The sequence below is a fragment of the Phyllostomus hastatus genome, unplaced genomic scaffold (genome assembly GCF_019186645.2).
Source record: "Phyllostomus hastatus isolate PE091 unplaced genomic scaffold, TTU_PhHast_1.1 phas_contig_17, whole genome shotgun sequence".
NCBI classification, from domain to species: Eukaryota; Metazoa; Chordata; class Mammalia; order Chiroptera; family Phyllostomidae; genus Phyllostomus; species Phyllostomus hastatus.
Genome location: NW_025333664.1, coordinates 10,881,196 through 10,945,709, shown reverse-complemented (window position 1 = coordinate 10,945,709; position 64,514 = coordinate 10,881,196). Strand labels below are relative to the sequence as shown.

Below are 64,514 nucleotides of genomic sequence, written 5' to 3'. Positions count from 1 at the left end.
AGAGCCCAGAAAGAAATCCACACATTTACAGTAAACTGATCTTTGACAAGGGTGCCAAAAACACACAAGGTGGAATGTATAATCACTTCAGTAAATGGCATTGAGAAAACTAAATACCAATGTTTAGAAGAATAAAATTGGGCCCTTATCTCACAGCATATGCAAAAATCAACTCAAAATCCACTAAAGCCTTAAATGTAATACCCAAAACTATAAAACTACTAGAAGAAAATACAGGGGAAAATGCTTCTTGGCACTGGTCTGGGCAATGATTTTTTTGGATATAACCCCAAAAGCACAAGCAACAAAAGCAAAAATAGACAAATGGGATTGCAAACTATAAAGCTTCTACGCAGCAAAGGAAACAATCAATGGGGTGAAAAGAATACCTACAAAATGGGATAAAATGTTTACAACTACATAGGTGTTATACCCAAATTATATAAAGTGTTAATATCCAAAATATATAAGAAACTCAAGTAACTCAATACCAAGAAACCAAATAACCCAGTTAATAAATGGGCAAAGCACTTGAATAAATATTTCTCAAAAGAAGACATACAAATGACCAATAGGTACATGAAAAGGTGCTCAATAACATTAATCACAGGGAAATGTAAAACAAAACCACAGTGAGATACCACCTCACACCTGTTAGAATGGCTGTTATCAAAAGGACAAGAAATAACAAGTGTTGGTAAGGATGTGGAGAAAAGGGAGCTCTTGGACACTATTGGGTGGGAATATGAACTGGTTACAGCCATGACGGGAAACAGTCTGAAAGTTCCTCAAAAACTAAAAATAGAGCTACCATTTGATCCGGCAATTCCACTTCAAAAGAAATGAAATAAGTATCTTGAGAGGGATCTGCACTCCCATTCATTATAGCAATATTCACAATAGCCGATATATGGAAAAACCTGAGTGCCCCTCAATGAATGAATAGCTAAAGAAAATGTGACATATGTAAATATGATTCAGCCTTAAAAAGTCCAGTTATTTGTGACAACACAGATGAACCCGGAGGCTATTGTGCTAAGTGAAACAAGCCAGACACAGACAGACGAATCCTGCACAATCTCACCTACAGGTGGAATCTTTTTTTTTTTTAAGAATTTTTTTAAGATTCTTTCCATTTATTTTTAGAGAGGGAAGGGAGGGAGAAAGAGAGAGAGAGAAACATCCATGTGCGGTTGCTGGGGGTCATGGCCTGCAACCCAGGCATGTGCCCTGACTGGGAATCAAACCTGCGATGCTTTGGTTCGCAGCCCACGCTCGATCCACTGAGCACGCCAGCCAGGGCTACAGGTGGAATCTTAAAAAAAGCTGAGAGTAAAGTGGTGGCTGCCAGAGACTGGGGCAGGGAGAGATGGGGAGATGCTGGTCAAAGGGCACAAGCCTTCAGGTATGAGATAAATAGTTTCTGGGGATCTAACGTACAGCAGGGTGACTGCAGTTAGCAGTACTGATTTACGCACTTGAATTTTCTAAAAGAGTAAACCTTGTGCTGTCACCACTGAAACAGAAGTGACTGTGCGAGGTGATGGATATGTTACTTAGCTTGATGGTGATAATCATTTCACAATAAATGCCTACATCAGAACATGATGATGCACACCTTAGAGATACATGATTTTAATTTGTCATTCAGGCCTCATTAAAGCTGGAAACAAATTGTTTAATTTTTTTTTCAAGTTTTGTTGGGTGTTCAGAGCTAGATTAGCAGTTGTTTTCTGCCAGCACTTTGAAAACATATTTCCACTGTCTTTAAGCTTCGGTTGCTGCCGTTAGTCAAATGATTTCTTTCCACGTCTTCGTTTTTTACTTTGGTTACATAGTTCATTTCTAGGTGTTCTATCTGGCATTTTTCCAACATTTTCCCAACATGACTAAGGGTAAAAGGGTTCCCCTTAACCCTTAGTCATGATGTTACTGCCATCTCTTCATTCTTTTCCTTTTATTCCCTAAGCATTTTTACTTTGCATTCTGTATGCAATAATTCCAATATCTGAAGTCTTTGGGGGATCTCGGCTGTTTCTCTTGGCTTTTCTTCATCTTTTCTTGTTTTCTGAAACTGTGAGTGATTTTTTTCTTTCTTGTGAGCTCTTATATTTAACAGAAGCTTATCTTTAATGGCCCTGAATCTGTGGAGTTCCTTGAAATCCCATATTTAAGGCCAGATTTTCAAAATCACCCTGGTTTGCATATCACCCGAACAGCTCAGACCGTTCTGAATTAAATCCCTGGCTGTCGGCTTCTCAGACTCCACACTCGTGCTCACCCCGGCTCCCCAGCCATGCAAGGAACCTGGCTTGCAGTTACGGATTCCTGAAGACGTCTTTTCCCCTCTACTGAGTGGTCAAATAAAATGTGGAATATTTATGTACAATAGAACATTATTCAGCCTTTAAGAGGAAGGAAACTCTCTACAGCACACACAGAATCCTTGAGGGCACTATGCTAAGTAAAATAAACCAGTCACAGAAAGGAACCTGTGGTATCGGGTTTTTATAATATTCCACTTATATGCGGTTCCGAGAGGAGTCAAATTTATAGGGACAGAAAGCACAACGGCGGTTGCCAGGGGCTGGGGAGGGGGACGGGGAGCTGCCGTCTAACGGGCACAGAGCGTCCGTTTTGCTAGAGGAGAAGCGTTAGGATGGTTAACTTTATGTTATGTTCATTTTACCGCAATTAAAAAATAATAATAATAATAACAATAACAATAAAAGAAAAGGGAATTCTGGTTTCTGCTCAGAGATGTAGAGAGCTGAATAAACCTCCCAAACTTACGTGGACAAAAAGCTGGACAATGCCCTTGAACTCACCAGAGTGCTGAGCGCACGGGGCAGCCAAGCCGTCCAGAACCTGGGGAGAGCCAGGCAGCTGCAGGGAGAGAGGAGCGTGGGCGCGGAAGACCTGCGGGGCGTGCGGCCCGGTGCTGGTAAGAAAAGATCTGCGAGGGTGGCTGGCGGATTGCTGGAGACTGAGCGTGCACAGGCAGAAGGAAACCGAGCCCTGGGGGCTGCCAACACAGACGGAGTCCTCACCCTTTTGTAGACCTTTCGTCCGGGTTAGGTGCCCCATCGGGCACGTAGAGAAAAGGTATTTAGAGTTCTGAAAAAGTCTCTCTCATGGTGCCAGACTGGACAGGGGAGAGTAGGGAGCAGCGGCTCTGGAAGGGGCAAGAAATTCCACCTGAAAACCTTTCTTTCTTTTTCTTTCTTTCTTTCTTTCTTTCTTTCTTTCTTTCTTCCTTCCTTCCTTCCTTCCTTCCTTCCTTCCTTCCTTCCTTCCTTCCTTCCTTCCTTTCTTTCTTTCTTTCCTTCTTTCCTACTGATGAAGCTTTATTCTTGGGAGAGCGAGCAACACAGTTGCCCTAAGGTTATAGGAGAAGTCTCAGTGCAGCTGGGGGAGGGGCAGAAAGACTTGCCAGATTCAGAACCTGGTCCTGAGGGTGTGGGGAAGGGCAGGATCACTAGCAAGACAACGTCCCTGAGCCCCAGGAACACAGTGTCTGCCTAAGACCAAGACAATCAGAACAGCAGAGAACGGACCCCACCACCACCCGCTAACAGGTCAGACTAGGAACACTTAGTTAACAAGTAACTTGCAGAAGCCGGTCATTCTCAGAGAGAGCAAAGCTGAGAGTGGAGCGGCCATGTGGAAAAAGATCGTCTGGTACAGCCAGCTCCACCCTAAACACGGGTGTTAGCATCCTGAAGATGGAATTTGATGTCTGCAGTGCACTCAAGATAACCACAGCAACGATAACCCAGGGAGCCACCGGCTCAGCTCACAAACTGCCCCACTAAAGGCCTGCTGAGCCCATTTCCAGGGATACAAACTATTTCCTGGCTCTGATTCCTTCTCTCTCCCACTGTAAAAACTGGAAAGTAAGTAATAGCAGTCAGATTAGGGAAAGAAGTCAAGAATTCAAGCACCGCATTACTGTTGATGATGAGTCTGCTGGGATTTTTTCCCATCTGGTAACCCCTGGCTAACCTGCAAATAAGCAGCAGGGGACGGAAAGGGAGAGCTTCCGGAAAAACCCTATAATTTTGGTTTGATGCATGGAAAGGGAAATTTGCATGCTCAGAAGAGGTGCAGAAATCCCCTGCGTTTTCTCTTTTTCTTCTGTGTTCTCCTGTACCGTGGTCCTGGAGTAATTCTATGGCAGTGCCGGCAGCAGCTGTGTGGGGGTTGGAAGGAGCCAGAACTCTGAAGGAGGGAAGTCTTTCTCTGCTGGGTGCCGCTATAATCCTAAGAGCGTGGGTGGACACTTGGTCCCCACTCTCTTTTTCTCTCTGTTTGTTCTCCCACCACTTGGTCCTGGATGGGGATATAGTTGTAGACATGCCTAACAGAGCAGGGTAACCAAAGCCCCAGCCTTTGGGAGCTGCACCAAAAGCAGCACCCCAGCTTGGGGAAACAGAAGGTAGATCTCCTTGGGGAGAGCACAGAGGGAGGAAGTCAGGAAAGTGAACCCGTACAGTCGTCTGTTTAGTCTCAGCTTCACCTCCAAGCCGCGCGTGCATGGACGTGATCTTCTTTGACATAGAACTTGGAGAGATGAACCAACAGACACACCACCACTTAGGTCCCAGACGAGCCACAAGGTGGTGCACAGACGCAGGGAAGATACTAAAAGAACTGAAAAGACTTTGAGAACTGGACTGACCTTGCAATCGCAACCCGCAGAAGACGGGGTGAACTTTTCAGCCTGAGACCGACCATTTCAATTACTTTGGAAAACAAAATGTCAGCCTCCTCCACTGAGAGTTGGTGTCTCATGAGCTAGTATTCAAAATGTTCGATATACAATCCCAAATGAGGTAGCGAATGAAGGAAAGGAATATATCAACTCATAGAGACAAAGACTATCAACAGACTGCAATTCCAAGGTAAAGTAAGTGTTGGAATTATCTGACAAAGACTTTAAAGTAGATCTTATAAAAATTCTGCAGCAAGTAATTACGAACACCCTTGGAATGATGGAAAAGTAGAAAGTGTCAGCAAAGAAATCGAAGATGCTGAGAAGGATAAAAATGGAAATTTTATGAAGAAAGAACATAACAAAAATTTTTAAAAACAGCTCTTAGTTTCATTAATCATTTCTATTGTTTTTCTGGTCTCTATTTCATTTGTTTCTGCTCTGGTCTTTACATCCTGTCTTAGTTGGTTCTTCTTTCCTAGTTTCTTGAGGTATGAAAAGTTAGGTTGTTTATTTGAGATTTTTCTTTTTCTTTTTCTTTAAGGATTTTATTATTTATTCATTTTTAGAGAGCTGGGAAAGGGAGGGAGGAAGAGAGGGAGAGAAAGATCAGTGTGTGGTTGCCTCTTGCACACCCCCTACTGGGGGCCTGGCCCACAGCCCAGGCATGTGCCCTGCCTGGGAATCGAACTGATAACCCTTTGGTTCATAGGCCCATGCTCAGTCCACTGAGCTAAACCAGCCAGGGCCTCTTTTTCTTAATTTAAGTGTCAATTGCTGTGAAGGTCCTTCTTCTCAGAACTGCTTGGGCAGCATCCTGTAGGCTTTGGCGTGTTGTGGCCCCACTCTCATTTGTTGCAGATATCGTGGGTGAGAATCAAGTTTGACCACGATAACCCCATGAGACTTCTTTTATGGTTGTTCTATTGCAATTGTCCCCAGTTCTTCCCCCATGGCTCTCCCCTACCCTGCCCACAGTCAATTCCAACCTTGTTGTCCCTGTCCAGGGGTCCTTTGTGCATGTTCACTTGACTAGACCTTTCCCCACTTTCCCCCATTACCTCCCACCTCTCTGGCCACTGTCAGCCTATTCCTTGTTTCTGTGTCTCTGGTTCTATTTTGCTCGTTTATTTGTTTTGCTCTTTAGGTTCCACTTATAAGTGAGATCCTGTGGTATTTGTCTTTCACTGCCTGGCTTATTTCACTTAGCATAATACTCTCCAACTCTACCCATGTCGCCACAAAGGGTAGTATTCCACTGTATAAGTGTACCGCAGTTTTTCGACTCACTCATACAAAACTCTGTATTTTTGCTACAGCCATGAGCTTACTTGACTAATACCTAGGTCTAACCGGGAAGGCCAAGTTGGGTGCCTGGGCCCATAATGGGATGGGAACAACTGTTGGGAGGGTTGGAGATTATAATAAGAAAAGTGAAGTCACAGGGAAGGAGTAGGAAAAAACTGCAGAGCCCACAAGTTGGCGTATGAGTTTATTTGGTGAAGACTTGAGCTTTCTCAGGATAGACAGGTCCAGGACAGAACAGGGAGGTCCCTAGCTGGAGCCCGGGGGTGCCGCAGCGGGGAGCCGGCCGGCGCTCGTCTTACACCACGTGGTCGTCCTCCTGCACCCACTAGCGGTGAGCCAGCCTGAGCTAAGTTTTGATTATTGTTGTGAAGGGTTCACTGGAAGAGAAAAGTTAAGTGGTGAAAAATCAGGGAACCCTGGGGACATCCGTTCCCAAGCTTAATAACACCCTTGGTCCCGGTTCATGGGAACAAGTATTGTTTCCGTAAGATCAGCAGTTACCCAATTTTAAGCAAGTCCACCCAAGGGGTTTGTCCATTGAGCACATGGTAGAGACCAGCTCTCCTGGGGCCTGGCTGAGACGAGGGGCCAATGGAGAGGACAGGCTGAGGAGGCAATAGCTGGGGCCTTGGACAAAGGGAGAGTGCACGAAAGGAAGGGTGATGTTTCAACTGAATGAGAGTGAGAAAGGAGTAGAGGCCCCCATGGTGGTGCTTGGGTTCATTCTGAAGCGAGTGGCCACTTCGATGCGGAGATCGGAAGGCATTGCCTTGTGCACTCTGTCTCTCTGACCAGGAGCTGGGTGACTGCCATCTTCCGTTCCAGGTCACATCCTCTGAATGGCAGTGAGGACGTGTACCCAGGCCCAAGCTTCCCTCCCCAACCAACTCACTCGTCGTGCAAGCAGATGTTGCCACAGAAGGTCCAGCAGCATGTATGATTTGACCGTATGCATCCATTTAGCTTGGTGCACCTTTGCACACAATACTTAGCCGGAGGCTGTACCCAGCACTGCTTGATGTGTTTGACTTCATCTGGAAGCGAGATGATAGGAGTTGGCAAGGTCTATCCACTCACAGTTTGGAGAAGAACCCTTGCCAAGCTTAACAACCCCTGAGTTTCAGAACCTGAGCCCCAAGCCATCAAGTATTTCTCTGTCTTTCCAGAAAATCCCTTGCTTGAAGTCCAGCCGGTGTCCTTCCACAGGAGAACATGCTTGTACGGCATGACTTCCATCTGAGCACAGGTCCCCACGGTGTTTCGGGCCTTCCAGCCTCTTTCAGGACCCGCCGCACCCTCTGGCGTCCACTACCACACCCAGTCTGCAGACTGGAAAACCGAGCTGGGAGAGACTAGGAACCCGCTCCTCCCCTTTTCTGCTCTCTCTCTCTCTCTCTCTCTCTTTTCACTTTGATTTTTATATTTTTACCTTTTAATAATTTTTGGTTTTTACTTACAGTTGACATGCAATATGATATTAGTTTCGGGTATACGACCCAAAAGATTAGGCATTTGTACAACTGATGAAGTGATCACCACAATAAGCCTAGTAGCCATCTGATCCCATCCGTAGTTATGACAACATTACTGACCACATTCCCTGCGCTGTACTTGACATCCCCGTGACTGTTCCGTAACCCCCAGGTTGTACTTCTTAATCCTTTTGCCCTTTTCACCCAGCCGCCCCACCCCCTTCCCATCCGGCAACCATTGAAATGTCATCTATATCTGTGAGCCTGTTTCCGGTCTGCTTGTTTTTGTTTGTTTGTTTTTTAGATTCCACGTACAAGTGAAACCACATGGCATTTCTCTCTCTATGTCTAACTGATTTCACTGAGCACGGTACCCTCCAAGCCCATCCTGGTGATACCACCTCAGCGTTCAGCCTCTCCCCACATTCCGTACCTCCCACTGGCCCAGAGCCTTCTGCCCTCTCAGTCCCTTCATTATCCCCATGTGTGTTTGTTTTTTATCAGATGACCCCACATTTTGACTCGCTAAGTACATCTTACTTATGTTGTCTATTTTTCATGGTCGAAAAGATTTTTCCCCTTCAAGCTAAATGACTGTGTTGTGTTACAATGTTACCCTTTGGGCATGCATCAAAGGCTCACTCCGATCAGGCACAGAGATTCGGAACATATGGGCTCACGGGGCCACTCTGTGCTGATGTTCCTGGTGCCCAGCGATCTGCCCTCGCAGACTTTTACGTCCCATGAGCTTATGAAAGGCAGACAAAAGTTACATTGCCTTTCTGTATGCCCAGCGTTGCTTTCAGATCTGGGAAAGAGAGAGCTGGAAGGGACATCAGAGTGGGAGTATCCAGCCTAATCTTACTTGGGTGTCTCTGCTTGAAGGAGGGTTTGATCCTCTGAAGGGTGACCCTGGAAACTGAGCCCTGAATCAGTTATGCCAGACATCCCAGGCCCGGGCAGAACGCCCTCCTCCCTTGCCACACCACCTACGGAGAAGTTTGTGCCGGATACTTCCCAGCACAGGCAGAAGCATCTTCACCCCACAGATGCACAGGATGAGTAGGAGGCCCCAGGGCTTCATGGCTGTCTCTTATGCGTGTTTGGGTTAAGTTCTGGCACAAGACACGTCTTCTCCAAATGCTGCGAGAGGCAGAAAAGGAATTGAGGAGAACAGAGTAGGAAAGAGAGAGAAAGTGCTGGTGAATATTGTGTTATTCTTCCTCCTGCTTTTCCTTTTCACTCTCCGGCACCTAACAACCTACCAGGCTAGCCATCGGCTTCCCCATGCTTCTTCCCCATCTCACATTGCAAACCGCTTCCTTTGCAAAATGATTTCTTTAAAAAATTCATTCCTCGAACCAAAGTGTCACAGGTTCAATTCCCAGTCAGGGCACATGCCTGGGTTGCAGGCCATGGCCCCCAGCAACTGCACATTGATGTTTCTCTCTCTCTCTCTCTCTCCCCGCCTTCCCTCTCTAAAAATAAATAAATAAAATCTAAAAAAAAATTAAAATTAAAATTAAAAAATAGCACAATATTAAAAAAATCATTCTTGTTTTTCTGATTAAAAAGCAATAAATGTATAGATTGTATAAATCATAAAACAAAAAATACAAAGAAAAAATGGACATGCATTAGGAATTCCACCACCCCAGAGACAACCAGGATATGTGTACCTTTTGATGCTGTGGTCATAGTTTTTATGAAGTTGGAATAACAGAACACCCTGAGTATCCTGATTTTCTATTTAAGAACATATGTAGCTGAATGATATAGTTCAGTCGCGATCCCACAACAAAGAGTACCAGAGTGATTCCAGAGTGAGTGACGAGATGGATTATTCAGTGGGACTTGAGAAAAGATGACGGCCCACAGCTGGTCAAGGGACTGTTAAAGCTTTCCTCTACAGCCCTGGCCTGTGTGGCTCAGTGGGTTAGGCATCATCCCACAGACCGAAAGGTCACCTGTTCAATTCTCGGTCAGGGCATGTGCCTGGGTTACGGGTTCGGTCCCAGTTGGGGTGCCTACAAGAGGCAACCGATTGATGTTTCTCTCTCACATCAATGACTCTCTCTCTCCCTCCCCCTCTCTCTAGAATCAATTTTTTTAAACTTACATCTACATAGATGATGTAAATGCAAGTTTTAGACGTGTGAATCATTGAGTCCTTGACTTTGAGGCAAATTGGGTTTAGGTGACTTGAGGAGAGACAAGAGCAAGAAAAAGGAGATCATGGAAAAGATGGCGGGGGGGTGGCGAGAAAAGAAGCCCTTATCATGTAAAAGATAAAAGATCAGCTGTTTGGGGACTTCCACTCTCCAGCGCTTGTATCTGCTCTGCAACCTACTGCGCTCAGAACCCGCATCCCTGCCAGCTTGCCTCGGCATGGCTTGAGGGAGGAAAATTGCCAAGTTAAGGTGTCGAGGTTTCATTTGCCATTGGGCAATGTTTACATCAAAGGCTACAACTTCATTGGCGATGCCCCAGGCCAAAGGAGAACTATGTCTGAGCATGGGAGGCTTCCAAGTCCCTATAATTTACAATACTCAGCTTTTTTGCACAGGAGAGCCAGTGAGCATTGCACGGGAAAGCCTTGCACGTGGCTCAGAGCATTCTTCTGGCCCCCTGAAGGCACCAGCTCAGAGCAAGACAGGCGTGCAAAGAAGGTGGCACCCCCACTCACAGGTGAGGATATGAGGTGTGAGGCAACTGGGTGAAGCTGGGCATGGGTTGGGGTTCCTGGCACCTGCCCTTTGCACAAAGAAGGAGGAAGACTGGCACATACTGACAGAAACACAAAAAATCCAAAATAATAGGTTCTATAAAGCTGTTTATTGGCATTCAAAAATATCATTCTAGATTTGAGTTGTCCAGAGCTTTGACATCTGTTCATTTAAAAGGCTTCATGTTTAGTGCAGTTTTCTGAGTTCCCTACTTGCCCTTAAAGGGTGTCTAGGATCTGGGGATGCCCAATGCCCTTCTTTGCACAACTCAGGGCTACTAAGTGATCCCAGAGAAGAGAAGCATCATCACACCCAGGCCAGGCACTACTCACATATGGGGTGCTAGGTGGATTCTTTGACTGTCCTGAGACAGAGTACAGAACAAAGAAAAGGCTCCTAGGTATCACAAAGACACAGCACTGCTGCCCACCCCCAGAAACTCAGGATCCCTGGGCTTTCCAGGTAAGGTTAAAGGGGAGGGAGTATTGAATTGAGAGCCAGGAATGTTGGTTTCTTGTTTCATCTCTGTCCCTTTTACCTTTGGGACCTCAGACAGGTCCCATCACCTCTATCTCCATTTCGTATTTGAACAACAGAGACAATGATCGCCACCGCACGGGAATAACGTTGACACCACCTGAGCAGGGAGCTCATCCGAGCAAGCCACAAACAATAGCCTGTGCCTCAAGGATCTCAAGAGCCTTCCCCCCACCTACCTCCGAAGGTGTCTGAGTTGAGTGTCTGCAGTGGTAACCCACTGACAGCTCTTCTTTCTGGAGTCTTCTTACTCAGGGAGGGGAAGGAAGGTTGTGTCCTGGAACAGGGTGCAGAGAAAATGATGATTTTGGTGGTAGCAGATCTTTATGTTCTGCCCAGTAACTACATGTTGGTCAGATCACAGACTGTTTCCTTCCATACTCACCCATCCGGAAGTCCTGGGTTGTCTTTGATGTGAGCGGTGTCTCCCACTAAGCCAGGAGGCACGTCGCGTACCTGGGTTGCAGCTCTGGCCACACCCAACAGACCCCAGTCTAGAGTCCGTATCTACTGCATTTGTGTCTATCCACTGACTGGGCGTGGAGAATAGTCTGTTTACCTATTTTCCTTTGACTTGTTGTGTGGGCTATGGAAGGTCTAACCTTCTCCTGTAGCGATTCTCCTTTGCTAATTAAAGCATCACATCACCTCCCACCAAATGCCATGTGAGTTTGATGTGAATAAAAAGAGACCAAATAGGAAGGGCTTTAGAAGAAATAGATTCGGTTCCCCAAATATCAAAGAGGGGCCTTCTATTGGGCATACAAGCGTATGTATATTTATTTATATACACCTAAGATACCTATTTATTCCTTCATCCACAAATCCCACTTTTCTTACATTATTTAAAATCAAGGCAACCAACTAAATGGGAGAGGATGTTTGCAAAAAAGACCTCCAATAAGAGGCTAGTATCCAAAAAATAACTCCCACAAAAGAGTACCCACAACTCAACAACAACAACAAAAAATAGTTAGAAAATGGGCAGAGGACCTCAACAGACACTTTTCCCTAGAAGACATACACATGGCCCACACATAGGTGAAAAGATGCTTAACTTCACCAGCTGGAAGGGAAAGGCTAATCAAAACCGCAATGAGATACTATATCACAGCTGTTAGATCGGCTGTTCTCAACAAGACAAGACACAAGTGTCGGAGAGGATGGGGGGAGAGAGGAGTCCTCATCCACTACTGAGGATGTAAGCTGGTACGACTACTATGGAGATTCCTCGCAAAATTAAGAATAGATCTACCATGTGACCCAGCGATCCCTCTTTTGGGTATCTACCCCTAGTTTTTCAAACCATTTATTTGTAAATATATATGTACCCCTATGTTCATTGCAGCAGTATTCGCCATAGCCAAGATACAGAAACAACCAAGGTGAACAACTGGATAAAGAAGATGCAGTACATATAGGCAATGGAGTACTACTCAGCCACAAAAAAGGATGAGATTCGCAAAATCATGGTAGATCGTGAGAGTATCATGCTAAGCAATATAAATTAGATGGAAAAGGACAAGAACCATGTGATTTGATTCATATGGGAGATATAATACAGAACAACAAGCCAACTCCTAGACAAAGGCAACAGCATGATGGCTATCTGAGGGAAAGGGTGGGAGGAGCGTGGACAGAATGAAGAGGCTCAAATATACGGTGACGAGAGGAGACTAGACTTCAGGGGGTGAGCGCACGGTGCAACATAAAGATGCACGATAGAACTGTACACTAGCAACTCACATAGCCATTAACTGATAGTTCATAACTAATATTATTATCCCAATAACTTTAATATTTTTTTAAAATTCAGAATTTTTGAGTAAAAGTCCTCAACATGGCAGGGTCCATCAGTAACCGGTACAGCACAAATGCTTGAGCACAGGCATTTATTTTAAATGAGAGCCATACAGCCATGGAAAGCTGTGTTTCGTGAAATACTGTCCTGATTAAATGAGGGGGAACAAGATGGTTAATGAAAGGCAGGTGATTCAAAATGTGAGAAAACAAAGAATTGTTCATATTAAATGTGCAAAGAGCCCTGGCTGGCGTAGCTCAGTGGATTGAGCGCGGGCTGCAAACCGATGTGTCCCAGGTTCAATTCCCAGTCAGGGCACACGCCTGGGTTGCAGGCCATGACCCCCAGCAACTGCACATTGATGTTTCTCTCTCTCTTTCTCCCTCCCTTCCCTCTCTGGAAATAAATAAATAAAATCTTTTTTTAAAAAGCTGAAGTTTAAAAAAAAATAAATGTGCGAGGAAACTAAAAGGATAACACAGGGGACTCTGGAACGATGTGAGGGTGGGGAGCACCGGTCCCGGCGCAGTCAAAACCCACTTACGACTTTTGCCTCCCCCAAGGCTTAACCATAGTTTGCCCTTAGCATTCCTGGATTCAGCCAATGGCAGGTGGAAAACAGGGTTTTTTTTATCCTGAGTTTAGAAATGTAAAGAAAAAAAGAAAAGAAAAAAATCATTTTCTATCTTGGGTTACTTAAAGCTGCAGATGAGAAATCCAAGGATACCCAAGGGCCAACAGTATTTACTGAAAAAAACTCCAGGCATAAGTGACCCTGCGCCACTCAAATCCGTGTTGTTCAAGGGTCCACTCTACACTGAGACTAGGTTAATTCTACACAGTGAGATTATCGTCATTCCTTACTTACATTTTTCTTTTTTCTGTAAATTATCTTGCAATGAGAAAGTAGGAATAGATGACAGCTTTCAGGACAGAAGTTCCGTTGCACCAGGAGGGGCGGTTACCTGACGGGAAGGGCAGGCTCTGCAGAAGCCCAGGCCCCGCACAGCACAGGCCGTGGGACGTGGCAGGCTCAGGGGAGGGAGCCAGCGCTGCTTGCCCTGCCCTGGCCTGGCCAGTGGAGGCAGGAAGGAGCCCAGGACACCCTTGCTTCCCTTCCCTCCTCACGCCAGCTCTCCACGAGAGCCTGTGCCAGACTCAGAGCTCACTGCTCTGGCTGAGTCATGGCGCCCCGGGCTCTGCTGCCCACCCTGCTCCTCTGCATGCTGCTGCTGCTGCAGGCCCAGGGAGGGCCGCGTCATCGGAACAGGATACAGAGTAGGTGATGGGCGGGGGGGCAGGCATGGGGAGGGGGCACCAGGGGCTGTGTCCAGCGAAGGATCACCTGGGAATCAGAACCTTTCAGCACCTCCTGCTTCAACCCCAGCACTGTAAAGACTCCGGGTCCTCCCAAACCATGGCCCTCCAGCCCCTTCACCCAGCCCTGGGACCAGCAGTGGGGGTGGAGGGCAGCCTACATCTTCCCATTCTCCACTCCCCAAATCCAGAGACATATGGTACACACACAGGTGACGGGTGCACAGAGCTGAGAATCAGATGGGAAAGCAAAACGATGATTCTTTGGTGTATGCACACCTGTGGCAGGTCAGCACCCCAAGATGTTTATGGAAGTAATACTGGGGTGTAAATGTTCATATTAAAGCTATCATCAGAGGATGAGGATGATGACGGTGGAAGGGAAATACCGTAAGTGTTACTTTGTGGGAAGGGGCGGGGTACTACAGACAGTGGAAAAAGGAGAGAGAAGGGGTCAGGCAAGTTCACCTTCTCTGGACCCTGCACATTATGGAAAATGGGGGAGGGTTTACAGGGGTCTCAGAGTTCACCGAGGTCTCGGAGAAGTCAGAGCGGAGATTGTACAGGGGCGACTTCACCGAGGCCAGGAGTGAGATGAGAGCGGGTCCTGGCTGCAGGAGTAAGAAGAGTGTCCAGGGTGCCCAGGCACGGAGCTCCACTGACAGGGAGTGGGGGTAAGGGGTTGAAGACGCAAACAATCACCAGGATGGGCGAGGGGTCGAAAGTGAGGTCCCTAAGAGTCCCGAGTGTCGTGAGCGGGGCCTGGGTTCTGCAGTCATGAGGAGTGGGCCGTGCGACCTGGTTCTGTGACCCCAATCCCGCTCAGTTTCAGATACACAGCTGTCCACGGAGATCAAGGAGTGTGAGAAGAGGATCCAGGTACATTTGTGCAGACGCCCCTGTAAACATCACAGAGAATGTCAAGCAAATAACGTGTGCTGTTTGAGCTTCTGTGGGAGCATCTGCATGAACGTGCTCTGAGCGGGAGGGGGGCTGGGCTGTGCACACTGCACCCCCAGCCCTCCCCTGAAGACTGGACCAAAGAGACCAAGGACCTCAGGTCCCGGGCACAGGGCTGCCAGCAGCAGTGCCATTCTCGTCCCTGTGCGGACGCCTTGTTCCTGTCCAATAAACCAGAACAAATGTCCGGGCACCTGGCTATTTTCCTCCCAGGACTTGTGCTTATTGAGAAACCAGGGCACAGCCCAGCGTGCCCCCACCTCTCTGGGCCCTCTCCCCTTGTCATGCTTCTCTGCCCTCTCTCCTTTTGGCCCACGCACCCCTGCCAGGCCCCTGGAGGCTCAGCCCCCTTCTTGCTCTGCTCCCTGAACCAGCACTCCCAGAGGGAAGGACAGTTTGTGTGCGCCGCCCCCCAGTGCTAATGAGAACATCCTCGCCCTGAGTCCTAAGGGCCAAGTGAACCATGAGATAGGGGGGTGCTAAACCCTGGGGTGTAGAGTAGGGGCCCCCAAGGAGGACTCTTCTTTTTTTTCCTTAATCCTCAGCTGAGAACATGTTTCTATTGATTTTAGAGAGATGGGAAGAGGGGGTGGAGAAAGAGAGACATCAATGAGAGAAACATTGATTGCCTCTTGTATGCACCTTGCCCAGGGATTGAAACCACAACCTAGGTATATGCTCTGACCGGGAATTGAACCCACAACCTTTTGGTGCACAAGACAATGCTCCAACCAACCAAACCACCTGGCCAGGGCAAGGAGGCCTCTTCTTAAACTTGACCCACACCTGTCTCTTTCTCCCCATTCTCCTTGTAAAGTTCAGGTAACAGTCTCTTTATGCAGAAGGAAATAAACCCCAGGAAGTTAAGTGACTTGCCCAAGGCCAGGGAGAGGGAGGGGCCACTCATGCCCTGGCTGGCACAGGGCACTTCCTCTGGCCTCCCTGCATACCAGCTGCTTTTCTGCTGTGGGGAGACCACGGGCACGCAAGTGAGTGCCTGTGCCCACCCAGCGCCCCCACTGCAGCCTCTATCAGGATGGCCACTCTCCCGATGCAGCCTGGGACTCGGTGCCAGGACCTCAGACTCCAGTGCCTTCCAGTGACAGAGTGCCCCCTACCTTACCCAGGTCCTCCTCCTTATGGCCTCTCTCTCTCTTTTTAATCCAGAGGAGAGTCATGGGGTGGGAGGACAGGTGGTTCCACTGTGAGGCTGCTAAGGATTAGCTGGCACAGGATGGCTGTGAGTCTTGTCTGTGGCCTCATGGTGAACCAGTGAGAATTAATCCCTGGGGTCCAGGCTTCCTATCTGTGTAACCACAGCACCTCTGAAGTGGTCCTGGGGCGAGAGCAGGGACTGAGTCACGTGTGGCCACTCGGGTCATGGAGTCAAGTGTGGGGGTCGCAGACAGGCAGGCCCTGCTGCAGGCAGGTGTGCAGTGTGACCCTGCAATTTAGTGCTTCCTAGGCATCAGTGCAGGGGACAGTAGAGGAGGACACCTGCCTCCACTAATCTAGACCCTCCCGCCCAGCTCAGCAGGGTAGAAGAGCGGGGACACCTGGGAGACCTTGAATCTCGCGGAAGCAGAAGCAGCAGCAAATGCACATTCTGCCACGATCTGGGCCTCCATAATACCAAACCTCCGCCTGCAGAAGACTCAGTCTAACAGTCACCAGGGGTTGTGCATTATTTGTTCCCTTCCCATGCCCCAGACCTGCTCCTTCCTTATGCCAATTCCAATGGGAATATTCTAGAAGTATCTCTTGTCTCATGCGTCATGATGTTGGTCAACTCCTGCCTTGTTACCAATCTTAAAATGTCCCCAGTGCTCACAGGTGGGTCCATACCAAGGCCTTCAGCGGCAAAGTGTGTCCCACCCAACACCTCATAGCTGTCTGTCGCATAACAAACTCAGGGTGCCTAATTAAGAAGCCACCAGAGTTTCTGCAACTCAAGGGTTGGGTTAAGGTGCCGAGTGCAATATCTACCACCAAGACGTGCACTTCGGCCCCCCAATATTTGGAATGGGCATGACATGAAGGATTCAGGGAAGGCTCTATCCAAGGGAAGTTTGGATACATTTCAAATTCTACTATTAAAATGACATTCTCTAAGAGCCTACCCATCCAGCAATGTAGAGTGCAGTGTCTAGATGGGAAGAGCTCACTTCCTGAAAACAGTTAGAGAAAGGCTGTGAGAAGGTAGAAGTAAGACTCCAAGCCAGAGGGCGCCAAACATCTGATCTGCAAGACTCTTCCGGGCCGTTGTTGCTGGGCTTAGCATGGCCCTTTTTTTTAAAAAAAGATTTTATCTATTTATTTTTAGAGAGGGAAGGGAGGGAGATAGAGAGAGAGAAACATCAATGTGCGGTTGCTGGGGGCCATGGCCTGCAGCCCAGTCATGTACCCTGACTGGGAATCGAACCTGCGACACTTTGGTTCGCAGCCCGCGCTCAATCCACTGAGCTATGCCAGCCAGGGCTGGATGGCCCTTTTTTATGTTGCTTCAGGTTTTCTTTTGTTTACAGAAAGTTTACTTGAATTATCATTTTTAACACTAGTTGCTTTTCTTTTTGGAAAAACTCCAGTTAGTATATATTTAGATTTTCTTTGCCCATCTTCTTTATTAATCATTTTCTTATGGTTTTTACTTTTCGCATTTTATTTTTGGTCTCCTGGCTTTTTTTCATTCTTTTTCACAATGGCTCTTAAGTTTAGTTGAATTTATTGTCTTGAATATCTTGTCACAATCTTTATTTATAAAGTGACTTTTATCCCTTTCTTCAATGTTTTGTGTTGTTAATCCCTTACTTATCTTCCTGGGGCAGGGTGGGGGTTAAGGTTTATTTTATTCCCATTAGAGAGAGAGGGAGAAACATCAATGCAATCGAAACACCAATCGGCTGCCTCCTGCACACACCCTGGCCAGGGACCAACCCCATAACCTGGGCATGTGCCCTGACCAGGAATCGAACCGGTGACTTTTGGTTAGGGGACAATGCTCAAGCAACTGAGCCGCGCTAGTCAGGGCCTGGGTTTTCTTGTTTTGGTTTTGGTTTTTGTCTACTTGTGTGCTAAGTTTTCAAATACCTGGTGCAAGACATTTTCCAGATGTCAAAATCTTTGTTTACAGATATCTTAAAGTTGCAGTGCTGTATTACCTTTTGGGGAGACTTTTTCAACAGAAATATTTCAATTTTCATTTTTCCTTGTCTTTAATAGTAATTTTACGTTGAAGTTGTCTTCTAGTTTTCCATAACTTTGTAACATTTTATTTTACCAGACCAGCAATAACAGTTTTATGCTCAAATTGTCCTCAGCTTTGGCCGCTGGGAGCTCCTTCAGGTTGGTTCCCATTTCTCAGTATTTTACATTTCGAGCATTTCCCTGCTTTCTGACCCTAAAAGATGCCCCCGTCTCATCTTGTATATTTGAAGCCTAGTTCTAGAATCAGCCATTGCTCTAAGGAGCTTTGACTCATTCATTGGAAAATGGTATTTAGAACCCAAGATGTGGGCTCCTGGTGTGCTTATTACTACTGCACTACCGCTGCTTCTGAGCCTCTTCAGCAGGCAGAGCTAGGAAATACAGGTATGTATAACTCATGTACGTACACACAGGTATCTGTAATTATTCCTTTGTCTGTCTATTTGTATGCAGATTAATTGAAACTCAAGTTTATATTGATGTCTCTGGGTACCCAGAGTTCATTCTAACATTCTCCCTGTGCTTATTCTATAACTACTTTTCTCAGACAGTTAGAAACCTGGTTCCTATCACCCACCAGTCATGTATTTGTTCAGTCTTATGTGTATGTAAAGTCATTTTAGAATTGTTTGCCCGTACCCTGTGAGAAACTGGTTTACCAGAGATCTGCTCTCTAAAAAACTAAATTAAAGGGCTGCTGGCCACTTACCTTCATTAACATGTCACGTGAAAAATAAATTGTGTTCTGTGAAGCCCACGAGACGAGCCTATCAGTTCTAAGGTAATCACATGGGGAAGTGTTGGAAGCTTATGTACTCTGTAGGATAAGAATCATTTGGGGCGTCATAATAAGGTAATCAAGGATAGTGAAATGAAGTAGAAAAAGCCAAGACCATTGTTGGTAAGTGAGTTTATTTGTCAAGGTCTTCCTCCTGCCCAGCCCTCAGTGAGGACCGACTGGTGCCCCAAGTAAGAGGCTGCGGTTTTTAGCTGTCTTGTATAGATTGGCTGCAAGAAAGAAAGCTTAGATGTCAAGTGGCTGGGGAACTCTGAGAAACAAGCACTCATTCCCAAGCTTAATACTGCCCATCCCGCCAGACTGTGGGACAGGTATACTTCACGGAACAATAGAAATTGTCCACTTCTGAGTGGGCAACAGGTGTCCTATTGGTTGGTAGAACACAGAAAAGTGGAAATTTGGGGCCTGGCTGAACCAAAAGGGCTCATGGAGTCAATGGTTAGAAACCTGGATGAAAATTAGGAAAAGGGCAAACTGTGGAGTAATCTAATGAGGGCAGTACAGGCGTTAATTATATAATTACTAGAAGCAATGTGTCCCAACCTGATGTCTTGGTTTATTTGCCAGTAAATTGCTTTTCAGGTTTAGGGGGTATTGTCTTCTGCTATTTTGGGGCCTAGGATTTGGGGTACATCAGTCCTCAATTTAGGAATAACAGCAGCTGAGGAGAGGGTGAGGACCCGTGGTGACACAGCCCAGCACACATCCCCCAACTCACCGCAGCTTTCCAACAGATGTTCCCACAGTAGGTCCAACAGCACGTGTGATTGACCCTTGCACATTTAAAGGACTTGGAACACTTCCTGGTACAATCAACGATGTTTGGATGTCCCCAGCACTCCTCAATGAGGCTTTTATCCCCTGCAATTGAGGTGAAACCGTAAGAGGTTAAGAAGCATGGGAAGAGGAGCCCTTCCATGGCTTAACAACCCTTCCAAAAATTCAAGCCCAAGTCCCCAGCAATGTATCCATCTGTGTTGCAAGAAAATCCCTTCCTCAGCCTCCCCATTGCACTGTCTCTGCTATGTTTGCCTTCTCTGCTCCCGCAGGTCTTACCTGTGTTGCTGATCCCTGTGTCCCCTTTGACCATCCTAGAGATAGGACTCAGTGCCTTCTAGCCCGCATGTGCCCTCCTAGAAACTCTACATTCGTGTAACAGGACATCTCGTATCCTGAGATATTCTTTAGCCTCATTACCATGCTCAAGTTATAGTGTGGGAAGCTAGACCAGGCAGCGTGAGGAGCAGATGGCCTTCCTGTTTCCTCTCCTCCTTGCTGGCCATGCCTTTAATAGCTCAGCCTCCCTTCAAAATCTTCTCTCACTCAATTTTTAGCGCCCCCCCCATTGCTTTTTCTTATTATATGGCCCCCCAACTCGGCCACACAAAGGACTCATTTTGTGTCTATTTTCTGTATTTTCACATTCTGAAAGACCCTACCACTAAAACGAAGGGTATATACTAAATACCCTTTTAGTACTCATCAACGTACACACAGTGAGGACACAGAGCTTCTGGAAGCCTGGGAAGATACTGCAGCTCTGTATTGGTGTCCCCCATCCAAAAATAGCCTGACATGGGGAAACAGTATATCCTTGTAACCTGTGGAGTGTGTGTCAAAGTGGACGGACACTCATGGTCACTGTCAAGTTTGGAAGAGGAAGCATTAAAGGACCTCAGGCTGGGAATTTCTTCACTCTCTGTGCCTACAAAGATTGGGATTCTCTAACAGGTTATCCAGGACAGGTGGGACCTGAATCAGATGTGCCCAACACCATTAGCACCCCTTCACGTGCCAGGAAACAAGCACAGCAACCCCCACCCTTTGTTTCCAACCCAGTCTTGTCACCTGTACCCGGTCTGTCCTTAATTTCTGCCAGCACGGACAGCAGCACCACACACAGGAATGTCGTGAGTAGAGGTGTCCACAGCTTCATGATGCTGACCACGTGTCTGAATATGTGTTGTCAGGATTTTTTCCTTCCCTGTTGCTGCTAGAGACCAAGAGATATAAATAGTTGTAAAGCAAGAGGATGTGCTTATAGAATTTCTCTAGCTTCTAATTATTCCTCCTTATCTTCTACCCACCCAACAACAGGCGCACACCTCAGCTGAACACTGCTAAAATGTCATCTTGCACTCTGGGTCTTCCTCGTGCAGGAACAATATATATTTAGAAGTGGGTTGCCTTCCTTTTAGTGAATGATCATTCAAATTCAGCATGCAGTCCTGGCTGGTGTGGCTCAGTGGATTGAGTGTCGGCCTGTGAACCAAAGGGTCGCAGGTTTGATTCCCAGTCAGAGCACATGCCTGCATTGTGAGTCAGGTCCCCAGTAGGGGGCATGAGAGAGGCAACCACACATTGATTTTTCTCTCCCTCTTTCTCCCACACTTCCCCTCTGTCTAAAAATAAATAAATAAAATCTTAAAAAAAATTCAGTGTGCAAAATTCTTAAAACACTAAAAAAGTACACAGAAGACAATGAGATTATTTCCAGTAATCCTCTCTACTGATGTATATTATTCTGTCTTTTATATATGCATATATATGAAAATGAATTGTTTTTATAAAACATAAATCATATCAGGCTTGCTGTTATACATCTTGACATATTTAAAGTTATATAACATGATATTAAAATGAAAGTTTTGGCCAGGCCTGTGAAACATATCACTGGTAGGGCTTTTAAAAAGAGAGAGAAAAAGATGGCCAAAAAGTGGTAAAGGAACTCTTAAAACCTTGCTTGTTTGAAAGGTGGAAAATGGTTAGGAATTTTTTTTAAGATTTTTATTTATTTATTTTTTAGAAAGGGAAGGGAGGGAGAAAAAGAGAGAGAGAGAAACATCAATGTGCGGTTGCTGGGGGTCATGGCCTGCAACCCAGACATGTACCCTGACTGGGAATTGAACCTGCGACACTTTGGTTCACAGCCCACACTCAATCCACTGAGCTACACCAGCCAGGCATGAATTTGACATAATTTTTGGAGGAGATCTTCGAGTGGATTTCCTTTAAATAATGTTGTGCTCTCTTAATTCCAAGTCACTAGAGAGGCTTTAACGATACCTCCTACTGAAACTGGACTGTGCCCCAAGGGTTTGCGAAGACATCGTAGACAGGTGTCTGAGTCACACCTGAGAACACAAAAGCCTAAGAGGCCAGCCAAAGTGACCTCTGGCCACAAGACAGAGACTACAGCTTGACACTGGTTTGACAGGGCAAAGAATACAAGAAAGAGCCGGTGCGGGTGTGTGCCAGATTGTTCCAGGCGGGCTGCCTGGAAGGGCCATGGGGCCTCAGCAGAAGGAAGTAGAAAGTGAGTGGCCACAGCCCGAGGGTCTGGGAAAGGAGTCACAATAGACCAGCCAGGAAGGAGCTGGATTCATCCGTATCAAGAGACCCGCAGCCGAGAAACTTCCATCTGGGGGGGTGGTGTGGAGAGACTCCGAGAACCCAGAAAACCATCCATGACAGAGTCCATTCTAAGCCCAGAAAGCACAAACACAAAGGTACACGACTACCTGCCAGAAAGAACTTTCTAGACTCCCTGGCTTCCTCTCCCTCCTCCTCCTCCAAAATGGCACTTAACCAACTGCAGGAGGAGAGGAGAGAGGGAGGAAACTGAGCACTCTCTGGCGCAGCTGCATGCATTCAAGCTTAGTGTTTTGACTATTGCACGGGCTTGGACTTTTTTATGTGTTCTGAATTGAGGCAGTGTCCAGCGAAGTCCAGTTCTATGCCCCAACTCGCATACAGCAGCAGGGAACGAAATAGCTCTTCCCACTAAATTTAAATGAAACAAAAGACAAGTCTCCCGTGAATGTTTCCCCGACATATTAGTTACACCTATGATTCATATTTTCCCATTAATCATAAGACACCTGAAAATTCATAAATTTCTCTTCCCAAGGGGAAGAAATACATGGCATTGGGAACTTTCTTACAACTCAAATTTGGTTAAATGCACTATTAGCTTCAGAGCTCAGCTTTGTCCGTCTGGAAGTCCCAAGGAAAGGATACTGCCTATCTCAAACCCTGGAGAGTTGTTGCCACTTTTTTTCTCCATCACAGTTGATTTATTCTGCCAACAGGGTATACATCTTAGCTAAGAGGGAGAGCCTCTCCCACTCGTCCCTACACTACAGGCTGTCAGTGTAGTTTACGACAAAGAGCAAAACACGACACTGGAGTTGGAGAGGCTCCAATGCATTTAGCTTAATGTAAGCTATGTGATTGGACAAACACCTACCGTAACTCCTCGGAGCCTCCGTTTCCCCCCTCTGTAATGTGGGGGTGATATTAGCAACCCCATGGCAAATGCTGACTATGTGAAGCACTGAGTATATGAGTCGGCACACAGAACAGGCAAAATAATGTTGGCTGTTACCACGATGAAGCTCAGACTCTCTTTTCTTCTCCAGAAGAGTGAAAGTTATTGAATTTCATTGACTTCACCGTGGTCTTTCTTTGAACTGTTTAATCTCTTTAGAATCAATTCTGATGAATGGGTGAGATCCCATTCTTCATTCTTCTGTTCTAAATGTATTTGTCCCACAAATACTCCTATTAAGTGACTATTATGAATCAGACACTATTCTAAATACTGAGAATACAGTCATGAATAAAGCCAGCAACTCCCCCGCCTTCATAAAGCTTACATTCTAGTACAGGGGACACCCAACAGACCCCATACGTAAAAGAAATGTGCAATACTAGATGGACATCACTATGAAGGAGAAAAATAAGAGAAGGTTTGGGACCTAGAACAATATGCAAAATAATTGGTGGCTCTTATTTTAGGCAGCTCACTGGTGGTGAGAGTTGGCTTTCTAGAAAGAGGAGGTTAAGTACTGTCCAGAAAAGTTCCTTTCCCCAGTTGTCTCTCCCCGCTGACCTGGTGCTCCACGTGACCAAGCCAAACAGAGAGAAAAAAAGAAGCAAGGACAAAGAGGTCTGAATACTACAAATAAAATGATCACAATGCAGTCATTGTCTCTCTCCCTTGCACGTGACCAATTTTCTTCCAAAGTCTTTATTTTTGCTTTGATGTAATGCATGATAACCTACATGCGTTGGTTGAAATCCCCCAAATGCTCAAAAGCAGGCACAACCCCTACAGACATTTTAGACGGTGCAAAACTCATTCTCTTCTCGGCATATGTGACCAAATAAAATAGGAACATAAAATTTGAGGCTCATGGACCTTTAGATGGGTTGCCTTTAACTTTTTAAAGAATTATCATTTGGAAATAATTTCAAAGCTACAAGAGTAAGAGTAGAACAAAGAGCATCTGAATACCATTTGCTCAGATTCACCTAGTTTAAGAATTTATACATAGACACACATACCATATATAGTATACATTCACACATACACACACATATGTATTCTAAACCACTTGAGAGTGTCGTGTATCTTGGCCCTGATTTAGGAATAATTCTTTTGTGAGTGTTAACAAAAGGGACATTCTCATACATGAACATAGTGTAGCTGTCAACTTCCTTAAATTTAACATTAATAAAATATACCTTTCTGCTTTACAATCAGTATTCCTTTTTATAAATTCAGCCAATAATGTCCTTTGTCTGTCATTACACCGAAATTTCTGAGTGCTCCAAATACAAAGACCGCCCATCTTTTCTTTTAATTCAACATTCCTTATTTGGGGTCTGTCTGAAATTTCTCCAGGATTAGACTCAGGTTCTGTACTGTCAGTGGAAATGCTACGTAGGCAATACACAGTGTCCTTCTCAGGGTGTCACATATGAAGGGACATGTGTCCGTCCACGGCAACTTTCTGCCTCCGTTTCTCCATCTGAACAACAAGGACAATAATGTCTTCGGTAGAGAAATCGTGTTGGCATGACCTGGGCGCCTGATTTGAACAGGGCACTCATCCAGGCACGCCACAGATGAAAGGGTGTACAGCCTCACACGTATAGCCCCAAGGCCCTGACACCCACCTACCTCTGCTGATGTTCAGGTCAGACGTGCCAGTGATTGTTTCACTGCCGGTTCCTCTTCCTGGGCTCCGGGAACCACAGAGCCCCGGCGCAGGGGGCAGGCTGCGAGCAGAACAGATTTCAAAGACTCTGAATGCAGTTATGGTTCAGGTTGTGGCAGACCAGCGAGTTCTGCCCCGGGCTATCGGTTGGTTGTGTACAGACTGTCACTGAATTCCTCTTCAAGGAGTACTCCCTTTTTTTCTGCAGATAATAAATATAGTTAGACACAGGGCCCAATAGAATTGCAGGAGCTTCCCCTGCCCTGCCACGCACACTTCCTGGAAGTCTGGGTGACTGTGGAGGTGGGGGAGGGTCTATCTGTTTTTCTCTAACATTTGTGTGATGACTTTTGCAAAGCCCCAGCTGTCTCTACATTAATTTCTCCACTGCTGGCCTCAGCATTACACTACCCCATCATCAATGTCTCGTGGCTTTTGTGATGATGGAAAGAGAGAGCTCTTCCAACAGAGCCTGCAAAGGCCACAAGACATGGAGATTTAAAATGCAAACTTAACCTGGGTTCAAATCCGAGCTCCCACCGTCTTTGGGCAAGTGGCTAATCCTCCCTGTGCCTCAATGTGCTCATCTGCAAAGTGGGGATAATAACAGGCCTTTGCTCACAGGGTTGCTGTGAGGCTTCCGTGAGTGATTTCTGGTTAAGTGCTCAGAGCCAATGTCGGGCTTATAGGCAGCGCTGTGCAAGGTCTGTTAAATAAACAAATGACGCACCCCATGAAGTGTCAAGAGTCACCCAGTTTAAATCACATTCACTAAGTGTCAGATATTTAACATGTATTATCTAATACTCTCAATGACCCCATGAGTTTAGTACTATGATTATTCCCTTTTAACAGATGCAGAAACTGAGGCAGAGAAAAGTTAAGTAACTTGCTCAAGACCACATTGCTGGCAAGTGCCAGCTACAGGATTTCAAAGGACATGACTCCGGCGCAATGTATGCCAGATGGCGAAGCCTGCAGCGCCTCTTGGCGCTGGGAGGTATGATACTCCTTGGGCCCATTTCCCATCACCAAGATCACTGTCTCCAGGTGCCCTTACGATACCAGCAGAGACGCATCATGGGAATGGGAACTCCAGAGACCAAGTTCTCTGAAACTCCACTGAATCCCATGTAAAAATGGGAAGAATAATAATAGAGCTCATTCCATCAGGTATTTCAAGAATTCAACAAACTAAAGGATGCATGTGTTTTCCTTAAAGGTAGTTCTGTGTTCCTTCTTCAGCCACAGAGGCTGCCAGCCCGCACTTGAAGATTAATGCATCCCTTCCGGGCCCCACTCAAAATGGGTACTCAGTTTGCATTCCCTCAGGAAACAGACAAGAGGAGAATGCCCAAGAATGAACTTTGTCCCCTCCAAACTCCCATCCAACACTGTGCCTTTCCTCACGGTGGGCAGAGCAAGGCGCAGCAACTTGTCCGCTGCCTCAGAGGACCTACCCCTGCGTGCCGCAGGCCACTGGCTGTCTGGAAATTTCACCAACATGGCGAGTCTTGCGCTGGTATCAGGTGTGTCTCCCATCCTCTGGCATGCGCCTGATAAGGCACCTAGGATATCTGCTATTTTTGTTCCCTGGCGCCAGTGGGCATAATGTGATCAGTGCAATGGGCAGGCATGATGTTGGGAAGAGAATCAGAGGTCAAGTCTCTTCAGCCTCTGTTATGACAAAGGCCCGAAGCAACGACAGCCCTGAGAGAAGGCAGTGAAGGTGTGTTGTGAGTTAATACCCATGAGAAAGCTACTTCTGATTACCTTGGTTGATGGGTATGAAGGGAAAGAATTTTCTAGAAGCAGGTCAGGAGCATGTGGAGAGGATGATGCAAAAGCAGCGCGAACATGAGGCTATGTGTTTGGTGGTGAACAGTCCAGCTCTGACCAGAGAGCTCTGCTGGGACTTGACATTTTGGAGACCCAGATCGTGCATTTGCTTCTTCTTCTGCTTCCGTGAGATTCAAGGTCTCCCGGGCATCCCCGCTCCTCTACCCTGCTGAACACGGAGGCACGCCGCTGCTCCAATGAGACAAAACAGGGAGTGAGGTCCAGGTGAGCACTGCTTCTAGCCATAGCATTCTAGGTGTGGTCTCTGAGCTCTGTGGAACAGGGTGCACTGTCCAGAGAACTCTCTGGAACACAGGTCAGGGCACCAGATATTACAAGGAAGAAGAACAACAGTTCCCAGTATAATTTATGACCCACGACGTTCATGCCAGGGGCAAGGAATAGGTCAGCCTGGAAGCCACAGGACACCCACATGGCAGGGAGCACTGGACTTGGACGTGGGAGGTCATTCTCTCCCTATGTGGGCCCTTGCAGGTCACCTTACTTCTCTTAATAGTCTCTCCTAGGGTGTTTGAGGCACAGCCAAGCCCAGGAAGATGCTTGGAAAGTGAGGTTATCTGAGGAAGAACCAATAGGAACTTCTGTAGGGCATCCCTTGCCACCTACCCACCTCTGACAATGTCTGCGCTGGTGGTTGGTCATGACCTCTCTCCCAAGGCCCCCTTGTCCAAGGGCAGTTCTCAGTACATACAGGTGGGGAAGATGCTCAGAGTCAGGAGCCCTGTGATGCCTCTGAGTTGGGTGGGAGGCTCTGGCCTGATGGAGGCAGGTGTCCTCTTCCAGTGCCCCCTGCACTGATGCCTAGGAAGCACTGGATTGCAGGGTCACACTGCGCACCTGCCTGCAACAGGGCCTGCCTGTCTGCGACCCCACACTTGACTCCATGACCCGAGTGGCCACACGTGACTCAGTCCCTGCTCTCGCCCCAGGACCACTTCAGAGGCGCTGTGGTTACACAGATAGGAAGCCTGGACCCCAGGGATTAATTCTCACTGGTTCACCATGAGGCCACAGACAAGACTCACAGCCATCCTGTGCCAGCTAATCCTTAGCAGCCTCACAGTGGAACCACCTGTCCCCCCACCCCATGACTCTCCTCTGGATTAAAGAAAGAGGCCATAAGGAGGAGGACCTGGGGAAGATAGGGAGCACTCTGTCACTGGAAGGCACTGGAGTCTGAGGTCCTGGCACCGAGTCCCAGGCCGCATGGTGAGAGTGGCCGTCCTGATAGAGGCTGCAGTGGGGGCGCTGGGTGGGCACAGACACTCACTTGCGTGCCCGTGGTCTCCCCACAGCAGAAAAGCAGCTGGTATGCAGGGAGGTCAGAGGAAGCGCCCTGTGCCAGCCAGGGCATGAGTGGCCCCTCCCTCTTCCTGGCCTTGGGCAAGCCACTTAACTTCCTGGGGTTTATTTCCTTCTGCATAAAGAGACTGTTACCTGAACTTTACAAGGAGAATGGGGAGAAAAGGACAGGTGTGAGTTAAGTTTAAGAAGAGGCCTCCTTGCCCTGGCCAGGTGGCTTGGTTGGTTGGAGCATTGTCTTGTGCACCAAAAGGTTGTGGGTTCAATTCCAGGTCAGGATGCATGCCTAGGTTGTGGGTTAGATGCCCAGTCAGGGTGCGTACAGGAAGCAACTGATAGTTGTTGGTCTCTCTCCCTCTGTATCTCTGTGTTTCTCTCTCTCTCTCTCTCTTTCCCCCTCCCTTCCTCCCTCTCACTCTCTCCTCCCTTTCCATCTTTCTTAAGTTAATAAAAACATGTTCCTAGGTGAAGATTAAGAAAAAAAAGAAGAGTCCTCCTTGGGGACCCCTACTCTACGCCCCAGGGTTTAGCACCCCCCTATCTCATGGTTCACTTGGCCCTTAGGACTCAGGGCGAGGATGTTCTCATTAGCACTGGGGGCGGCGCACACAAACCGTTCTTCCCTCTGGGAGTGCTGGTTCAGGGAGCAGAGCGAGAAGGGGGCTGAGCCTCCAGGGGCCTGGCAGGGGTGCGTGGGCCAAAAGGAGAGAGGGCAGAGAAGCATGACAAGGGGAAAGGCCCAGAGAGGTGGGGGCACGCTGGTCTGTGCCCTGGTTTCTCAATAAGCACAAGTCCTGGGAGGAAAATAGCCAGGTGTCTGGACATTTGTTCTGGTTTATTGGACAGGAACAAACCTTCCAGACAGTGTGGAGGTGGACACCCTTGTGTCCAGGATTTTAGGTCCTTGGGTTTCGGCCATAAGCACAGTCTTAAAGAGACAGGGGATGCAGGATCCCCAGCCACGCCCTCTCTCCCACTCACAGGAGGTGCATGCAAACGTTCCCGCAGAAGGTCGAGCAGCATACGGTGTCTGGTTTTTGACACTGCAGGAAATACGAGCAGTGGTGGTGGCACAGATCTACGCTGGGCCGCTTCTCACAGGCCTTGACACCTGAAAGGAGCGGGAGAAGGGAGGATGGAGGTGGGCCACACAGGACACTGCTCTCAAGTTTAAGTCTCCTCATGACCCCAGAACTCAGGCCCCACTCATGACACTCTGGGACTTTTCTGGGACTTCACGTTGGACCCCTGACCCATCCTGGTGATTGGTTGTGTCTTCAACCCATTACGCCCATTGTCTACCAATAGAATTCAGCGCCTGGTCTCCCTGCAGCCAGGACCCTCTCTCATCTCACTCCTGGTCTTGGTGAAGTCACCCCTGTACAGTCTGCACTCTGACTCTGAAACCTCAGTGAAGTCTGAGACGTGCTAAAATAAATTTGCTTTCCTGTAAACATCTCCGGATGTCGACCTGCCACAGGTGTGCGTACACCAAAAAATCATTTTGCCTTCCCATCTGATTCTCAGCTCTGTGCACCCGTCACCCGTGTGGGTACCATACGTCTCTGGATTTGGGGAGTGGAGAATGGGAAGATGTAGGCTGCCCTCCACCCCCATTGCTGGTCCCAGGGCTGGTGAAGGGGTTGGAGGGCCATGGTTTGGGAGGGCCTGGAGTCTTCACAGTGCTGGTGTCAGAGCAGAAGGTGCTAGAAGGTTCCAGTTCCCAGGTCCTCCTTCGCTGGACACAGCCCCTCGTGCCCCCTCCCCATGCCTGCCCCCCAGCCCATCACCTACTCTGCATCCTGTTCCGACGACGCGGCCCTCCCTGGGCCTGCAGCAGCAGCAGCATGCAGAGGAGCAGGGTGGGCAGCAGAGCCCGGGCCGCCATGACTCAGCCAGAGCAGTGAGCTCTGAGTCTGGCACAGGCTCTCGTGGAGAGCTGGCGTGAGGAGGGAAGGGAAGCAAGGGTGTCCTGGGCTCCTTCCTGCCTCCACTGGCCAGGCCAGGGCAGGGCAAGCAGCGCTGGCTCCCTCCCCTGAGCCTGCCACGTCCCACAGCCTGTGCTGTGCGGGGCCTGGGCTTCTGCAGAGCCTGCCCTGCCCGTCACGTAACCGCCCCTCCTGTTGCAATGGAACTTCTGTCCTGAAAGCTGTCATCTATTTCTACTTTCTCATTGCAAGATAATTTACAGAAAAAAATGAAAGGAAAAACATTAAATGTGTAAAAATATATGGAAGCAAACTGACTTCCTCATCAGATGAATGGTTAAAGCAGATGCGATATAACGGAAATGGTGTATCGGAATGGTAGCGTGGGGTACCGGGGGCAGGGGGAGGTCACTAAGAGAGCGGATCTCAAATGGTCTCACCCCACAAAATAAATAATAATGGTCTGATGTGATGGAGGTGTTAGATAACACTATGTCAGTCAGCATTGTGCAATATTTGTGTTTTTCAAGTTAACATGTAGTACGCCTTAAACTTCCACAATGTTATATGTCAATTATCTTTTAATAAAGATGGGAAACTTAATGTCTATATCATATACACTATATATTACAAATAACACATGTGTACTCTTCCAGCTTTATTAAGGCATAACTGGCCTATAAATATATCTTAATAAAGCTATAAATATATATTACACACTTATTTTCCAGATTTATTTATATGTTCATTGTAAGAAATATAACAAAATATATTATATGTTATATAATTAATTAGTAACCGATACATCAGAGAGAGAGACACACTACCAGAAGACATGGAAAGAAGGGGGCATACAGTAAGTATCTTAGAACTCAGAGGGAGGGTACACTGGGGTATACCAGATGGTTTGGTCAGTTAATATAGGCCAGGCTCTGTGTTTAGCCACATCACTGCTTTTACAATGGACCCATGGGTAGAGTGGCCATGATGACAGAGACGTGGGCTATGCATCAGTATGCATTCACAGGTGCTTCGAGACAAGTGAAATAAAACCTCACAGTGGCACAGACCAAGGTGGAGCCCTTGGTGTGGCACCAGGGCTCAGGGGTGAATCAGCCACCTGAAGCAGGGTCAGTCCACCAGACCCCTTCCTCCCTGGAAAGGGAGCGACTCGCCCTGAGCGGGATAGATGCACGTTCTGGGAGTGTGATTTGACGTTCCTGTCTGCAGTGCCTCGGCCAAGACGACTATGTAGATAGAGTGTCCGATGTACTGATGTAGGATTCCGTGAACTATCACTTCGTGCCAATGGGTAAATTTTACATCAGAAGAGGTGCAATACCTGGTCCAAAATTACAAGATCCCATCGTACCACCCTATACTGTATCACCCAGAATCCGTCGACCTGACATACTTGTGGGTTGGCCTGCTGAAGAAGCATGTAATGTCCACTTTGAAGGTGACCCCTGCAAAGATGGAGCACATACCTTCTGGTTGGCAAACACAACACTTTGAACCGAAGGCCATTGTATGCTGCAATGTCTCCAATAAACAGAACACACGAGTCCAGAACTGAGGAACCCTGAGTAGCCACAGTCTACATCCCCACCAGAAACCTGTATACCCTGTTCCTGCAATATTAGCTTAAGGAATTAAGCTAAACACATTAAGGAAACACAACCGTGCATTAAGGAAAACACAACCCAGTTACAAAATTGCAAGAGTTGAATAGACTTTTCTCCAAAGAAGATATAGAAATAAATGGACAGTACATGAAAGCAGTCTTAACATTATTAGTTATTAGGGAAGTGAAAATCAAAACCACAGTTAATGCCAACCACTTTGTACCCACATACATGGCTATAATCCATAAAAGGAAAATAATAAGTGTTGACAAGGGTGTGGAGAAATTGAAACCCTCATGCATCAGTGATTAAAATGTTAAGTCTCAATCACTGTGAAAAGAGTTTGCCGTTTCCTCCAAAAGTCAAACGCATAAAATTACACATCAATTTCACTCATAGGTATATACTCAAAAAAATGAAAATAACTACTAAGAAAAATACTAGTACATGAATGTGCATACTATACTATTCACAATCACCAAAGGGTGGAAACTACCCAAATGCCCATCAGCAGGTGAGTGGATAATCAAACTGTAACATGTACATGCAATGGAATACTATTCAGATATAGAAATGAATGAAATACTGATACTACAACATGAATGAACCTCAACAACTACGAAGATAACATTTCCACTTATCATCTTGGCAAAAACTCAAAAGCATGACAACACATTTTGTCATGGGAAGCGTGCTCCCAAGGTGCAGGAGCAGCACAAACTGGTGCAACCTTTGTGGGGTAGGATCTGGAAATATCTATCAAAATTACGTATGAGTTTACCCTTTTAGCCAATGATTACAAATTGTCAGTTAGAAATCAACCCTGATGTTCCACCTCAAGCAATACAGAAAATGTGCACGTGGTTGTTGACTGCAGCAAATTTGTAGCAGAAACAGCTTGAAAAGTGCATCAATGCGCACAACAGAAGCCTGACTGTGACTCAGGTGTGTGCACGTGCAGGCGCAGAGCAGAGGCATGGAATGCAGCCGTAAGGACGGCGAAGTCAAGGTGGATTGTTAAATGAAACAGCAAAGTGCAAATGAATATATTTGTGCAAGAAAAAGAGGGAATTCAGGATTCAAGTGACGGATTATTTTACACAACATTTCTAAAGAATTGATATGAAAAGGGAGGGGCTGCTACTCGGCACATTCTGTGAGGTCAGTGTAAACCCGCTGCAAAACCAGGCAAGGAGAGTTGCAGGCCCAGTTCTCTCGTGAGCGTGGATGTGAAGTCCCTTAAAAACGGAAAACCGAAGCAAACCACATAAAAACGTTAATGCACAATGATCCCATGAGATTACTGCAGAAATGCAAGAATGGTTTCGTGTTGGAATATCTGAAATGTAATTCAATACATTAACAGACCAAAGGAGGAAAAAATGCTATCTCGATATATGTAGAAATAATATCTCAACATATAGAAATAATTTCACATAAATTAGTGAAAATGTTCTCGTCGTGTCAGGAATGAAAGAGAGCTTTCTATACCAGATAAAAGATGTTCATGAGAAGCCAAAAGCAGACACGATCCTAAAAGAGGAAACTGAAGTTTTCATTTTAAATTTGGTACCAGACAAAACAGACACTATTCCCACAACTCTGCAATAATGGATAGGGGTCCTGGCCTGCACACTGAGAAGTTAAAATGGCACAAAGTTTGAAGAGGAAAAGTAGAAGTTATCATCAGCCGATGCTGGTCGAGTACACAGAACGCTGAAAAGCATGCACCAAACAATTACGATAAACAACGGCGGAATTTAGCAAGGACGCTAGGTATGGGTACAGAAGTCCCTTCTCTAAGTGCCCAGCAGTAGAGGAATGGATAAGGAAGTGGTACCCATATACAATGGAATGTTGCTCAGCCAAAAAAAAAAAGAATGAAACCTTGCCATCTGCAACATCGAGGATGGACCTCGAGAGAGTATTGTGCTGAGTACAATAAGTCAGGCAGAGAAAGAAAAGACAGGTGCCGTATGATTTCATTTATATCTGGAATCCAAGAAACCAAATAATCAAACAAAGAGAACAGAAGCAGTCTCATGGGTACCGAGAACATTTTGATGGTTGCCAGATGGGAAGGGGTGGGGGTAAAAAAGGTCAAGGGAACGGACTAAGGAGGACAAATGGGTAGTTACAGAATAGTCATGGGGATGTAAAGTACAGCATAAGGGAATATAATCAATAATATTGCAATAATTATGTATGGTTCCCAGTGGGCACTAGATTTATCAGAGTGATCACTTCATAAATTATATAAATGTTCAACCACTGGTTGCACACCTGAAACTAATAAAATATTACATTATCAAAAGGATTGAAAATTATCAAAAGGCATTTCTCTACATCAGCAACAACTGAAAAGAAACAACTGAAGATTTACAATACTATTTGCAATAGCATTTGAAAATTCAGGCTTCTAGGAATAAAAACGACAAAGACAGGGAAAACATAAAAATTTCACGCAAGAACATGAACAACACCTAGAAGGATGAGAGACATCACGAGGTCAAACTCGGGGGCATGAAAATGGCATAGACTTGAAAACACTACCTGGCCCGGGGTGGGCGTATTTGGGAGGTGCTGGGATTCCCGCCAAGCCGCCCCTAGCTGTGATACACGGTGGAAAGCCAGTCACAGCGCCTCCTCTCCTCCCTCCTCTCCCCCCCAAGCTGTGCCTGCTCAGACCCACCAGTCCTCAGCCAGGACCCGCCCCGCCAGCCCGCCAGCCACATGAAGCTTGTGCTGCTTCTCCAGCTCCTGCTGTCGGTTCTCCTAGCACCACAGCTGGTGCCTGGGAGCCCCAAGCAACATCTGATAAGTAGGTACCGTGCCCGGGGGCCCAGGGGAGGAAAGGAGCCTCTCTAGAGATGGGAGGATCTGAGGACTGACTCCCGGGCATGTCTCATGAGAAAACACAGCGTTCTGTTCAAGAGTCCAGATTTTAATGCCAGTGAGATCTAGGTTTGAATCCCTGCTCTGTTGCTTACTGAGTGATCTTGGGCGAAGTGTCTCTGGGCCTCAGATTTTCTCTCTGCCGTGGATATCACGGTGCTGGGATAGCTGGGAGGAGCAAGTGAGATCAGGCATGCAGTCGTAGAGCGCTCTTACAGGACCACAGTACACGCTCGGTGAGTATTAACTTCTGTCAATGTTATCAGCCTCATTACCCAGCTTGTTCTAGCTGCCCTGGTTCCTTCATGGGTGCTTGGGCCCGCTCTTCAAGCGTTCAAGCAGAGAGGACAATTAAGTTGGTGGAACTCAGGCTGGAACCTACATAAGTCTTGGGCTTGGCAGATGTTTTGGAAGAAAGGGAAGTCTTGCATTTTATTTCACATTTAAAACATGCCGCGCTACCCGCACAGTTGCCAGTGATTAGCCACATTGGGAAGGTGCGATCCATCTCAGCAGCCACTGTGGCCCAGCTCGACCTAACAAGAATGCTGGGCACAGGGATGTTGACCTTGGCCTCTACCAAATGGGAAGTGAACTGTTATTCATCACACCTGCACACATCTGTGCGGAGAACATTTCAGAATTGGGGTGGGGGGCTCAGGGCAGGAGTGTGTGTGGTATCTCACGTGCCGAGGTAGGCAAAGACCTGCTTTAGGGGTCTCGGGGAAGGCATGCGGGTTTGTAAGAGTGAAGCAGGCTGAGCAAGCTGCAAGAGAATGGGGGTGTCTAGGACAGCATTCACTGGAGAATCGAGGACTAACATCTGAACAGAGGCACAAAGAGGCTTTCTGAGAGACTGGTAAGGGCTGTGCGATTGGGACCGGATACAGAACTCGAGAGGGTCAACCTTTCGGAGACCCCGGCTCAGGGACTCCTTCCCCATGTTGTTCCACTGAACCCCAAAGCCCCCAAGTGAGAACTAACTCCAGTTTCTTGCTCTCGTCCTGCAGGGAGCTGTAGGGTGGCATGCTGTTCCACTGAACCCCACACCCCCCAAAGTGAGAACTAGCTCCAGTTTCTTGCTCTGGTCCTGCAGGGAGCTGTAGGGTGGCGGAGACGCCCAGGGCGAGTCTGGACACTGGTCTCTGCCAGACTGTCAACAGCTTGGGCCTGGGTTCCTCTGACCTCATCTCTGGTGCCATTGGCTGCTAGAATTATAGCCCCAACTTTATTCATTTATTCTTTTGAGGTCACCTTTGATTTCCTACAGACCCCCCTTCTAATTGCAACAAGGGCTTATAGCATGTCCCACCTAGGATATTTGCCCCAGAGCAAGGGCAAGTCACAAGGTACAAAATTTAAGGCCTGGCTGGACTTGATAAAGTGATTAATGGGGCGTGTCCTTAATGCTTTAGAATTCTGGAACACCAAGACATGGGCTGAGGCCTGAGGCAGGATCTGCTGGAGGAAGTGGTCTTGGCTTTGACCTGAGTGCTGGGGGGTGGGGGCAACGGGAGGTCAGCATGAAAACGAGTGTTCTTCTCCAACAGCAGAAAGTGGGGGCATCCTGGTGCTCTGGCCTCCTGACCAGTATAACTCTGGAAAGAAGGAGAAGCTGATCTTTGCCCCCAGAAGCTGACCCCACTATGAAATACCCACCCTTCTCCCCTTGAAAGAAGTCGCCCCCAGAACTCATTTGCGATTTGGGTTCTAGCATTCTGATGCCAGTACCTTTAGTGTGCTGTGCGGTGTTCATCCTCTCCCAGAATCTTCCCTCTGCTCACTCTTCCTAGGCACAAATAAAGCACGTTGACCCCAGGATAAACTACACTGTTACGAGAGGACTGTTACACTGTTAGCTCACTTGAGACTACATAATGAATCAGGCAGATGGATCTTTTTTTTCTTTTAAATATTGTATTGTTTATGCTATTACAGTTGTCCCAATGTTCCCCTCTTTTCCCATGCACCCAGCCCGTCCCCCACCCGTTCTCACAGTCAGCCCCACACCAACGGTTCACTGCATACCCCTTTCTCGCTCACCGTGCACGCCAGTCATCCCCTTGAACTGGTCTATGGGGCCTTGGCACCTGATCTGCAAGGACGGTGAATAGCCCATGGCTGTAGGGTTCTGATGGACAGTGTCATTGATCCCAATACCCAAGCTCTGGATGTCTTCCCTGCCTAGAACTCTGTGGAAGGCAGCCGCTAAGGACAAAATCGTACTCCGCGTCCCTGGGGCCACACGAGGGAGACCAGGGTGGCTGTTTTCCTGGCAGTTCCTTGGGCTTTTGGAGCTCTGACTGTCACTCCAGGCTGCCGTTCAGGCACTTCTCTTTCCTGTTCTGTATTCCAGAGTATATTTTGGAACCTCCGCCCTGCAGAGTGGCCCCTGAAAACTGTACTATGTTCTGTGCAGAGCAGGAAGATTGCCCAACAGGACTTCAGTGCTGTTCTGCCTTCTGTGGGATAATCTGTACGTTAAACATACAGGACACCCATAAAAAGTAAGGGGCTCCTCAGGCGCAGCCCTGCCCCTGGCGCTGCTGGTGGGGGCTTCATGGGAGGGTGTCTCACCAGCTGTTACAATGGGTCTCTTTCTCCTTCTCTTCACCAAGAAAATCTCCATAAACGTCACGATTAAGAGCCTTCCCAAACTCCTGCCCTACAAAATCCTTCTCTCCTCGTCATCGCATCTGTGAATCTCTGAATCTGCCCCTCGGAATGCCCTCACCAAGTCCTGCATCTGCAGACCCTGCCCTGACCCAAGACCCCCCTTTACCCTGGGGCCTGGGGCGCTATATCTGGGGCCACGAGTGTCACCAAAATCCAAAAGCAAAACTGCTCTGTTTCTGCTTTTCCCTCTCCCACCAAATGCCACCGTTTGGCCCCTAGTGCTCCTGGGCTCTGGAGGTCCTCCGGCCCAAAGGAAGCTTTGGTTAACCACCAGGGGCGTGAACCACACTGCTGAATGGAGAGCCCTCCCACAGCCGAGACAGGGCAATAGAGTGCTGATGAGACATCTAGTCTCTAACCCAGTCTTGCAACTGTCTTTCTAGGATCTTGGGTAAGACAGTGCCCGGTGTTCGCCTTTCCTTTTCTCATGCATCAAATGAGGACTCTTTGTTCCAAACTGGCAAGATTATAAGTCCCAGATGAGGTCTCAACAGGCCCACAAGGCAGGAGACTCAACCAGTGAGCTTCTAAAACGTCTTGTTCTGTGATGTGTTCCTTGCTCTGAGCACAATACCCTACATGTGAGGCAAGGGACAGAGAGATCAAACAAACAAACAAACAAACAAAAAGGTACAGAACGATGAAGTGTGGGCCCAGAGCCAAATACCTGGACTCAAATCCTAGCTCTACCACTTTTTAGCTTGAGTGACCTCAGACAAGTTAATTTGCTTCTCTCTGGGCATCAACTTTCTCCTCTTTAATACTAGAACAATAATAATGAGATTACAATAGATCATCCATGCAAGCTCTACATAATAATTGCTCGGTAAATTTTAGCAATTAGGCAACCCTTTCTCTCTCAAGAGACTGCCCCTTGCAATGAAACCCCACCTCTTTCAAGGCTCCACATCGGAGGCAGGAGCCTAAATGTGACTCCTCATTGTCACTGGGTTCCTTGAGGTTCCGCTTTCTCCCTGGCAGGACAGCTTAGCTTCCTGGTCTAGTTTTAAAGATGGAAGTCATGGGAAATAAAAAATTATATCTCTAAGGATAACATTGCACCAGAAAATATCTGAGACTACTTTTCTCCTACAGACAGAAACACAGACCGTCGGTAAAGAAGAAGGCTGACAAATGAAGCGTGTGTCCAATGGCGTTTTGTAAGTAGCGGGGTCTGGCCTGGAATTCCTGGTGTGTTTTCTCCGTTTCCCTCCTCCAACCTCTCTACAGGCTACCCTTAGAGCCCCAGAAGGTCAGCACAGCCTCTGTCATCCAGATTGTATCCCTCCTCGGTTAGCCTTGTCCCGGGGCTATGTTCTCACTCCCTGGGGCAGGATGCGGTCCAGGATGAGTTGTGCCACACAGGGCAGGCAGAATCGTGGCCCGGGGGGAACACGGGGCACTTGGGTCTGAGCCCGTGCCAGGGGACAGGCGCTACCAGCCTCGGGGTCGACAGTGCCCTGAGCGGGAAGTCAGGCTGAGCTCTTCACACTCTGTGTGGCCTTGGTCACTTCACGCTCCATCTCCGAGCCCATCAGCTCCCTCCTGTCAATGACTAAAAGGACACTGTGCCACAGGTTTTGTGAGAATACACAAGGCCATGTGCACTGGACGAAACTGGTCATTGCAAAGATTCTACAAAGGTTAGAAGCCGCCAGCAACTCATTCTTTCTGGGTTCCATGTTTTTCCTCTTTAAAAAAGGGGGGGGGGGATCATCTTTATTACTTTACCTATGTCCCGAGGACATTGGAGCCCTCTGCAACTCCACCACTATAAAAAGGTACTATTCGTAAATTGATGGATGTTGTTTCAGACTTTATGGAGGGGGAAATGAACAGCTTAGAGTCATTCAAGAATCTTCCGGAAGTCACCAGCGTTTCCAAGTTAGGACAGTGGTCCTTTTGCTTAAACTGCCCTGTTATCAACACCATACGAGAGAGTTTGATAAATGATAGCACGTGGAGGCCAGTGCAGGAGCACACTTTCACCCTTGCTCAGGCCCTGGTGAGTCAGCCGTGCTCGCTTCCTCTGCGCCTCATGCATAACTAACTGCTCAGGCCGCACACTGGCCATCAGCATTGTTCCATGATCCAGGGCCCCTGCAGCATGAAGATGCTGAGCTCATGGTGGAATCCAGGTGTGATATCCAGGTGAAAGGAGGACCAGGCTGCTGCTACTATGTAGGATATTGTTATTGCAGTTTCAGATTTACGTGGTTGTGGGTCTAGAAGCCTTAGTAAGCTTCATCTCAATGCATTGCCCAAAGAGGCAGGACTTCACCTTGGCCAGGCAGCAAATCATTGCCGTAAACTTGAGTGTGTCTTCTATGGAACCAGCACCCCTATCCCGTGACCTTCTGGTAGGATCAGCCAGGACCGTACCCTAATGCATCGCATTAACTGCCACATCTGTTAGGCCCACGTGTCAGACTGTTTGCTCTCCCTGTTCCTGCAGACTGTCCTCTGCAGAATGGTTCCCCTCAGCTGACCGTGACCGCTCCGGAGACCCTGGTGTTGCCAGGAAGGTCAGGTGAGGAAAGAGATGGCAGTGCCAGCAAGGGCCTGAGAAAAATGTTGATCTTGATCCCAGAAAGTGCAACACTGAGCCTCCTGTGGTGACCTGGTGTAGACAGAGGACAGACAGCCAAGCCGACCTTGTCACAGTCTTCCATGCACCTGGGCTCTGACGGGTGTCATCAACTTTTTTTGATTATGAGCACTTTAGCCATGACATGCTCCATCTCATTCAGTCCTCACAGCAGCCATAATGCCCAGTTTACAGACCAGGAAACTGAGGGTCACAGAGTTAAAGTGATATGCTCAGCATCAGCCAACTGGTCGATGACGGAGCTGGAATACAAACCCAATGCTTGAAATGTCTAGTCCCCAAGGGATCACCACCTTGGGGGGCTCAGTTCCCTTCTGCTGAGTGCATTTTCAGTTTCCTGCTTCCCCTGAATTTTCCACTGATGCGCTTGCCCTGGCTTCCAACTCAGGCCTCCTAAGTCCTTGTTTCCTTTCACACTTGGAAACCTGCCCCACTAAGCTTGGTCTCTCTCCAAGACTCTACGCGTGCTCCCCCCCTACGCTCTGGCTTCAGCTCTTCTCTCTGCCCAGGATCTTTCTCCCACTTCCCCGATGAGCTCCCACGCGTGCTTCAAGTTTCATGTCAAATAAAAATCTCCATGGAGGCTTCACCAATTTACACCAGGTGGAATGGGTCATTCTCTTTGTCCCTGCACTGCACTGCAATGGTTTAACTTAGTAATTTTTTTTTTGTCTAGAATATGTCTCACAAAAGCAAGAACTGTATCTGACTTCTTTGCCACAGAACGCTAGAACAAAACACCACGCCTTGCACATACTGAGACTACAACTCTGACTTCTCAAACGGGATGCAAGGAGGCTGGCAGGGAGTAGACGAACCCTAGCATCTGCTGAGTTGTTCCCACGGAGAAAATCCTCACTGCATAGCCCAGAACCCCCCAGGCATTCACTGCCTGCCTCACTTTTGCCTGCTGGACCCAGCGTCCCTTTATACATTTTTTCCTAAAGACTAATTTATATTTGCTTTTGAAAACTGAGAATAGGCCGAAAAACACACAAAAGAGAAGCTGGGAAGTATCTATTCCCGAGGGGTACTGGGCAGGGGCAGGGCTAAGGGTCCTGGCTACTCTGGGACTCAACCCAGCGCTGCCCTGGATGTTCTGGGGATGCCGGGTGTCTCCAGCTCCCCATCTCCTTGTCTGTAGATGAAGTCAAATGACACCTTCCCTCAGGTGTGTCATGAGACAAAATGAAATGATACAAGCAAAGCCTATTCCCCATGGCCTGGCAAGAGTCTAAGAAGAATGTTACTATTGTTATTCGTGTCCCCTCAATCCTTGCTTTATCCAACATTTTTGTTTTATAAAGAAATCTAAGTGTATGTTTCACCCTAAACTCCATTTTTTAAAATTTCCCTAGGTGCCATATAAATTAGCTCCCGAAGAAGACAAGCACCGTGCCTCTGATCTTTGAAATATCTTTGAAGACGGGAGACAGTTATGGAAAGTGCTCCATCCCTGAAAGATAATGTGATTAAACCACGTCATGAAGGACCAGCTAATTGAACAATGATCTTGATTCCTGTACTAAACCTCCAGCAACTGTAGAAGTTATTGTTTCTCCCTGTAAATCCCTTGAATATGTTATCAGCTTGGAAATTTGTGGTTTGCTAGTCCACAATTCCACTTTCCCCCAATCATATCCCCTCTGAATGAACTTTTCCCAAGATAAATGTGTCACAAATCTGTGTCTTATTCCTCTCTTCTGTGACACCCTTCCAATCTGGCTGATCCTCAATGACCCCTGGCCCAGACCTGGAAATATTTTTCAGAAAATTCTGTAGCTCCTTGACCACCGTGAGCTGGTTCAACCATGTGGTTCAAGTTCACCCAGTGAGCCAGGCCTCTCACATGAAGTTTGGCTGTCCCTTCAACTCTTTCTGTAGAGCCACAAAGCCCAATCTCCCCTCATACAACTCTAATCTGCTCTGCCCTCCCACAATTGGAGCCCAGGGTGAGTGGCTGCAAAAGAGAGTTTGTGCATTACCCCTTTAAGAGGGCACCTGTATCTCTAACAGACTCCTGTCTCTTCTTGGCAGACAGAATTCCCACTGATTTGCACAGCCAGATGTTATGTGGGCACCTGCTCCCCACTCAGGTGCTCTGGGCTGGGGAGTCTGGCTTAGGGTTGAGATCCTACTCTTCTCAGGGGGGACCTTTGCAGCTGAGATTTCCCTCCAGACTCTCAGCCACTGTCCTGGGATTGGGGCCAGCCCTTTTCATGGCTCCGCCCTTCCTTCCAATCTCGCTGTGGCTTCTGTGAATTCTTGGTTATAAGACTTCTCTTCATCTAGTCATCAGTTATTCGGGTTGAATGCTCTATATTTTAGTTGTAATTCCAGTTTTGCTCTGGGGGAAGGTGAAGGTAGCTTCCACCTACTCCACTGCCATCTTGGATCCTCTGTATCGATTGTTAAGGCATGTATTTTAAGTTTTTACTCTGGGCACAATATGGTTATAATAGGAAAGGAGCCTGAGGCAGGAATAGGCAGTGAAGGGACTTGGGAAACGGAGATCTCCTATTTCATAGGCACCCCACAATAGGTGCTTTCCACTTGAAGGAATTGGGAATGTTACAAGAATGGGCCCCTGTTTGGGGGGATTAGGAGGGTGTTGGGCTGGAGGGCCCATAGGCATCACACCAAGGGAAGACCATTACTAAAAGATATACTACTGATGAAATATGATGTAGACAAAGATGCTTATTCATATTACTTCTGAGTGTAAAATAGTTGAATCAAATTTAATATTCAACAATAGGAGACTAGTAATGTAAATTATGGTAGATCTATGTAATGTAATTATAATAGGCAATGGAATGGGGCTTTTTGCATTGTCTCAAAGATTTTAGCAGAGTCTTCATGGCTAAAGACAACCATCAGTGTGTGCCCATTCATTTTAAAGAAAAGTATGAAATTCCTGAAGAGAAAGGCATTCAGATGTGGCCAGAGTGGTCCAAGGGCCACCATCACTCAGCTCCAACCATTTAAGAAAAGGTTAGAGTTTCACAGGGAGAGGATTCATGAAAACGTTTTCGGAAGGGACATCATGGAAATAAGAAATGTTGTGTCCCCTCCACTGCGCCCAGTGAAGGGCTTTCAAAGGGCCATCCATTCACAGGTGAGTTGAATCTTCTGCCAGAAGGAACAGCTGACATTTCAGCCCGAGCTGATTGCAGCCGAACCACAGAAACGCAAGACCATGCTCACTGTCCAATCAGGACATGAAAGAGTACTTAGAAGCGATTGAGATGTGTCTCCTGAGCCTGGGAGACATAGAGCCTATCGTCTAGTGAGAAGCAATGGGAAATGCCTGGCCTCCCAGAGGCAGAAAGGACTAGGAAACCCAAGTCTTCTTGGGAGCCAAGGAAATAACAGGAGGGTAGCCAGGCTTGAGACATCTAGTCAGGGCTTCAACAAGAAGGTGTCCAGCTGTGGTCTCTGTGAATATGGTGCCAGGAGCAGCTGCAGAAGGAACTTGACTCAGAGTGCCTCACCGCACCAGGGCATGCTGCAGTCTGGAAGCGAAAGCCGCCCCTCTGATTGGGCGCTTGGTTACAGATACACCTCAAGGAAGGGCAGACTGAATTTCTTCTAGGCGCTCAGCCCAGGAGTCCCCTTCCGTCTCACAAGTCTTGTTTCTAAGGTTTTAAGGATGTCCCCAGCAATAACAATAGTGATCTACCACTTTGGTGTTTTTTAGTGTCTCGGGGAGAAATTCTGTCTGTGAGTGCCACAAAAACTGGGCCCAGAGCATGGAATACGGCTGCCGACGGGCCATTTCCTGCTCGTCATCTTCCCGAACAAAGCAAGGGAGGGGTCCCTGGTTGGCTGCACTGATCAGTCCCCGTTACAAAGGAGGAATAGGACTGCTACTGGGCAGTGGGGGCCGAGGTTAGACCTAGAACATAGGGACCTTCTTCATCTAGTGTCGTGGAAGATTGCAGCGACCGATACAGACGGAGCCGTGAAGAGCTCACATGCTTCCGAAATGAGAATTTGGAACATTCTACTAAGTTAAAAAAAACAAACAAGCAAGCAAACAAACAAACAACACTAACCAGTTGACCCATTGCTGGCTGAAAGCAAAGGGAATGTGGATGCATAATTGAGGCATTAACCAATATCAGCCACAACGTTCCGACCAGAAAAGAGGAGCATAGTATCCTCTTCCTAGTATCATGGATGTTCGTAAATATAAGTGCCATTAATATTGTATTGTGTGTGCGTTTACTGTAGTTCTTTTCCATCTCCCATGTTCTCTCTTATGTTAGATTATATGTGTAGGTAATGTTTTAAAGTAGAATTTATTGCATGGGCATTTCAGTCAGCATTGTTGAGTAACAATCCCCTGCCAATAAAATCTCAGTAGCAAGTAACAATAAACATTTATTTTCTATCATGGCTGGTGTGGTTCAGTGGATTGAGCCTCAGCCTGTGGACCAGAGAGGTCACCGGTTCGATTCCCGGTCAGGACACATGTCTGGGTTGCAGGCCAGGTCCCCAGTTGGGGGTGTGCGAGAGACAACTGATCAACTGATGTTTCTCTCCCTCTCGATCTCCCTCCTTTCCCATCTCTCTAAAAACAAACAAATAAAGTCTCTTTAAAAAAGAGTTCTTTTCCTCTCATACCTCAGCAGGAAAATGCATGTTCCATTAATCCACACTGAGTTTGGCTGAGCTTGGATCTGGGCTAAGGGTAAGCTCCTCTTTTGGTCCTTGTATCTCTCATGCTTCTCGGCCGAGTGGTTTCTTAAGAATTATTCTTAGGGCAAAATGCAGAGATCAAAGAAGGAAATCCATCCTTGCAAGCACAATTCAAGTCTGATAATAGCTTTGCCCAAAGCGAGTGACAGAACGGAGGCCGAAGTCCAAGGGCTGGGAAACACAGAGGAAGTACGGCCTGTCCGCATGGAGGCCGTCGGAAGAATGTAGATGTATAACCACATTGCTTTGAGGAGGTTTACGAGAAAGAAACTAACTTAAATACTACAGAAGCATAATACATCCAATGCACTCATTGTTTGCGTTTCAAGAAAGCGAAATGTCCCTTCCGAATGACTTAACATTTGAGAAAACTATTGTATCTTGGACAGTGTTTGTGAGGGCAAGACAGAGAGAATTTAGGGAGCTTGAAGCAGGAGGACAAGGAAAAAGGGCGGAATTCTCATAGCCCATCGTTTATTTTTTTAAAGATTTTATTTATTTATTTTTAGAGAGGGAAGGGAGGGAGAAAAAGAGAGAGAGAGAAACATGAATGTGCGGTCGCTGGGGGTCGTGGCCTGCAACCCAGGCATGTGCCCTGACTGGGAATCGAACCTGGGACACTTTGGTTCGCAGCCCGCACTCAATCCACTGAGCTACACCAGCCAGGGCTTTATAGCACATCGTTTAGATCATAGGAAAGGAGAACGGTAAGAAGCTCTCCTCTGGGGTGATGTGGGTAAAGGTCAAAAATACAAAAGAAATCAGAGTCTGAAAAGGCAAAACTCAGAGACGAGGAAGTGCGGTGAAACGGAAAGGTCTGGCTCGGTCCCAAGCGGTGTGACGGGCCTGGTGCAGCATTCCACGCAGGAGCACGGGGTACACACTTCCTGTGCCCCCAGGTCTCTCGTCACACCGTGTCCACACCCGGCTGGGCAGGAACCCTCTGTAGCAGGCATTCACAACAGAAGCCTGTCCTAGAATGCCGCCTGCGTTCTTTGGTATCCCGGCTTTCACAGCCCAGCTGGGAACCCTTTTGCTGAAAGAAAGATTGTATGTTAGCAGCAGTGGCCGAGGCAGCAGCTGGGATTCCATGAAGTTCTGATGTAGCATTTGCTTCACAGCGGTCCCCTTCCGGGCAGACAATTCCTGACTCAGGTGCATTCGTCTATACCACTGGCTTGTCCATTCCCATCACCAGCTGGTGTCAGTGTATCAACCTCTGATGAAACACAAAGTACCCAGTTACGCCCCTGGACCATTTTCCAGAAAACTGCCTACTCAGGAGAGTCGGAGATAGGTCCTAACTTCCATTAGTCTTTCCTCGCCGTGTAGGTGCTCCCTCCTGAGCTAAGAACTATTCCATACCTTGGCCAAAATAATCAACTTCGGGTGGTTTAAGGGGGTCAATGGGGAAGTCAACATTTCAAAAAGCTCACCACAAAAGAGAACCAAGGTGGCCTTAGTTCCTAGGTAATGTAAGGTAGCGAGTTCAAAGCTTGTTTCCGCTACCTAATATATGTGTGACCTTGTAGAGATAACTTAACCTCAGCCTCTGTTTCTTTTTCTGTAAGTGATGATAACAACTGCATTTAACCCACGGGGTGCTTGTGGTGCTTCAGTGATTTAGTATGTATGTTGCTTAACGTGGTGCCTAGCAGGAAGTGCTATCAGGGTTAGTCACTATCATTCATGTATTGGGTTTGTTACACTCTTTCTGTTGTACCAGAGTCTGTCTCTTCCTGTCTGTGGAAGGGAGGAAAGAAAGCGATCCTTTTTTAATTTGTTTTCATTCTGATGGTTCTACCATCCATGGTTAAACACACACAGAGGCTCAGCCCCTTTGGTTTCTTTGGTTTCTACATGGACATGGGACTCACTATCAGGCTTCTAATCAGCCTGGGACCTTCAGCTTCATGGCTGGGTACCCAGGCATTCACTGTTCAACTCAACGCCGAGTAATGCCCAGTCCTGGCCCTCGGGGTAAACGGGCTCAGCTCTCTCAAGTGTCCAGCACAAACTATAACACCGGTTGATGTCAGGACTCTCCTACCTGCTGCCTGCTGTACCATGAAGCCCGCTGAGCTGAGATTTCTTCTAGGGCTCCTCATCTTCTTCTTGCAGACTATGCCATTAATGGGTGGTGTTGAACGAGTTTCTCAAAGGATGTGTGAAGATCTCAAAGGTATGAACTTGAAGCAGAATTTAAATTCAAAGACTAATGATGAACGAGGGAGAAAGTGTTGGGGGGAAATGTTGGTTCAGTTGACTTCCTCCTTTTGGGTCAACACGCACAGGTTCTTAGGCCTTTGGCTTGGGACCTTACGTGCTCTAGGGGTCTTGTAGATGTCTGGTGAGGAAAAAACAAAGTGGAATACAAATAAGTTCTTTCCAATCGGGCTCTCTTTTGTAGGATTTCCAAAGACTAGGGGTACTTTGAACTGGGGGCTTCATGACAAATTTCGAGGACCCCAGGCCAATCTAGAGTACGTACTGAGCTGCAAGAAAAGGGGCTGACCCTGAAAGCAACGGAGGCATTTCCAGTATCTGGGCTCTGGGGACAGAGAGAACCCTTGGACGCGTGGTCCCTGTTTTAGAGGGGCACACAGTGTGGGTGCGAGATCACATGTACAGGCTCAGTGCTTCCAGAACATAGGCGGTGGCACCGTCTACACTGAGTCAGAGGCCCTAAATTCGGACCCCGCCCCCAGCAAAGGGGTGCCCTTGGTTGAGTCGCTCGGTCACTCACTACCTATCCCTCCTCAGTCTTAGTTTTCCCGGTGTGACATGCAGACCAGGAAAACTGCCTGCTTCAGAGGGCGTTCATGCGCAGTGAGACTACGTGTGTGACTGTGCCTGAGTAGCTACTTTGACCAGCCAGTGCATTCCAGCTGAGGAAGACAGACAGCAATCTGGGAGCTGCCAGGGCACCCGGATCGTTGGGACGCTTATCAGTGAAAACGGAAGGTTCGCCTCTGGGAAGGCACTGGAAGGAAAGATGACAGGGTACGAAAGCAAGAGTATCACCTTCACGCTGTGCACCTTGCTACGCATCCTGCCTTGAGGCGCCGTTACCTGAAATTTGGGGTGCAGATAGTAGAGTGAGTGTGTGAGAACTGGAGAGTGAGCGTTCTGAACTGTATGTCCTGTGTGGGCAGTGAAGAGGAGAGAAGGTCTTGGCCGTGTGGCTCAGTCGGTTGGAGTGTCGTCCCAGACACCAGAAGGTTTTGGGTTTGACCCCCAGTCAGGGCACAGAAAGAGGGTGCACGTTTGATCCTCAGTCGGGGCGCTTCTGGGAGGCAACCAGTCAGTGTTTCTCTCTCACATCAATGTCTCTCTCTCTCTCCTTTCTTCTCTCTCTAAAATCAATAAACATATTTCTTAATTTTTAAAAAAGAGGAGAGAAAGATGAAGGTACAGAGAAGCAGGAGACCACTTTCATAAAAATAAACAAAACGAAACGGGAACCTTATTACTTTGTACAAGCTTCTGGCAGAACCTCCTTTTCACGGCTCGCTCTTTCTCCAAGTCACTGACAGAACCTGGAGTTGTAATCAACTTCCACGGCCAAGGGCAACCTTGCCAAGTAACCCTAATTCTAAGAGAAAATAAGGCGCCCTTCGGTGACTTTGAATATGGGACTATTTCCAGGCTCACATGAGGACTTTTGAAGGGCCCGTGAACACAAGATCTTTGATTGAGTCCGAACAAAGTCCCTCTAACCGAACGGGAACCTCTCGTGCAGATCCCTGCAGGATGGAGGTGGACATCGGCAGCTGCTTTGAAATCCACTTTAGATATTTCTACAACTACACCTCCAAACAGTGCCAAAGTTTTATCTTCACTGGCTGTGATGGCAACCTGAACAACTACAAGCTTAAAATAGAATGCCAAATCATGTGTGAAGAAGAATTCAAGACACCGTAAGGAGTCCAACCTTGCCCTTGAGCCTTGGGGAGAGGACAAGGAGAGGCTCGGGGACCCCAAGAGAAAGCCCAGTTTGGAAGCAGGAAGAGGGAGAATTGTCTTCATCGAAAGGTTTAACAGTTGGGTTGGCTCTCAGGATTGTCTGTCATTTTGCAGTTAGGAAATCAAAAGACCAGAGAGAAAATAATAGCCACAATTTACTGGAAAATTAACATGTGCCAGACATTGCAGTAAGCAATTCACATGCATTGGTACAAATGACAATTAAAAGCATCCTAAGATGGATGTGTATTATTAATTTCACGTGGCAGATGAGGAAACCAAGCCCAGTGGAGATATCTCACTGGCCCAAGGTCATGGTATTAAATAGCATAAGAAGGATTCTAATCAGATCTGCCGGTTACCCAGGACTTGACCATCTTCCACGCATATGGTCACCCAACCCTCATCATTGTACTTCCAGACTCAGGGACTCTCCATGGCAACGCGATGCTTTATACAGCTCAGCTAGCTCCCAGCCTACATGTGACTGCTCCCCAGTCACAGGATCTAGAAGAAGGCTCATGGAGGCCACAAGGGCTATGGTGTGGCTGATTCCCAGGACAAGGAGATAGAGAGCAGCCTGAACAACAACTCAAAAGCAGAAATTTTGCTTTATTAGCAGAATACTCCTAGTGGGTCTTTGCAGTGCCTGGCACACAGTCGGCAATGGCATGGTTTGAGAAAATGAAAGAATGAGAGATAAAGAAGCAGGAGGGGCATTGGAAGAGATGGTGTCCTCTGGGTTTCCCCTGAGATAAAAATGACAAATTAATCCAGGGACACTTTCCAAAACCTGTAAGTCAGATCTGTTGTGCTTTGTTTTGTTTTTGTGTTTTTGCTTAAACAGGAGCCTTGAAAGGAAACCCAGTAGTGGGAAGCGCCCTCGATCCACCAGCTGAAGGCAGACATAAGAAACTTCAGACAAATTTTATCGTCTTGGTAATATGTCCTTGAAACTCCCATCTGTCTGTGATTTTCTTGGCTTTCGTTTTGTCTTTCCTGAGAAAGAACTGTATGACCATTAAAATGAAATAATCTTTGTGTCAGACTTCCTTCTCTGACTGCCCCTCCCCCGACCTCCTCTGGGGTTGGAGCACCAGCCGCTCCTGTCTGTGAGCTCCCCTCTTCCGCCGGACCCGTTCCCTCACCCCTGCACGCCATACTTACACTTTCAGGTGTGACAAGCCAAATGTCTACAGGGCTGTGTCGCCTCCTCTCTCGTGTGGAGCCCACTAGTGAAACCGAAGTTCCAAACTTGTTCTCCTTGTTGTCCTTGAAATCAAATTGAGTGATGAACCTCACACTCCCATGAAACATCCCTGCACTCAAAACAAATTTTTCTCTGTGACGTTTCCCGATTCGCTTCTACCACACCAGGAGCCCCAGTTCGTTGAACTAGACCCTTGACTCGATCCCAATGTATGAGTAGTTATATGTGGATAGTTTTTAGTACCGCAGTCGCTGAACTTTGACTTGGCTATTCTCAGTGCTTCTGGGAAAAGGACCCTCAGCTTTAGTCTGACATCCGTGTTAGCTCCAAAACAATGGTCATCCAAACACTGGTTGCCAATCTTCTGAATAGAATGCCACAGCGTTCAGCATGATCTTCCCAGCTATAGGATCGTCTACTTGACCATTTTATCTCTGAATTTTTTCACGCACCCCTGCCCTGTATCCCTTCTCTGCCCGTCTCATTGACAAAACCCAATCTGTCAACTGTGCATCACCAGAGGCGTTGTAGACCAGTGAGTCCTAGAACTAGACACACAAGCCTGGTCTCTGTTCAGTCTTAAGAAAAACAGCTCAGGCTGGTGAGGCTCAATTGGTTGGATCATTGTCCCATAAACCAGAAGGTCACGGGTTTGATTCCTGGTCGGGGCACATGCCTGGGTTGTGGGTTTGGTCCAAGGTGGGGCATGTGCAAGAGGCCACCCATTGATGTTTCTGTCCCTCTCTCTCTCTCCCTTCCTCCCACCCCCCAAACCAATAACATAGTCTCAAACGAGGATTTAAAAAAGGATAAGAAAAACAATCTCCTAAATGAATACAATTTTCTGCAAAAAATCTGAGTACTTCAAGGTCAGACCCTCATCCAGACAGAGGTCACTAGGAACAAGGGAAGCCCTCATTCTGGCACATTTCAACTCTGGTGAAGACTCTAGAATTACAAATCACTCCCCAATCCAATCAGCTGCAAGAAACATGTTGCCTGCCCTGAAATAATAAGGACTAGGCTAATCTGACGGATCTACATCCATGGAAGTTCTGAGATTTCCCTGTTGTGAGTCTTGAAACTGGTGTCCCAGAAGTGGGCAGTCTTCCAGGAACAAAATAACACATTCCCAGGTAGCCAGTTTGCTCCCTCTTCCAGCCAACACCCAGAAGACCCAAAGTAAAAAACAAAAAAGGGAAAAAAAATAAAAGGAATCCTCTGAGGAAAGAGGGCTGCTACACATTGTGGGGGAGAGGAAATTGATGCCCAAGACAGAGGACCGGGCACGCAAGTTGGGAGGATGAGTTGTGTTGAGAGCTTTCAAGTGGCAGTATTCTCCCCACCACGAAAGCCTGTCTGTGTCGCTGTCTACTCTTCCATCGTCAAAGCAGTGGCAGACACAAGACTCCACCAGGGTGACCGAGAGAGCAGAACTGTGGTTCCAGAGCCCAGCGAGGGTAAGAAGTATGCAAACACAGGCACAGCTGGACTGGCCAGACTGTTCGTGGTTTTTCTTCTTCCTACACACACTGAGGGATAGACGGCTGAGCCTAAGAGAACAAATTTCCATGGAAAACACACCCAAGCCGGAAATACAGACATGTTCTCTGTGTAGGGGCGAAAGAAAGGGGAATAGGGTTGTTTAGGAAGCAGCAAATGGGTGTAAATAAGCTCATATCATATCAGTGTGGAGTCTAAGACTGGAAGTTCCTGATACACACTTTATTTTTTTTGAAAGATTTTATTTATTTATTTTTAGAGAGGGAAGGGAGGGAGAAAGAGAGAGAGAGAAACATCAATGTGTGGTTGCTGGGGGCTGTGGCCTGCAACCCAAGCGTGTGCCCTGACTGGGAATCGAACCTGCGACACTTTGGTTCGCAGCCCGGGCTCAATCCACTGAGCTTTGCCAGCCAGGGCCACACTTTATTTTTCTAATGTAATCTTTATTGTATTTTTTCCATTACCGTTTAGTCCCCTTTTATCTCCCTCCCCCCAGCAATCACCACACTGTTGTCCGTGTCCATGAGTTCCTTTTTCTTTTTGCTCAGTCCTGCCACCCCCTAAACTCTTCATTCCACAAGCTCTCCATCTTTGAGTCTGTGCCCATTTCCTTGTTACTTCAGTTTGTTCATTAGATTCCACATGAGTGAAATCATATGGTCTTTTTCTTTCTCTGACTGGCTTATTTCACTTAGCAGGATGTACTCCATACTGTCAGAAAGGGTAACATCTTCTTTATCATGGCCGAGTAGTATTCCATTGTGCAAATATCCCATACTTGTTTTATCCACTACTCTACTGATGGACACTTGGGCTGCTCCCATATCTTGGCAACTGTAAATAACACTGCAATGAATGTAGGGGTGCTTATGTTCTTTCGAATGAGTGTTTTGGGTTCCTTTGGATATATTTCCGGAAGTGGGATCACTGGGTCAAAAGGCAGATCCATTGTTAATGTTTTGAGGTGTCCCCATGCTGCTGTCCACCATGGCGGCACCAGTTTGTGTTCCCACCAACAACGCAGAGCTCCCCTTTCTCCACATCCCTGCCAGCACTTGTTGTTGGTTGATTTATTGATGACAGCCATTATTGATGACAGGTGTGACCTGGTATCTCACTGTGGTTTCAATTTGCATCTTCCTGATGATTAGCAATATCGAGCATCTTTTCATATGTCTATTGGCCACCTGTGTGTCCTCCTTGGAGAAGTGCCTATTCAGGGCCTCGGCCCATTTTTTAATTGGGTTGTTTGTCTTTTTGGGTGTTGAGTTTTGTAAGTACTTTATAAATTTTAGATACTAACCCTTTCTCAGGTGTATCTGTGAATATGTCCTCCCATTCCGGGGGTTGTCCTTTTATTTTGTTGATGATTTCCTTTGCTGCCGACACCCTCTTTGAATCAGCCAAGTGAAGCACAAGTGAAGAGGTTCGGGCTCTGGGCCTTCTCTGCGTCGCCCCCTCCCACCCCCACGCCCCCGCCACACCATCACAGGAAACACCGCTCATGTATCCACGGGCACATGATCGCAAGCAAAACTTACCATAAGCATGTAAACAAAGAGAAACAGCATGCTAAATAACCGATGATACGAAGTAGCCCAGAATTTATTAAAAAGATAAATGAATAGGCATAATATTCTCAACTAGATTAGAGTAGATTTGGGTATGTAAAAACGGGAGCCTATATTAACATAGGAGAACCAAAAAAACCGCAGGGTTTGGAAAATATAACAGGTTACCTAAATCACACAATAACTGAGGTAAATCTAAAGGATACAACCAAAGTATGAATTAGTGGTGGTAGAAGGGGAAGTTGAGAAGCCCTCAGAAAACATCAGAAAAGAATTAAACGTTTTTTTAAAATATAAGAATTAGGGTAGGGGGAGGTGGCAGAGTAGGCAGCCCCAGAAATCTGTCCCCTGTGTAGACGGCAATGACACTGGCAGAATCCATCTGACACAGCTGTCTTACAGCTCTGGACTCCGCCGGAGGCCTGCAGCTTCCAGGGGGAGACTGCACAGCGACTGCAGTTCATTTGGTCAGTTCGGCTCTGAGCACAGTGGCAGCCACACGTTTCCCGCCCCCGGCCGCATGGCGAACGAACACCTGTGCACGTGTTCCTGGCGCGGTTTTAACACAGGCTGTGGCATCCAGGGTGGGCAAAAAGGATCCTGGGCTCCAATCCCTGGTTGCTGCTTCTTTCTGATCAGTGAGTGCACACAAAGGAGCACTGTCCCTTGCAGTAGCAAGACCCTCCTCCTCAGGCTAAAGTAACTTCCAGGAATTTAAAGGGCCAGTGCTCGTTTTTCCCCACTCTTCATTTTTCTCTTTTTCTCCTTCTGGGAGCTAGATGTTAAAGACTGGGACATTCGAAAACTGCCTATACGAGGAAAGTTACAAAATGACCATGCATCTCCAGAAAAAGGCTCAGAAAAGATGTGAGACCTTAAGTTGACATTTCAGGCTGTTATGCAAAGAGACTCACAAAAATAATAATGAAATAAAACAGCACCCACCAGGGAAGGGAGAGAATTTGATTTCCAGGCTTGCCACCGTTATTAGGTTTAAATGTCCAGCATTCATCCAAAAAAAAAATCACAAGGCATACAAAGGAACACAAAAGTAAATAAAATAAAGATAATACATCAACAGAAATTATCTCTGACAAAGATCTGATGGCAGATCTGCTAGACAAAGATTTTAAAGCAACGGTCTAATTAGTCAGATGCAATCAATCCAACAGTATACAGGTAAATGAAAGTACAACTTTCATAAGTGTTAACAACGGCAGGCACATCATGGTGTGAGAATATAGAAAAGAGGGTGCGACCTGGTCAGGGAAGCCATAGGAAGGTTCACAGAAGAAATGACAATGGAGACAGAATCTAGTGGGGGCTGTTGAGGGCTGGTGAGGAAGGGGAAGAAGAATGCAGGCAGGTAGAGTGCCAGCTGCAAAACCCTGTGGAAACCCTGAAGGAAAAGAGAAGGGTAGAAGAGGCTAAGATAAATTCCATAAGGTAGGGTGGAAGAGTTACTGAACGGACCCAGGGTAGGGGACAAAATACTACTACCCGATGGACCCCCCTTCTCCCAGAGTGCCCCTGTACTAGGTCTGCCTTGCCCGCCGCCAGGAAATTACAGCTCTCCATGTCAGAGACTGGTGAAAAGGAAACGAATTATTTATTCAAAAGTTATACAGACTTAAGAGCAATGACAATGTCTTCATGAAAATCCCAGAGTCCCTTAAAACACCCACAAACACACACAGTCCTTCCTTCCCATCTTTGCCCAGTCCAGGGTAACATATCTCAGGAAAAGAAATAGAAGTCTGTGGCTCAGGCAGCCCCTGGTTCTTCCCAGTACTCCATGCTTGGTTGGCAGGCCTCCTGGGGTTCCCGGCACCATCAGCTGTGTCGCTGGGATCTCCAGTTCTCAATCCAAACCCACGTGGCACCTTCTCACGGCCCACCAGCAAGAGTCCTTTCACCCCTTTCCTTCCTGCAACGTCTCTCCTGCATTCTTCCAAACTGCTAAGCGGCTGCTCTGCATCGCTGCTACATCCTGCTTTCCAGTTTCCGAAGCTGCGTGGCAAAGAGAGCACCCATAGCCGTGTGGTTCTCCCTTTCTTGCCAAAGCCACATGGTCCCCTTGCATGGCTGTCACACTGGGGTTTAAATCCCAGCCCCAGTCTTCTTCTGCAGCCCCATTTCTGACTCCTCCCACAATTGGCTACACTTGCCAGCATTCCCATATTTTTACAGCTTTTCTAGGCTGCCATAGTAAATCTGGGCAGGCGTGGCCCCGTGGGATAGAGCGAATCATCTCCAAGCTCTCACACAGGCGCTGTAACCAGGGGGAGTTGTTTCCCGGTTACCTCCTAGGTGGAAGTAACGCTCATCTCCCTGGCTCAAAGCATGGCCACAGCTATTTAACTTATTCATGAAACCAGTTAAAAGTTATAAATACGTTAAATGACCATCCTGAGGTTATTTGAAAAACTGTTACTTTGCAAAACAACTCTCAGTGGCCCTGCTCCATGTGTCCCATCCCCCAGTTCAGACTGGTGGGGGGTGAGGACATCCCACATTTTTAATATTTCCTGGACTCCCTGAGTTCTGGACCCCATTACAAATCCCTCTTTGGTGGGGGGGTGGCCCTGGCTGCACCATGTAACAGAAGTACAGAAGGGACCTTGAGCAAAACAAGATGCCTCTACAGATGGGAAAACAAGGTAAGTGAATACACAGTTTCCTTCTTTTTGTGCTGGGAAGTAAACTCCCCAAATGGTTAGGAACAATATAATACTATTTACTAAGATGACTTATTGGGCATTTAGTAAGTCTATTGAAGTTGGTATTGACAAAGATAGAATGGACGAAAAAAGCAAGTGTAATGGAATGATGAAACAGTGCTGGAGTTGGATAGTGGTGATGTTTGCACAACAAGGTAAATGTACTTAATTCCCTGAACTGTACAATTGAAAGTGGTTAAAATGGTAAATTTTATGTTATAGGCATTTTATCACAATTTTTAAAAAGCCTAAGTTCATTATAACACTACACATATAACAAATGTCCCAAATGATCTACAGTGGGGTCCTACTATGGAATGGTAATGAATTGATATCAAAGCAAACAGAACCCTGAGAGGTTGGAAATCTGTCGTTAAAGTTATGGGCAGCTTCCACGTCTAAGGCTGTGGTTATGATCAGCCTGAGGCTGCTCACCAAATGATGGGCTACTTGAGCAGGAAGATGATGACATTTGCAAAGCGCCATATCCGGTTCATTTGATTTTTAGGAGTATCTGCCATATCGAGGATCTCATATTGAGCAGCTACGTGGAACACCAACAGTCTCATGTTAGGGGTCCATTTATTCAACAAATGATCACTGCCATTCGACAATTACGTGTTATAATAAGAGTTCCAAGCTCTGGCTGGCGTAGCTCAGTGGATTGAGTCAGGGCTGCGAACCAAAGTGTCACAGGTTCAATTCCCAGGCAGGGCACATGCCTGGGTTGCAGGCCATAACCCCCAACAACTGCACATTGATGTTTCTCTCTCTCTCTCTCTCCCCCCCCTCCCTTCCCTCTCTAAAAATAAATAAATTAATTAAAAAAAAATAAGAGTTCCATTCTCATTTCCCTTCTCTGAAACCGGTTCTCACCAATTTTCCAATCCTACTCACTCCACCACCCCTGCCGCACAGGCGGAGAGAGACAAGGACAGGGATTCCCTCAGGCTCCGCCCACTGGGAAAACGTCCGCTCCCCAGCGCCGCCCCTCGGGGCCACGAAGCTGCAAACGTTGACGCGGTTCATTGCCGACTGGTCCTAACACACGTCGCAGGAGGACTGTGCAAACCAGATGATTGTTTCACCTGTAGTCACTTGGTCTTCGGGAATCTGTGAAGAAGCCCCGCCAGTGTGGATTCAGACGTACCGCAACACAACGCAACAGTGTACAGGGTCCGGCAGAAGGGACGCCTGCTGGAGGGTGGTTGGCAGGGTGATGACATGGGAGAAATAATGTACAGTTTCTATTTGAACGTGTCACCTAAAATGTCGCAGGGTGTGCTTGAGTGTGATATGGGTATGTTACAGAATTACAGGCTTATGGTTTTGTCATAAAAGATTTTGAAATGGGAAAAAAAAAAGGGTGTAATTTGTGCCAGACCCTGTATTTCACGGGCTGAGAGTATCGTTTGCCTGCTGGTAAAATTCACTTGTGCCTCTGGGGCCTTCTCCCACCGGGTCTAATGTAGATCTCTTCCTCGTTCGGATGGACTGTTAAAGGGTTCCCTAGGCACTCCAAGTTTTTCTCGAGCATCTTTCTTTCCTAGGCTCTCGCCCAAGCAGGAAATTAATGATCCCCACTGTTTTCCACCCCATAACATTTTCACCCAGTGTCTTCGACCCCACACGCTGGAGCGGAACGTTTCATCTCGTCTCCCTGGAAACCTTCAGTCCAGAACCGTCGCTCCCACACTTGCACTTGACCCTGCAGGAACTTCAGGGGCCCGACATTTAAATAATAGTCTTAGCAGGCAGGCTTTCTTCTGAACACTCAAAGGACGACTACACAGCATCCCACACTCTGGAACATACCTATTCGGCTGTCACAGCCTAAGGCCTCTCCTAGCCAACCCTGTCGCCCCTGGGCCTTGTCCTCACTGGGAAACACGAAACTGGAACCCTCCGTTTCCTTGTACTCCAGTCTCTGGCCCTGACCTTTTTCCACGTGGCTGAGAATGCACTCCAGCCATTCACAGACACTGAGCCCCTACCCGCTGACTGTTAAATCAGGGTTCAAGCCCTTCATGCAGCTGCATTGGGAAGGACTTCGAACAAGGAATCCTGACTCGTGCGGCTCCCTCTCGTGAAGCATGAGCTAGCCCAACAGGGAAATGAAGCAATTGTGTGGTAATCACCTTATCAATGGGGAACAGAATCCTAATGACAAATACGCAAAAAATGTAAATGTCAGAGGTTTTAAAATATAAGTTGAACCTTTTTCAAAACTAATGTTCCACCCATATCCATGTTGAGGTTACTTAGATTCGTTGCCACACAAAGTTTACATTATGAATCACATGGCAATGTGGAGTTATATTATGTAACAGAATTGGGATGGTCTATGCAGACAAGGTGGACCTGTGCAATTCTTTTTCAGTTACAATGTCCAAATACAAAACAATAATTTATTTCCTTAGCAACAAGAAAATATTCTGGCACCAATCTGAAGTTAAAATTAAGAGTTGCCCGATAGCAATCAAGAACCCTGAACAGTGGCGGCCCGGACCCCCTGACGCTCACTCACATACACCCCGCCCCAGTCCCCCGCTCAGGACTCCGGACGAGCTCCCACACGTAGAGCCGAGAGAGGGAGCCCTCACCGGGGCGTTCAGGACGTGGAGGGAGAGCTCTGCAGAAAAAGTTGGGGAGGGAGATGCTGTTACCAGAGGGAGGAAACCATGCTGAGCCCACAAACCCAAAAATATTCACTACATTTCACCCCTTGACTCTTTAACTTGTTTGCCATTTTTAAACCTTTTAGAGGCTATTGATTAACCTAGCCCAAAGCATTTACCCGTGAGCCAAAAAGATTCAATTAAAAGTCCCACTTACTCCCTCAGCTAGCTACAGGGCTAGGGTCTCACAGATGCAGCCCCTTCTCTGTTAGCACTGACTGAATCCCGCTGGTAAATTCTGCAACCAGTGCATGAAATAGGCAGTTTCTACACCAACCAACCTATCTTACATGAAACAGCAGGTAAAATTGGAAAGAGGGAATTTTGTTTAATTTTCCAACTACACAAGCAAGGAACAAGAGGGAAGATATTTGTGCTGCACCATATAAGGCTGTAGCTGTTTTAATAACATCCCCCCCCCCACCCCCGTGGATATATTCCATGTCTCTCATCTTTGGCCAAAAGCTCTGTTTAACTAGTGTCTTTATACATCGGGTAACCCGAATGAACATTCTAGACAGAAGAAACACGAGCTCACGGTGGGACTCCTGGGTAGGTTTTAACCTTTCCATCTTTCAGGCTTTCGAACTTCCGTGTCATGTTTGCTAACTTCCGTGCAAGCTGGCCGATTAGGATGACGAATAGTGCATGCTCTGGGGCACCGAGTCCCTTCAGTGAAGCCTTAGGTGTAGCTACCCTATGGTCGGATTCACTCATTTCAGACGAAAACATAACCTTTCTTTTTCTGCCTTTCCAAGAGAATTTCCACTGAGGCCATAAGAGCGGATTAAGGAGCCTGTGACCACACAAGTGGAAAGAGAGGCACAACTAGGAGTGAGCTGCAGGTGCAATGACATTGCCTGGCCCCGTGCCAACTGCTTGTTTTATTCATGCTCTGCCACTGGGCACGCGGGTGCCTCGAGCATTTCTCAAGAACCTTCCGTCATTAGTTTTCTACCAGATGGAGCAGAAAAGGCAATAGCAAAAAAATAAATAAATAAAGGAAAGTTAATGACCCTCAAGGTTTTCCACCTCACATCTCTTTCATCTAAAGCTTTATGCTCTGTGCTCTCTGCTGAAATAGTACTTGCTCTCCCCCAGAGACACGGGGTGCAGGGCATTCTCCGCCGTATTTATATACGACGACAGAGACACTTCGTGCAGAGCATCAAAGTGCCCAGCATCCTGGGAGATATTTAGTCAACCCTTCATAGCCTTGGTCCTCTCCCATTCAGTTATGCTCACTTCTGCTAATCCTTCTTGTTGGGAGCTGGGCTGGTCAGCAGGTAAAACAAGAACGTGAACTCCGCTGGAACCATGGGAGTGAGGTGCGCCTTTCCACCCGGCCCAGCAATGAGGGACAAACATCTGAACAGAGACATTCTCGGATAAACCAAACAGAAAATCCAGAAACAGGTCCAAGTGTAACTAAGAACATGACGAAGTTAGCATTTCCAATCAAAGGAAATGTTGATATATTCTTCAATAAATGATTATATAATTTGCTATTCATTTGATATGATAGTCAGATTAGATCCCTACCCCACATTATACACAAAAATACATTTTAAATATATGAAAGTTGTAAATGTAAAAACTTAGAAAATGATAAATGGCGAACTTATAGAATAAAATGTAAGAAAACCACTTTGCTAATTTGGAGTGATGGGGTGCTTTCTAAGAAAGACAGTTAAGCCCTGGCTGGGGTAGCTCAGTGGACTGAGCGCGGGCTGCCAACCAAAGTGTCACAGGTTCGATTCCCAGCCAGGGTACATGCCTGGGTTGCAGGCCATGGCCCCCAGCAACCGCACATTGATGTTTCTCTCTCTCTCTATCTCCCTCCCTTTCCTCTCTAAAAATAAATAAATAAAATCTTTTTAAAAAAAGAAAAGAAAAAGAAAGACAGTTAACTCAGAAAGCCCTGAATTTGTTCATGTGTTTATGAATGACATATTTAATTATATAAATACATGTATATAATCATATAAATAGTAAAAGTACTCAAAGAAACCACAACAGTATGTGAGGGCAAATAATACCCCAGAAGAAAACATTTTGCAGCAAATGTTACTATAAAGACTCATAATTTATAAAGTATCTTATAAATCATTAAGGGAAAAATGATATCTTAAGATAAAAATAACCAACATTGAAGAACAGGTAATTCACAAATTCAAAATGTCAATAACCATGCTAAAATGTTCTGACCCCCCACTGGTAGTCAGGAAAATGTAATTTAAAATGATGCCCTGCCATTTTCCACTCATTAGATTAAAAAACAAAAAACAACCAGCGGTGGCGAGGTGGCGATGAATTGGGTAATATCTGCTAAATTTTATAATGATACTTCTGCCCAGAAGGCCGCCTCTAAAAATGTACACCATAGAAATAATTGTACATAAAAATCCATGCCCAACAATAGTCGCTACAGCATTATTTGTAATTGTCTATCAAAAAACAACCTAACTGACTTTTAATATGAAAAAAAGTTCAATAAAGTCATGATACACTGATACAATCCGTGGAGCTATTTTAAAAGTTCACCAATACAATGTTAAGGATTAAACGCAAGCCCCAGATCCGTCTGCACAGGATGATTTCAATTATGACTTGGTTATTTTTAAACTAAGATAGAAGCTCTCGTAAATTTCTAGTAAATTTTCCCTCTCCTCTGTGTTTGAGTTCTATCCTTTTCACATTCCTATTATAGAAGATGTGTATTTCTTTTTGTATTTGTCCGTTAGAGTTGACATTTAATACTATTTCATTAAAGATATTAGTTTCAGGTGTACAGCATAGTGGCTAGACATTTATATCATTTATGAAGTAACCCCCCCCAACAAGCCTAGGACCCATCTGACGCCAGACATAGTTATTACGACAGTATCGACCACACCCCCTGTGCTGCCCTTGACGTCCCCGTGACTGCTCTGTGACCCCCAGTCTGTACTGCTTCACCCCTCACCTGTGTCCCCCAGCCCCCCAGCCACACTCCCCTTGGGCAACCCTCAGTTTGCGCTCTGTATCTAGGAGTCTGTTTCTGTTTGGGGAGGTGTTTATTTCCTCTCTACTTTTCTGCCAAAATGTTATCTATTCCTGCCAAAATGTTGTCTATCTCAATGGTATTTTTACAATACAAACTTTTATTCTCTTTAGCAAGGTCAGTGTTTCTCTAATTCATTCATTTCCATTACTAAGTTCATCCACCTCTTCTGTCTACTTTCTTTATATTTATTTTGCTGGTGTTGTTCCAGTTTCTGAGGTTCAGGACTGTGTTAACTTCCTTTCAGATTTTTACATTTACACAGGGTGGGACAAAAGTCGGTTTACAATTGCGAGTACATAAAACATAGAGTAAGTTTGTATCGTTTATTAATTATTGCATTCGTTTCCATACAAATGACTGTAAACCTACTTTTGCCCCACCCTGTCTAGTAAAGCACTGCTAATAAGTTATTTACAACTGTTTATCGGAGACGTGTTGATATCCTGAGCCGTCATGAATGATCACGATCCCTAGATCTGGAAGAGAGGGAGGGAGGCTGAGGTTCAGCAGCGGAGCTCTGACAAATTGTGACCTTGCAAGCTGCATGGCTGGGTGCCCAAGCACGGCGTGTCCTGCTCCCTCGGTTGAGTCTGGAAGGCTCTCTGCTCGCGCTTGGGCCCTGGGGAAATGAAATCAGAGACATGTGTTCAACTCCTTCCAGGAGAAAGAGCTCGGCCCCCGAGATATAATTTCAGCTCAGCCTAGGGCTGTCCCAGCTGCCATCTGCAACACCATGAAGCCGGAATTGATCCACTCTTTCATGTTGCTCCTCATCCTTTCCATGCCCCGCCACACACTTGCACGTTTCTTCTTCCCTGATAAGCTCAGACAGAATTTGTGCGAAAGCGGACATCTTGGAGGTAAGGCCTTCCTAGAAGGGCAACCCAGGAGGACAGTGCGCAGGCCGAGGTGGTCTGGGCAGCCTAGGCAATGTTGCTGCCAATGAGAAGGAGTCAAGTTCTGCTTTTATCTCAACCCGCATGGTTCTAGAGCGTCTGATTCCAGGATTTACACTGGGTTCCGTCTATTACGGATTGGAAAAGCAGAAACACAGAAAGTGGAACTGACTTAAGTCTTTCCCAAGAGATTTCGGTGGAAGAGGGATGGGGTTATAGAAATTACATTGATGTCAGGAATGTCCAGAAAATTTCTTTACTGGTGTGTGCGTGTGTGTGTGTGTGTGTGTATTAGATGGATTTCAATTCTGTTTAACACATAGATAGAGGACCATTGTATCACACCCCTCATTAGCATGCTGAGGACATACATGCTACTTATTTAAATTCATTTGCTCGATTCAAATTGTAATGGACATGCATGAAAGATTTAGCATGAATGAGGCACATGCCCAGTTAAGGATAAGGCCAGTAGCTGGACATCAAGAAGACTGACATGAATTCTTTTTTTGTCTCCGATATGGTCATCATTGCTCCTGACCTAACCACCTGTCCTTCATGGTCTCAGTCAGGCCAGGTGAGTCCAGCCGGGTAGCCAAAAATGGGGGGCTGGATGGGAGAGGACATGGGCTTTGGTGGCAGAAAGACAGCTCCTTAGCCAGGCTAGGCATTGTAATCCTGTCCTTCAGGAGTAGGCGTAGAGGGTCAAAGTCCCTTTAAGCTTGTGTGTGCACCTGGATTCTGTGGGAGTGAAAGCAGGGGCTCTAACCTGTGTCCTTGGGAGGGCAAGCGGATGAGATTCACTTCCAGTGGCATGGAAAAGCGTGCCCAGACTTAGGAAAGGTTTACATCCTCATCTGAGGATGTGTATTGATGAGTGAGAGAGAGAGAGAGAGAGAGAGACATCCATGTGAGAGAGAAATCGATAGGTTGCCTCCTGAACGTGCCCTGACCGAGGACCAAACCCAAAACTGAGGTATATGCCCTATGGGAAATCAAACGTGCAACCTTCTGGTGCACAGGATGACACTTCTGCCACCTGAGCCACCTGGCCAGGGCGGGAAAAGGGATATATTTAACATGAAGAAAGGATGCTGTGATGGACAGAGGAAGACTTGGGCCTTTCTTGCTTCTGTAACTAAGGTAGCAGAGCTACGTGTAGTCCTCCAACTGGATCTGGGTCACTGAGCCCAGCGATAGTCTAGAATCGCTACCCCAGCCTCACCTAGACAGTGAAGCTTATGCTCAGGGAACTCTTCCACTGGTGAAGCGTCAGGCAGCTTCCCACGGGCTGATGAGTGCTGGTCGTCTGGCTGCACAAGGGAAAGAATGCCAGCTTGGCAGGGGGAAGAAAGCCTGACTGTGGCATTTCTCATGCACAGACATCTGCAACTACCCTCCTTTGTACGGCACCTGTAAGCTGACCCTGACCAGGTACTACTACAACACCTTCACGTTTATGTGCGAGCTCTTCATCTTCTCTGGCTGTTCAGGCAACAGAAACAACTTCAAAAATAAATATGATTGTGAAAAATTTTGTATTCCTAAAAAGTAAGTCTCTCAGCTCCTCGCCCCACCTCCAATGACACCAAATAGCAGGGACCAGGGGTTTTTCAGGAAAAATCAAGTGAAAGGCCAGGGGAAATTGAGCAATGGGGCCAGAAATTATACCTGAGTTGGGGACAATCAGTCATAGGCAAGAATTTCAATGTCTCGGGTCCTTTGGTCCAACACAACTCTTCTGAGACTGTGAGGACTGAAACCCAGAGAGGCTAATGATTTTCCAAGTTCACTCACACAAGGACGTGTGGATTGAGACCCAGCCAGCACTTCCCTGCCACCATCGGGGCCTCGGGTCTCTGCCACCCTGTCCAACACCTTCCCGCTGGCGCAGTTAAAAAAGGGGCAGCGGTGAGAGTCAGGGCGGCAGGGAAAGGCAAGTCTCTCGCTTCAGTGTCCGTAGTTAATGGTGCAGCCACAGCCTTCCGCTCAGGAGTGGGGACACCACTTTAGAATTGACTGGCATACCCTCGGAGGTCAGCACTGTATTCGCCCACTGTATTCTGTGGAGAGATGTGGGGATCAGGAGGGTTGCTGGCACTAAGCACAGCTCGGGGTCCTTCGAGAGGGCAAAGGCCCGCTGAGCCTGCCCGTGACAACAGCAGTCATCTCTGCGTCCGTTCATTTATTAACAGGGACAGACCTGAAGAAAAACCGAAAACTTGATATGCCAGAAGGAAAAAGCAAGGAAGAAGGACTATTCTTTATGAGAAGAAGAGTTGCTTTATTCTCACCCAACATTGTTCTGAGTCCATAAACAGGCCTATTTCTTGGCGGGGTGTTTTTTTTTTTTATTTAACATTCTTGTTCCTTTCTTTGCCCAGATTTCCCTTTCATGCTGATTACATACACGCAATTTCAACTGAGAAACCCCTGTGTGTCAGCACTGGCCTAATCCCATCCCACCCTAGATCCTCCCGACA

At 46.9% G+C, this 64,514-nt stretch overlaps 5 protein-coding genes across 6 annotated transcripts; 3 read left to right on the top strand and 2 right to left on the bottom strand.

Moving 5' to 3' along the window:
- Positions 1 to 18,939: 18,939 nt before the first annotated feature.
- On the bottom strand, positions 18,940 to 20,801 carry LOC123814998 (protein WFDC11-like; the record flags this gene model as incomplete). Its single annotated transcript, XM_045833160.1, has 3 exons — positions 18,940 to 19,047; positions 19,557 to 19,699; positions 20,687 to 20,801. Coding segments are annotated over 3 exons (348 nt in total), but the record flags the coding sequence as incomplete, so codon positions are not given.
- An 8,105-nt stretch (positions 20,802 to 28,906) lies between these two features.
- LOC123815355 (protein WFDC10B-like) lies at positions 28,907 to 29,893 on the bottom strand. Its single transcript, XM_045833659.1, has 2 exons — positions 29,800 to 29,893; positions 28,907 to 29,116 (listed from the first exon to the last, which is right to left on the bottom strand). The coding sequence occupies exons 1-2, from the start codon at positions 29,891 to 29,893 to the stop codon at positions 28,983 to 28,985; spliced, it is 228 nt and encodes a 75-aa protein (XP_045689615.1). The 3' UTR covers positions 28,907 to 28,982.
- Positions 29,894 to 34,291: 4,398 nt separating this feature from the next.
- WFDC13 (WAP four-disulfide core domain 13) lies at positions 34,292 to 40,271 on the top strand. The gene is made up of 5 exons (XM_045833158.1): positions 34,292 to 34,379; positions 36,810 to 36,929; positions 39,225 to 39,267; positions 39,585 to 39,659; positions 40,247 to 40,271. The coding sequence occupies exons 1-5, from the start codon at positions 34,292 to 34,294 to the stop codon at positions 40,269 to 40,271; spliced, it is 351 nt and encodes a 116-aa protein (XP_045689114.1).
- Positions 40,272 to 46,409: 6,138 nt separating this feature from the next.
- SPINT4 (serine peptidase inhibitor, Kunitz type 4) lies at positions 46,410 to 49,424 on the top strand. 2 transcript variants are annotated; one of them, XM_045833705.1, is made up of 3 exons: positions 46,410 to 46,623; positions 48,184 to 48,361; positions 49,255 to 49,424. In XM_045833705.1, the coding sequence occupies exons 1-3, from the start codon at positions 46,509 to 46,511 to the stop codon at positions 49,304 to 49,306; spliced, it is 345 nt and encodes a 114-aa protein (XP_045689661.1). In that variant the 5' UTR covers positions 46,410 to 46,508; the 3' UTR covers positions 49,307 to 49,424. The 2 variants fall into 2 exon arrangements, 1 of the variants encoding a protein (XP_045689661.1); XR_006785067.1 differs by lacking the exon at positions 48,184 to 48,361.
- Positions 49,425 to 61,868: 12,444 nt separating this feature from the next.
- Positions 61,869 to 64,275, top strand: SPINT3 (serine peptidase inhibitor, Kunitz type 3). Its single transcript, XM_045833157.1, has 4 exons — positions 61,869 to 61,995; positions 62,600 to 62,608; positions 63,414 to 63,582; positions 64,227 to 64,275. Exons 1-4 carry the CDS (start codon positions 61,869 to 61,871, stop codon positions 64,255 to 64,257), a joined length of 336 nt encoding a protein of 111 aa, XP_045689113.1. The 3' UTR covers positions 64,258 to 64,275.
- The last annotated feature ends 239 nt before the right edge of the window (positions 64,276 to 64,514 follow it).

Coding starts and splice junctions, on each gene's coding strand:
- WFDC13 (XM_045833158.1), top strand. CDS start 34,292: ATGAAGCTTGTGCTGCTTCTCCAGCTCCTGCTGTCGGTTCTCCTAGCA. Junction 36,930..39,224: donor TGCCTTCTGTGGGATAATCT/GTACGTTAAACA, acceptor TCCATGATCCAG/GGCCCCTGCAGCATGAAGAT. Junction 39,268..39,584: donor GAGCTCATGGTGGAATCCAG/GTGTGATATCCA, acceptor CTGTTCCTGCAG/ACTGTCCTCTGCAGAATGGT.
- SPINT3 (XM_045833157.1), top strand. CDS start 61,869: ATGAAGCCGGAATTGATCCACTCTTTCATGTTGCTCCTCATCCTTTCC. Junction 63,583..64,226: donor AAATTTTGTATTCCTAAAAA/GTAAGTCTCTCA, acceptor ATTTATTAACAG/GGACAGACCTGAAGAAAAAC.
- LOC123815355 (XM_045833659.1), bottom strand. CDS start 29,893: ATGGCGGCCCGGGCTCTGCTGCCCACCCTGCTCCTCTGCATGCTGCTG. Junction 29,117..29,799: donor TCGTCGGAACAGGATGCAGA/GTAGGTGATGGG, acceptor CGCTCCTTTCAG/GTGTCAAGGCCTGTGAGAAG.
- SPINT4 (XM_045833705.1), top strand. CDS start 46,509: ATGAAGCCCGCTGAGCTGAGATTTCTTCTAGGGCTCCTCATCTTCTTC. Junction 46,624..48,183: donor GATGTGTGAAGATCTCAAAG/GTATGAACTTGA, acceptor CCTCTCGTGCAG/ATCCCTGCAGGATGGAGGTG. Junction 48,362..49,254: donor GAAGAAGAATTCAAGACACC/GTAAGGAGTCCA, acceptor TTGCTTAAACAG/GAGCCTTGAAAGGAAACCCA.